This window comes from Equus asinus, chromosome 2, assembly GCF_041296235.1.
Source record: "Equus asinus isolate D_3611 breed Donkey chromosome 2, EquAss-T2T_v2, whole genome shotgun sequence".
Lineage (NCBI taxonomy): Eukaryota > Metazoa > Chordata > Mammalia > Perissodactyla > Equidae > Equus > Equus asinus.
In genome coordinates, this window is record NC_091791.1 from 140,309,071 (window position 1) to 140,381,159 (window position 72,089).

Below are 72,089 nucleotides of genomic sequence, written 5' to 3' on the forward strand. Positions count from 1 at the left end.
AGAATTTTTGATCCACTATAAATTCATTTTTCTATGTGTTGTAAGGTATGGATCCACATTCATTCTTTTGCATGTGGATCTCCAGTTGTCCCAGCACCATTTGTTGAAAAGACCCTTCTTTTCCCGTGGAATCGTCTTGGCACCCTTGTTGAAAATCATTTGACCATAAATGTGAAGGTTTATTTCTAGACTCCCAATTCTACCCCATTGTTATAAGTCTATCCTTATCCACACTGTCTAGATTACTCCAGCTTTGTACTAAGATGTAAAGTCAGGAAGTGTGAGTCCTCCAACTTTGTTCTTTTTCAAGATTGGGAGTGTTACCATCTGTATTAGTTTTCTATGGCTTCTGTAACAAATTGGCACCAATCTAGTGGCTTAAAACAACAAAATTTTATTATCTTAGAGCTCTGTAGGTGAGAACTCCCACAGGGATTCACCACAATCAAAATGTTGGCAGGGGGCCAGCCCGGTGGCACAGTGGTTAAGTGTACATGTTCTGGTTCGGCGGCCAGGGGTTCGATGGTTCAGATCCCGGGTGTGGACATGGCACCGCTTGGCAAGCCATGCTGTGGTAGGCATCCCACATATAAAATAGAGGAAGATGAGCACAGATGTTAGCTCAGGGCCAGTCTTCCCCAGCAAAAAGAGGAGGATTGGCGGCAGATGTTAGCTCAGGGCTAATCTTCCTTAAAAAAAAAAACAATGTCGGCATGGTTGTGTTCCTCCCAGGATGCTCCAGGGGAGAATCTATTTTCTTGTCTTTTCCAACTTCTAGAGGCCACCCTCATTCCTTGGCTCATGACATGCTCCTCCATCTTCAAAGCCAACAATGGCAGGCCATGTTCTCCTCACGCTGCTCTCTTGCACATCCTCTCTTCTGTAGTCATACTCCCCACAATAATGTTTTGTAGTTTTCAGTGTATAAGGCCTGCACTTCTTTTGTTAAATATATTTATAAATTTTATTCTTTTTGATACTATTGTAAATGGAATTGTTTTTGTAATTTCATTTTCAGATGGTTTATTGCTAGACCCTTCAGATGGTTTTTTTGTAGACCCTTATAAGGTTAAAGTTCCTTCCTATTATGATTTGCTGAGTGTTTTTTACCATAAAAGTGTTTCAGATCTTTGTCAGATGATTGTGTGTAGAAATAAAATTGATTTTTTGTTTTTTGATCTTATATTCTGCAAGCTTGTTGAACTCATTTATTATAGGCAATAGTATTATTTTGTGGAATCCTTAGGATTGTCTACAGACAAGATCATGAAACCTGGAAAAAGAGGAAGTTTTACTTCTTCTTTTCCAATCTGAATGTCTCTCATTTCTTTTTCTTGCCTAATTGCTTGGCTATGACCTTCAGTAACATGGTCAATAGAAGTACCTAAGGGGACATTCTTGTCTTGTTCCTGATTTCAGTCTTTCACCATTGAATATGATGTTGCTGTGCATTTTTTTTGTAGACCCTTATAAGGCTAAAGAAGTTCCTTTCTATTACTAATTTGTTGAGTGTTTTTATCATAAAAGTGTTTTGGATCTTTGGTAAATGACTTTCCTACTTCTATTAAGATGAGCATGTGATTTTTGTCCTTTATTCTATTATGGTTTATTACACTGATTGTCTTTCACACATTGAACTAATCTTACACTCCTGGAATAATCCCAGTTAGTCAACGTGTACAATTCTTTTTATATTTTGCTTGGTTCAGTTTGCTAGTATTTTGTTGAGGATTTTTGCATTTATATTCATGAGGGATTTTGGTCTGTATCTTTCTTTTTCTGTAATATCTCTGCTCGATTTTGGTATCAGGGTAACACTGGCCTGATAGAATAAATTGAGAAGTATTCTCTTTTTTATTTTTTAGAAGAGTTTGTGAAGAATTGGTGTTAATTCTTCTTTAAAAGTGAGGCAGAATTCACCAGTGAAGCCATGTAGTCCTGCATTTTTCTTTGCGGGAAGTCTTCTGATTACCAATTTAATCTCCTTACTTGTTATAGGTGTGTTTAGATTTTCCATTTCTTCTTAAGTCAGTTTCTGTAGTTTGTATCTTTCCAGGAATTTGTCTGTTTCTTCTAAGTCATCTAATTTCTTGGTATATAGTTTTCACAGTATTCCCTTATAATTGTTTGTATTTCTGTATGTTCAGTAGTTATGGTCCCTCTGTCATTCTTGATATTAGTAATTTGAATCTTTTTACTTATTTTGTGATTGATGTAGCTGAAGACGTCAATTTTGTTGATCTTTTCAAAGAACCAACTTTCCATTTTGTTTGCTTTATTGTTTTCTATTCCCTTTTTAATTAATTTTTACTCTAATCCTTATCTTTCCTTTTTCCTTATTATTTTCATTAATTTATAATAATAGTTTACGATAACCATATATAAAGTTAAACTATATATATATCTATGTATACATATATAAAATTAGTTATTATAATAATAGTTAGTTTTGATAAATACCCCCTTAATTTCAATATTATAAAAAACTCTTAGCTCCTATATAGCTTTATTCCCTCCTCTCTCCTTTGTGCTATTATTGTTGTACAAATTACATCTTTACACATTATAAGCCCATCAACAGAGGTTTGTAATTACTGCTTTATACGGTGATCTTATAAAACAGACCATGGGGAAAAAATTTACCACCAAATCACGTATATACTGCCTTCTATATTTACCTCTGTAGTTACCTTTTCCAGCCTCTTTATTTCTTCATGTGGATTTAGTTACTGTCTAATGTCCTCTTATTTCACCTTGAGAGATTTCCTTTAGTGTTTCAGTAGGGCAGATCTGCTAGTGGCAAACTCTCAGTTTTTGTTTATCTGGGAAAGTTTTAATTTCTCCTTCATTTTGAAGGATAGTTTTGCTGAATATAGAATTCTTGCTTGACAGTCTTTTCTTTTATTGCTTTGAATATGCCACCCCACTGCCTTCTGGCCTCTATGGATTCTAATGAGAAATCAGCTGTTTATATTTAAGGGGTCCTGTATAATTTATACATAGTGAACTATACAGATTTTTAAGTGCGAGGTTTGATGAGTTTTGACATACATACACATCCATGTAATCTCTAATCCAATCCAGATATACAAAACTTTTATTTCCAGAAAGTTTCCTCTAGTTCTTTTGTAATGGATACCCCCGTCCATCTCTGAAGCAACCACTGCTATGATTTCTTTTTCCTGTTCTTGAACTCTGTAAAAATGAAATCATAAATTATGTACTCTTATTTCTGATTCCTTTTACTCTGCATGTTTTTAAGATTTATCCAAGTTGTGACATGTATTAATAGTATATTATTTTTTATTGCTAAGTAATAGTTCATTGTAAGAATATACCACAAATTGTTTATCCATTTTCTTGTTGAAGGACATTTGGATTTTTTCCAGGTTAGGATTATGATGAATGAAGATGGTATGAACACCCGTGTTTAAGGATTTTTGTGGGCATATTTTTTGTTTTATTTGGGTAAATAACTGAGAGTGGAATTGCAGGATCATTGGATAATAGATGTATGTTTAACTTTATAAGAAATGGTTTTACAAAGTAGTATCATTTTACACTTCCACCAGAAATATATGAAAGTTTCAGGTGCCGTTATTTGCTGTTGTCAATCTGTTTTGGAGTTAGCCATGCTAGAGCCTGTAACATGATACATCATTGTGTCTTTAATTTGATCTTTCCTGATATGCTTATTGGCCATTCATATATATTCTTTACTGAAGTATCTATTTAAGCCCTTAACTCGTTTAAGAAATTCTTTTGTCTTTTTTATTGAGTTGAAGAAATACTTTATATACTCTGGGTACAAATCCTTTGTTAGCAATAGGTATTAATAATTTTTTTTTCCTTGTCTGTGGCTTGCCCATTCATTTTCTTAATGAAGTCTTTTAATGGGTAGGAGTTTTAAATCTTATGGAAATCCAATTGATCTATTTTTTATGGTTTTATGTTATTAAACAAGAAATCTTTGCCAACCCCAAAGTTGTAAACATATCCTTCCATATTTTTCTCTAGAAGCTTTATAGTTTTAATGCTTAAGCCTATGATCCATCTTGATTAACTTCTGCGTATTGTGTTATTATGAAGTAGAAGTCAAGGTTTCCTTTTTTTTTCAGTTGTTCAGCACCATTTGCTGAGAATTAGTTTCCTTTCTCTATAGAATTTCATGGGCTTCCTTATTGAAAACCAATTTACTGCATAAGTATGGGTAAAAGTCTGAATTCTCTGTTCTGTTTCATTAATCTATTTCTTCCTCCTTATGCTAATAGCACAATGTCCTGATTACCATGGCTTTGTAAAAAGTCTTGAAACTAGATAGTACAAGTCCTCCAACTTTTCCTCTTTTTCAAGTTTATTTTGGCTCTTCTTGCTTCGTGTGTGCATTCACATTTTAGAATCAGCTTGCCAATTTCTACAAAAATGCATGCTGAAATTTTGATTGGCATTGCATTAAATCTGTAAATCACTTTTATTTTTGATGGATATTTGGATTAATTTGGTAGCTCCATTAAGCAGCTAAGTAATTTGGTTTATTTCTTTATCGAAGCTAGACTCTCTAACTCGTGAACTAAGCATGGCCCTGTGCAGGTTCTTTGTGCCTGAGTATATAAAGAGAACTGTCAAAGCTAAGTCAGTCACATGAATTGGATTAAGTGTCAGAAAGTTTACACACTTGGGGATTTTTCCTTATTAAATTCTTTAAGTTACCAGAGCAGGATATGCAGCTGAATTTGTAAATGTGAAATAATAATAGAATTAGCTGAGACTTAAGAAGAGGAAAGTAAATTCCAGGCACGGTGTTAAATGTTTCACAGGCATTTTCTTAGTATTTTCAATAACCCATAAACAGCAAGTGCTGGTGGCATTCCCATTTTATGGATGAAGATACTGTGGTTTAGGACCACAGAGCTATTCAGCACTAGATCAGAATTCAATCTGGCTGTCTCTGGAGCCTGACATCTTGAGCATGAGTCACACAGCCTCCACCCTGTGACCTCATAGCTTCCCTTCATGGTCTTGTCCCAAAGGCCAATAGTTTAGCAACAAAACATCTATTCCCTGCCCCTGCCCCTAGGCTAAGACCAGGCCCTGATGGTCCGACCTTCTCCTCCGTCCATGGAGGTCTTTTGGCCGTCACTGTGTCATGTATTAGATTAGAATCTTATTTTCAGAATATCACCAGATGAGATCAGCCATCGGAGGGCCATCAAAGTCCCCTTTCGGTAGAGATGATTTCCTTTATGCAAAGGTTGGAAAGCATCGTGCCACTTTTTTATTAGCTTTTACTTCCAAAGGTCTGAAGTCTTGGGTAAAAAGTATAAATAAATAAATACAAGGTATCGAGAAAACACCACGGCTACCGGTGATAGCAGCTTAGGAGTTTCTAGGTTTTCACTTACCTTCATCAGCCAGAGTGTTCGCACAGGGCTGCACGATGTTAAAGATTTGGATTTCTTTTCACAGCATTCTAGCTTTTAAAGTGTAATCGTTTCGTGGAGTGTGCTTTTTTTTTGAGGAAGATTAGCCCTGAGCTAACATCTGCCACCAATCCTCCTCTTTTTGCTGAGGAAGACTGGCCCTGAGCTAACATCCGTGCCCACCTTCCTCTACTTTATATGTGGGATGCCTACCACAGCATGGCTTGCCAAGCGGTGCCATGTCCGCACCCGGGATCTGAACTGGTGAACCCCGGGCAGCCAAAGCAGAACGTGCGAACTTAACCGCTGCACCACTGGGCTGGCCCTGGAGCGTGCATTTTTTGATGTAACAATAATTACTAAAGATGTGTTCCACAATTTCAAGCAAATTTGAGACTTCCTCGCTGCTTAAACATAATTCCACTCCTGGCAGACGGTTACTTTTACTAATAGGCAAACGCATTTTCCTCTTGGTATGAAAATGAAAATATTTTGCTAAAACCTTACAGAAAACCTTGACACAAAGGTACGAAACCAAGAGAAACTAGTGCTAGAAACCCCAGTGTTCTCCTGAGCGACTAGACAGCAGAGGAAATCACCTGCTTCCACCTTCACAGGTTCCGCATCGTTATTCACCAGAGTTAAAGGACAATCTCACTGGAAATGCGAACCGTGACTGGATATTTGATACTATTAAGAAATTGTTGATAATTATTTTTCTCTGTGATGATGGTATTTTGATTTTTTAAAAGAATCTTTTAGATGTATGCATTAAATGTTCATGAATACAATGATATGATGTCTGGGATTTGCTTCAAAAATAATCTCATGGGGTAGAGAGAAGCAGAGAGGGGTATAGATGAAACAGTAGGACCACGTGTTGACAACTGTGGAAGCCGGGTGGAAAGTACACTATACTATTTTCTCCACTATTGTATATTTTAAAAATCTTCCATAATAAAAAAAATGAAGGCAATTCTATTGACTTCTGTTAACACTAAAAAATAAAACTGAATTCTTAGGTACTTGAAAGACGGTTTCTGGAAGATACCTGTAACTGAAGATTATTAAATAATGGAGAATAAGAGAAGAGCTTCTAACCAATTCTAACATCCTTACTCCATAGTTTCAAATGACAACACATTATAATGACATTGATAATAATAACAATGGCAGCTACTGCAGCAGCAACAGTTCATGTTTAGTGAATACAAACTATGAGCCTGGAACTGTTTTAAGAGCTTTACGTTGATTATTTCACTATTAAGATCCTCACTTAATAGATGAGGAAACTGAGGCTAAGTAACTTGGCCACTGTCCCAGCAAGTAAAATCCTGAGGAGCCAGGATTTGAATCCAGAGAGTCTGATTCCATAATCCATTCTTTCAGTCATTCAACAAATATTTATTGAGCAGCTACCATGTTCCAGGCCCTGGGGTAGCAGTGGTGAATAAAAGAACGAAACTTCCTGCCAGCGTAGGGCATCTATTCCAGTGGGAGGAGACAGACAAAACCCATCATGCTTAACAAATAATATGTGTATTTTAGAGACAGTAGAAGTACTTTAGAAAAAATAAAGCAAGGAAGAGGAGAGGGAATGACAAGGCTGTGAGAAAGACCTGACTAATATGGTGACATTTGAGCAGAGACTTGAAGGAGGTGGGGTGGTCAATTTCAGGCAAGAGAAGCATCATGTGCAAAGGCCCTGTGGCAGGAGATTTGCTTGGTGTGTTCAAGGATCAGGACAGAGGCCCATGTAACTGGAGCTGAGGACAGACAGGGAGAACAGTAGAGGCGTGGCTAGCGAGGTCAGAGCCTGTGATGCTTTGAAGGGCATTTGGGCTTTTAGTTTGAGTGGGATGCGGGCTACTGGGGTGGAGGCTTGAGCAGAACAGGCACCTTACCTAAGAATCACTCACGCTACTGTGTTGATAACAGGCTGCAAGAGGTTAACCGGAAAGTAGGGAGCCCAGTGAAGAGGCTCTTCCAGGACCCAGGAGAGATCCCAGTGGCTTAGACCAGGGCTGTGCGGGGGAAGAGGTCAGATCTGGACTATATTTTGAAGGTAGAGCTGACAGAATTTTAATTAATAGCTGATGCTTTTACAATTCACATTTACAGTTGCTTGAATTTGAAAATGAAGACCTTCTCTCTGTCCAATTAAACCAGGAAGGTTTTACCTGCGGGAGATCGTGAGCCTGAGGGAGCGAGTCAGCCTGGGAGGAGCCTGCGCGATGGGAAGCGTGTGAGTCTTGGCTCAGGACGCGGGTGACCAGTCTGCCCCGGTGATGACGCTGACTCCCTGCATCCCAGAAAACCCCGGAGCCCAGAGTAAACTGGGATGATTGGTCACCCTACTCAGACATGTGGTTTGTGTTACACCTCTGCCACTCTTCGCTCTGGAACTCCGTGCAAATCATTTAGGCCCCTGAGCCTCAGTTTCCCCATCTCTAAATGGGGATGATAACCTACTTGCCCGGCTGATCTGAAAGTCTTATGAGACACTGGATGTGAATGTGCTTTGTAAACGGTGAGACATTTATATGCAAATAACATACTAGGCGTCTCTGGAACTTACCGTGCCCAGGCCCAAGGACCTCCCCGCTTCCCTCTCAGGTCAGGTCAGGTCAGGAAGCCCCTCTGCCTCTAGGTGCTTGAGAAGGGAGAAGGACGACCCCCACGGCCCCAGGCCTGGCCTCTGGAGTACCCCTCACAACTTCCAGAAGCCCCCCGGCTCTCCTGTGTCTCTGTCCTTAGTCCGGGGCTCAGCCTGCCTTTGGCCTTGTTTCCTGAGACCCCACACGCGGGGAGCCGAGGGCCGCGCGGAGCAAGAGACGGCGGTGTGACTGCGCTCTGGGCCACCAGGGGGCGCCCGGGAGGAAGGGAGCGGGCGGCAGGGCCCACTCACCCCTTCGGCACCCACAGAGCCCAGGAAACTTGCGGTAGCCCGCGAAAATGTTCTAACACCGTATGAAAAAAGTAGTATAATCTAGCTAGCCACCAGTGCAGTCATAAAATATCATTTATACAAGAAATTTTCTGGGACGGAAGGGGCGCACGAAGGCAAAAGCGCTTCAAGTCCACAAAAGACATAAGGCAGCCCTGGAGGGAGATGAGTCACACCAGGCTCGGGCAGCATCTCCGTCCGCACACGGTTCCATGGCTTCTCTCAGCCAGTTCAGTTCATTTATTCATGGTCCGTTTATACGGCGGCCTCCTTTTTATTCGTCTAGAGACAGCTCCTTTTGGGTAAGAGCTACTTGGTTTCCAGCCACAAGAGAGAGGTTGGGAGGTAGTGAATCAGTCCATCGATCTACCTAGCTAGCTTATCTATCTGCCTATCTAGTATCTGTGTATGTGTGTAGCATCTGTGTATGTTTGTATCAGCTATCTACCTATTTCTTTTTAGAGAGTCAACCAGGAAGCCTGACCAGGACTACCATTGCTTCTCTCCATGCCGTGTGGTTAGTAAACGTGTTATCTTGGAGAATTTAAATTCCCACTTTAAGAATGGAGGTACAACATCGGTTTGGGGATGTTTGCTGGGTTGAGCAATTCTGTTTAACCCGTCTAGTTCATTTGTTAAGAAGTCTTGGAAAATTACCTCAGATTGAACTAACATGGCCTTTGGAAGTTTCTATACACGAAACTTTTATAAAAATGTTCATGAACAACTTGTCCCAAATCCTTTACTAATGGTCTTTTACACTATGTTCTGAGGATCCTCTCAACAGACACACACACACACACAGAAACACACACACACACATTTCTCTTCAGAGACCCCTCAGTGGCTGCTTGCGGGGGCGGGGGGGGGGGTTGTTAGATGACATCACACGCGAGATGAAACTGCCTTCCTGCCCCACCCTTCCTCTGTTTAGAGCAGCCCTGGTTTACTTGTGGGTACCACATAAGATTTTAGTTGAACAATAGCTTCTGTGGCTAAATAAAACTTGTAAACCATTCTGTATAACTGGAAGTTGTAATTCTTTTTCCACGATGATATTTTCAGGTGCTAACATAACTTTAAACAAGATGTGTGTAAGCAATTTAAAGAAAATAATTTATGTCTTCAGCATCAGATTTTTAAATGTGAAATTTTTACTCATTTATCCTGTTCAGTAGCTGAATATTTACTCTGGCTCTTGCTGCTTAGAAGAGTCCTACAACCTTTGACGTGCTCTGAGACCTCAACTGGCTGGGGAATCACAGAGAAATTCTATTTTTGGCATTAAAATAAATGCTTCTACTAAGTTTTAGGATTGACAAGGAAGAAAAGAGAGGGGGGATGTTGCAAGTCTAGCTTCTAAGGATCTATTTAACAAATAGGTGAGTTGGCTCTCTCTAACTGACTTCTTATACAGATCATTCAGCCTCACAGAACTTCCTTTGATAAGAACCAGGCACAAGCAAACCCACTGACAAACTGGGGGAGGGGAGGACTTGAGCGTGAGCACAGGGAACAAGAGGACTTTTTTTTTCCAATTTAAAAAACCTTCCTGGGGTTGATTTCCTTAAATGTACATTTCCTCTTCCTAATCCTAGTCATTAATCACCAAGTAGTGTTTAATGAGCACCTGCATGGATCATAGACTTGAACCAATGTGAAAACTCAAATTTGGGGTTGCCTCTACCTCTGATAATTATAAGCCACCCCCAGGGTCTGTTCCCAACTTGTTTGGCATCTCTGTTGTTGGCAGAACTTGAATCAGGGCACTGGATTTCAACATCTTCTCTTACTCCTCTCCTCACCTTTTCTCGATCCTAGGGTCTCTCAGCCTCTGCGTTATTGACATTTTATGCTGAATAATTCTATGTTTCCGGGGAGCTGTCTTGTGAATTGTAGGATGTTTAGCAGCATCCCAGACTTCTACCCACTAGATGCTGGTAACACTGCCCCCCCAGTTGTGACAGCCAAAAATGTCTCCAGACATTGCCAAATGTCCCCTTGCAAGGGGAGTGGGTGGAAGTGGGAAGGGAACAAATCTGCCCGCTTTTGAGAACCACTGGTCTCTAATCTGTGAGGATTCTCAAGATGAGAATCCTATCAGGAATTATCTGGCCACCGCAAGACGTGGTTCTCAAAGAAACCTTAGACCCAAGCAATTTAACCAAGTCAATGTTCTCAACCCCGGCTACACATTAGACTCACTGAGATAGCTACAAATGACCAACTGGGGGTGAGTATTTTTTAAAACCTCCCCTGGAGATCTCAGTTTGTAGACAGGATAGACAACCTCTGAACTAAGTGTTCTTAGCAGTCTTAGTATTTATACAAACTTTAAAAAAAAAAAAACCAATTTTATTGCAAATAGGAAATATCCAGGTAGTTTCAGAGCAAGAAAAAAATTGCATATGTTGGTAGATTACAGAACATAAGCCACTGGAAACATGTCATATGTGCTTTTTGCTGTTCTGTTACCATCAAAAAGCAGTTGGGAAACTGAATGCCTCTGGGAATGCTGGGCTTTGTAACAGTTTGGCTGGAGGTGCATCACTCGATGTAGAGGAATTCCTCTGGTGTTTGTAGCTCACAGAGATGCTTTTGACCAAAGTGATATCCATCAGAGAACTTCACAGGCAAGAGCTTGGCCAAGAGGAAAATCCTCAAATGGAATGTTTGGGATTGGCAGGGAAGGGAGGTCAAGGCTTGGCAAGACCAAAGGTGGGCTAGGAAGGGAGGCCTCGTGGTAATATTTTTCAGCAGATGAAAAATATGATCAAATCACTCCCTCTTTCCTTTGTTAGTGCTTCAGTAACAGCAGGAGTAACTCCAGACAGTGAAGGTCTTTCTATCTTAGGATCCAGGAGAATTAGGTTTAGAAGGTATGCATGTTCTGGCAGCTGCCAATCCCACTTCGTCTGGACAGCCAGGAAGGGCTGGCCAAGATTCTCATCAGTTATTGATCTTCTGGAAGGTGTAGGATGCATTAGACGATGTTCAACTTTCCACGTGACCTTAGGCCACTCACTTAACTTCCCTGAGATTTTGGTGTTTTTATCTGAAAAATGGGCAGCATGGTATTGACCTCACACAGTCACTATGAGGATTAAGTTAGATAATGTGTGTGAAAGTGCATTGTGGATTATAAAGCCCAACAGGTATATTATCTTTCCAGGGACTTTCTATCCTGAAGATTACACTAGTCCAGGAGCCAGTGGCTTTCAGTTTTGGCCTCTAGGAGGTGTATAGAATAATGGGTGAGTGTAGCCATTGACTTAAGTTGTGAATAGTCTGTGCTCAAGTGGGCAATTAGGAAAATACATTTGAGCTAAAAATACAGAGTGATGTATTTTTCATGATGGAGGTTATGATTACATTTTAGGTTATTATATACTAAAGACCAAGAAATTCATTGATGCCCTCTAAAGTGCAAAGAGCAAGAGATTAGTCTGATAAATGGTTTCCATTAAAAAAAATTCCATTTGGTTTCCGAAATTTATCTTGTCTCCTGGGGTTTCTGAGTGCCACAGTGTCCTCCTCCTGAGCTGCATTCTACTGCTTTTTACATCCCTAGGTCTGTAGAATATCAATATTTATGCAAATACAGAGGCACAACATAACTAGAGAGCTAACCCACTATGTCCCTAATTCGTGGATATGTAACTGAAATCACTGTTTTGTCTTTTAGTTTAGTTTTGGTTGATAGAATGTAATCTTTGTGGGTGTTGAATAAAAGGCTTTTGGTGATGTTGTTTCATACAGGTAATGCAGCTGAGACCATCCAAATAAGTCCATGGTCAAGGTTCCAAGTTATTAGTGCTCGCTTAGTAATAAGGACTCCCATCAAAGGATGAAATAAACAGGGCAGGAGAGAAGGTTGTTTCAGGGGACAGGCAGTCAGTACTATTCTGGGGGACGCTGGTAGAGAAGAGGTCAGTGTTTTCAAATCTTCACTCAGATGCTTTTCCAAATAGGTGTCCCACATGGTTAGCAGAGAAACTTGGGCAGATCCACCCCAGTCTTATGAAAACACAGACACCTGGATGCCATCTTCCTGAAGAGAACACCTGCTCAGCCAGTTGCAAACCCAGAACAGAGCACACTCCTACATTATCACATTAAGTTCATATTTCTCTGGTCTGCCCTCAGATTGTTCTGCCTCGAAGTCTGAGTCAGGGTCTGGGTGGTGGATTTCAATGACAAGAACATAGATGAGGCCCCCAATGGAGGCACCAACCAGAGGGCCCACTACAGGAATCCACCAGAAGTAATTTCCAGCCCTGCAATCAAACAAGAAATCAGTGATACACCACTTCGCCTTCCTCCTGGTATTACTGCTAGTTATTCACTATCCAGCTCGTCTTTCTCATGCTCATGGCCCCCTTTTAACTCAGCAAGAGCTAAATCTAAGGGCACTCACTGTAGCTTGGTAACCATCATCCTAGATTTTCCGGTATACTTGATTTCAGATGATCTATTCCATTGTCATATTAGTACTTGTGAGAGAATATGTCCCATTTATTTTCCTTTCGGAAAATCTAGTCTCTGAACCCAAGGTCAAAATTGAGGACATCTAGGGAAAGTTCAGGTCGAATATTCAGGAATTGCCTTTCCCTCATCCCGAAATAATGAGTCCTGGGGATTATGAATGAAAAGGAGATGTGAAGAGATTCTCAGACATCATTGGTCTATAAGGGCAATCACAAAATAAACAACCAGGAGATGTTTGTCAATGAATGAATGAATTAAAAAACTCAAAGGTGGTTATAAAATTACTTACTAAATATAATTTAATTCAGTGCTTATTTTTTGAGGTTATGGTTTAAAGTTACTTGCTGATAAGGCTTTTGTGCCATGAATCTCTCTCCCCTCCAGAAATCCTCAGTGTCAGCACGTCATATTAAAGGTATAATTCCAGGAGAAAGCAGGTGCCCTTGTGAATTGTCACCAATCTTTTTCTGGAGACAGGAAATCTATTTAAAGAACTCTAAAGAAAGGACCATGAATGCTCAGAATCAAGCAAAACTATGCAATATATTGTTTAAGGCTATGCAAATTTGAGATAAAACTTTAAAAGCAGGAGAATGATGAAAAAAAATTCGGGATATTGTGGAGGAGGCAGAGGAAGCAGGAGGAGCACAGATACGTGAGGATTTCAAAGTGTTCTAGTCGGGGGAAGGAGTCATGGCTGTTCTTCTCATCGTTACGCTTAATAACTACACATATGGTCCATGAGGGCTTTTGTTTGTATCAAATTTTGATTAGAAAGGATAATAAAGGAAATAAGCACAAAACAAGAGGCCTGTCCTAGAATTCATGAGACCTAGTTCTAATCTCGGGACTGTCTAGAAGGTCTTTGAGCAAGGGTCCCCGCTCTGAGCTTCCTTCTGCCGTCTGCACGGTGGTCCCTTCCACCTGGATCACCCAAGCACTGTCTTAAGACATCAATCTTTGACCACAAATGCAGGCCCCAGGGAAGAGCGCTGAGGTTGAGCACAGCAGCCACCAGATGTCACTCTTACTGCATGGGAGAGGGGTCGCTGCACTCTGCTGTTCTCACAGCACCCTTTCCCACACCCCCACATCCAGATGGACTTTTCCATAAGAGGCACATGGCCTTTAAAAAAGAACTAGGAGACTTCCCTTCAGCGAAATACATGAAGCAAATATAAGCCACTTTATTTGGCTCATCATTTCCTTTCTTCCATCACTGCTTTATGGCAAATCTTCCACTGTCATTTAACAGATTAGGGTCCAAGATGTCTGCCAGCACACATGTCCTCCTTTCACTGGCCAGCCTTTCCTCCTTCTGTCAGAGCTGAATGCTTTGTGCCAGAGTCATGTCATAAATGGAGGAGCTCAGGTGTGGTTCCCTGCCTGGCTCAGTCTAAGGTGTACACAGGGTCATTTGCACGCTATGATTTGGGGGCTGCCAGGAAAATGTCTGTGTTCATTGCTTAGGGTGCTGTCATCAGGGATTCATTCCTTTGGGTAAACTATTTGAAAAATTAACAACACCCCTGAGATCTTTCATCCGTTCAGTCACTAACACCTTAATGTGCATTAGTGGAGAGAACTTGCACGGGAAGCATCCTATATTTAACGGAAAAGCAAGAGTCAGCCAGGGTCTGTTGACTCTTGCCCTCCTCAGAGCCTCTGGTGCCCACTCCCCCTGTCATCCTCACTGCTTGCTGTACAGAGGCAACCAAGGATCCAAGAATAAGGCAGCCTTGATTTTAGCTGAGATCTTGGGTGTGATCCAAGCCAGCACAACTCCTGAGATCCTTACCTTGGGTAGCAAACCCTGAAAGGATGGGACACTCTAGGGACACTTATCTCTCAAAAGTTTTCTTGGGAACTTTCTGGGTGAGGATTACCAGCCAGCCTAGCTCTTATATAACTGGTTCCTGCCCCTTCTACTCTCTCCTTTTTGACCCACTTTATATAATGATGTCAGATTAGTTTTCGTAAATTGAGGATCTAAAAATGTCACATTTCTGCCCTAAATCCTTTGCTGTTCTTCATAGCCTATGGAATAGGGAGCATCAAAACCCCAAAATTTTCATTCTGGGAGTCTAGGACCTCTATGATCTAACAGTTGCCCTTTCCAAGCTTCTTCATGTACCCTTCCAGCTAGACTGAAGCACTCGCTATTTTAACAATCTGCCTTTGTTTTAACCTCTCTATCCCCTGTTTAAGGATGTCCAAATGCTATAAAATGGCCCTACTTCCACCTCCATCAATCCTAAATCTGGAGCTGCAAATCTCCTCTCAATTCCTGGAGTTAATCAGACAGATTTCTTTAATGGCACTCGACAGCTTCAACCTTGTGTAGAAACCTGTGTTAACTCCTTTGAAATAAAACTTAAATAAAACAGTGAAGGGTAGCGATTGGGTCATATCATCTTTAGCACAGGGCCTTGAAGAAGAGATCACGTAGCTGCATGGATGAATGAATGAAAGCGTGAAGGGAAAAGACTCCGATGCTAACAAGGGACGTGGAGCTCAGAGTTTGGCATTAGGTAACCCCAGAATTCTCCCACAGACATGGTCTCTTACTATATACTTAAGGAAACAAAGAGAGAATAAGCAAGAACTCTGTTTTAGAACCACCACGATAAGCTCAAAGGGAGGCCAGATCACCTTGGGGGGGGGGGGCATCTTTGTTCTAGGGGTCTGTGTAATGCTAACAGAGGTGACCTGGTGGTGGAGGCAGTGGTCTCCTAGAGTGAAGCTAAGGAAGATGGGATTAAAGGAAACTCATGGGCTAATTCTGGCCTCTGGGAATAAGGAGATCTTTTGGACATATGTTTTAGATTCTCCATTGGAAGACCACAAAGCATCCTTCTCAGTTGGGGATATTTTGTTCAATCTTTTCACATTCTAGTGGTGATCATTCTCCATGCACTCTTAAAATTTTTGGCCAAATAATTCTTTGTCGTGGGGATCTGTCCTGGGTACCTTAGGATGCTTAGCAGTATCCTAGTAACAACTTCCACCTCCACCCTTCCCAATGTGACAACCAAAGATGCCTCCAGGCAAACATCCCTAGGGGCAAAATTGCCTGTAGTTGAGAACCACTGCTCTAGGAAATTCCATGTAATGTTAGTTTCTTAAAGGTAGGGAATGTTGCTTGGTCCTCTTTGTATCCTCATCTCCTAGGATGTGTCTGGCATACAGCACTTATCCGTCCATTCTTTGATTCAGTAACTTTATTGGGACTTCCTGTACGCCAGGCCCTATTCTAGTCACTGTGGCTACAAGAGTGAAAAGCTGTGAAGGTCCCCATCCTCGTGATCCTTACAGTCTAGGGCTCTCAGTGCTATCTGTGGTGGTCATCTGAGCGGTGTCAGTTATTTTAATAGCTTGCTTTTTGTGCTGGTGAAGGCAAGGCAAACTCTCTCTTAAATAAGTCATCACGTGTGTCTGACTATATGTACAGGTCAGCGTTTAGGGACACTCAAGTCTTTTGTTCTCACAGCAGACATTAAAATTTGCTCACCTGTGTTTTTTCTACTTCTCTTTCTCCACGTTAGAAACTTGTTTCCTGATAAACCACAGTGAGTTCCTTTCCGTGGAGAGATGCGTGAGTGGATGGGACAGACTGCTGGGACGGACTGCTGGGACTTTATGAGGAGAATGTGGGGAGGAATTAATGGGAAAAGTTTGTCCTAGGAGCTTGGTACCAAGTTGGCATATTTCCTCAACACATTCTGAGGAGAAAAGCACGGGGTCTTTCCATTTCCTGTGCACAGACTCTCATTTGTATCTGTCCTGCCGGGAATTTCTTACTCATACCTCTAGACCCGACTTAGCTCTCACTTCTTCCGTGGTGCTTCTCCAGCTCCCCCAGGCAGAGCTAGCCACTCCCTTATCTGTGTTCCCTCAGCACTTTGTTTTAGAGGTTGCTAGATCACTTATTACATTGCTCAAAGCTAGTGTCTTAGCTGATTTTGAAATTTCCTTGCCTAGTACAGTGACCATAGCATAAATAGTGTTCAATGAAGATCTGTTGAATAATGAAAGAATGAATGAAGCATTGCTAGCCTGGTTGACTAGAAAAAGCCCTGTAGTTGTATCAGATGTAAATTCCAGTCCTGACTTTGTCACAAGTGAATCTGTCGACAAATTATACAACCAAAATATTCACGTAAAACCATATAACAACTGAGGAACTATTATTGTTATATAGGACAGGCCTATCTCTTTTGAGTTTATCTAGAGGCTCTCTCACTGTCTCCCTGTGTCTGTGTCTATCTTTCTTTCTCTTCGTCTTTCTCTGTCTCGCGTATACACACCCCAAATCACCAGTCGCCAGTGGAACATTTCACACTTATGACCAGAGTATGTGCTTCACCTCCACCATCCCACTTGAGCTTTCCTGGATCTCCAAGTCAAAGCACAGCTCTCCTTGATAAGATGCGCCTGAATATTTCCCTCCCCACCGTTGTTACTTACGTGAAGACCTCAAACCCCCATCCTGCCAAAGCAGTGAAAAATCTGGGACCCAGGTCTCGAGCTGGGTTCATGGCACAGCCACTGTTCAGTCCCAAAGAGCAAGATATGACAATAATCAGGAGGCCGATGACAATGGGCTCTAGGCCTCTGGGGACTCCCAAGTTTCTGGAGTCAAAAATGGCAAAGACAATCATGAGGAGGAACATGGTGGCCACTACCTGAGGAGGGAGAAAATGTGCAAGGGGGTTAGCTTGTAGTCTGCCCACTCACCCACCTCAGATTCACCCCCTCTTGTTAAAACAAACCTAGTAATAACTAACATACTCTGGGTGAAGACACTGTGCCAGGCACTCTTCTTGTCACAGCAATCCTAGACGTGGTGCTAATATCATCCTCCTTTACAGATTAGTTATCTGCCCACAGTCACACACTTAGTCAGTGGCAGACAGGTGTGGACCCAGAGGGTTCAGCTCTGGAGGCTGTTACCTTGACCACACTGTTCTGCTAAGCTAATACCCAGCTAAATAGAAGCGCACGCTGAACAAATGGACAAAGGGGCTCATTCAAAATGGCGAGAAAAACAATGTCAGATATCAATAGATAATCGGGCAAAGGAAATGAACGGAAAATTCATAAAAGAAAAATAGAATTAAGAAACAAATAAGTGGGAAAAATGGATTTGCAATGAGAAAATGCAAACAATACCAAATGTTAGGGAAATGATATCAGTTCTCTCAGGCTTTTCTAGTAGAACTAAACACATACCGCACTTTCTAAATTTCTAAAGGAAATTCAGCAGTAATTTAGCAATATGCATTTTAAAAACCCCATAAAGTTATTTGTTCACTTTGACCCAGCTGGATATTTGAGAACCATTCCATGGAAATAATCTAAAATATGGAAAAATCATAAAACAAACACATTCACTTATGAATTATTTATAGAACTGAAGATCTGGAAGCCACCTAAGTACACGTCAATAGGGAAATGGCTAAATTATGGGGTGCCTATTTTATAGGCTGTTATAGGGCCATTAAAACAATAAATATAAAAGCTATGGGGCCACATTTAAAAATACTTATGATATTAAGAAAAAATATACATGCATTATATTTTACATTCAAGAACACTTATAAAAGAAAAAGTGCAAGAGAATCTACACACAATGATAACAGGTATTCTGAAGCGGTGGGTTATAGCTGGTGTTTTCCCCACTTTCTATTTTCTAAACTTGCCAAACTATTATTTTACTTTAACAGCTAAATGATAGCTACTATTCCCTGAACACTTACTATGTACCAGGTACTTCATATGATTTTTCTCATTAGGACTTCGTAACAATTCATGAGATAAGTCCTATTATTATTGTCCGTTTACAGGTCAGGAAACCAGAGTAGAAGGAGGTTAAGAAACTTGCCCAAGGACACACAGCCTTTACGCAGAAGAATCAGAATGAGAACCAGGCAACTTTAGCATTTTATCTGCTTTCCAAAATAATAAGATGAAAAGAATTTGTATTCAAAGAGATATGTGGTCGCAAGAGCTCTGTTCTCTGAAAAGCCTTCGGTGCCCTCCCAGGCAGGGTGGAAGCTTCCTCCTCTGGGCTTCCATTGCCTTTGGACTTTCCTTCTATCACAGCTGTTATTACCCTGCAAGAGAGTGGTCTGCTTATTTGTCAGATTGAGCACCAGATGCTAAACTCCTAGGAGAAGGAACAGCATGGAGTTTACCCAGCTCAGCAGGGATCAATAAATATTTATTGATTGAAAGAATGATTGTTTATTAGTTAAATTATGGAATAAGCTTGGACCATATTTAGAGCAAAACAATTTAGTAGTCTTGAGATAAGATGGCCTAGAAATATGGCCATGGTGGCCAAGAGTGCTGTTGGGTGTCCACTGACTGATCATTGGCACTTTCTGGAACTCTCCTCAAAGCCTAATGAATACAGAGCTTGCAGGGCTTGCTAATGGTTGAGCACCAGCATCTTCTAACAATTGTTTTCTCTACTTAGCTATACATAATAACTGGCTTAAAACCACAGTCCTTAGAGAAATGGGAAGCCCACTTTGAGACAAGCACACAGTGAAGAAAACTGAGGAGATGATATGTGGATAAACATCAGGCAAGATATGTAAACCCTCAGTGAGGCTGAACCTCCACTGACCAGAAGACCGAGCAATTTCCTTGTGACCAAGACACCCGGTGAAATGTCTTGAGGATAGGAATTGGGAAAACACATAAAATTCTATGAGATTCCATTAGAAGAACAAAGTTGGGAGGAAGAGAGAAAGGGAGAAAGAGAAGGAGGAAGAAAAGGCCTGCTAATGGTAGAAAAAAGACCATTTGTTGACTGACCACTATTCGCCAGGGATTTTATTGCCATGGTGTATTACTCAGGTATTATTGATGCCATTTATCAGAAGACTAAACTGATGCTTCAGAAGGTTCTGAGTAACTTGTGCAAGGGCAAAAGCGTGGGGACGAGTCAAGGCTGGGACGAGTCTCCTAGAAGACTGCAGAATTCCAAGAGAGGCTCGCACCACTCTCCTGACCTTGGAGTGACCTTGTGTCAGAGATGTCCTGGCACCCGCTAATTCTCTGGAGGAAAGAAAGGAGGAGAGCATTGCTCCAGGACTCAGCGGAGAGGGCCTCTCTCTGGGGGAAAGCACACAGGGCTGGAGTCTTCACTCGCCCCTCACATTCTCCAAACAGCCCAAGAGTATAGGGAGGTGACTGTGGATCCAAATCACAAGGAACAAAGTCATAGTCTTTTTCTCCAAGGTTTGAGAGAGAAAGTCATTCTTTCTCCCTTAGCTCCAATGGAAAGGACCTGAATTCTCATGAGAAATCACTAAAGATCCTTTAAGAGCTCTTGGCTCCAATCCTATCTTCTTCATTATAAGATAAATTGGGTTTGAATTGAATGGAAAACAGGATCCTTGAGTAACCCTGTAATTCTTACTCATCCTGAAAGCCCATTCTGAGGCACCCGCTGGGGCCCTAATTGACTCAGCAAATACCCAGCTAATTGCTCTAGTCAATGTGTGCACTCACAGCTTAACAGGTACCACCTTCTCTGTCCTTCTAAACCTGCCTAGGAGAATAGACTCCTGGCACTTTGAAGCTAGAAAGAATCACCTGGTCGATCACTCTTTCTCTCTCTCTCTCTCTCTCTCTCAGTAGAGACTGATGCCCGCAGAGGTAAGGGACCCGTACCATCTTGCCTTCAGTGATCTCTTCCCCCTCCTCCTAGTCTTCCCTCCTCACCTCTTTTTCTGTGTTGCTGTCCAAGTTTATGAAACAACTGCCCTCCTGCCTCCTTTCTTCAGTTGGTACCAGTTTTTCCTAGTTTCCAACTGGCTAATCTAGTCTCCAAGCTGGAAAGGATCTTAAAGGTGACATATCCCTCACTGCCAGCCATCTGGTGTTAGAATCTCCTCAAGAATCTCCCCATTCCCACTTTCTACCCCTAGAGGTCACCCAGACAAGCCTCCAAACCTCTAGCAACTATTGTCTTGGGTCAATAGGGTCTATATTTAGCCCAACCCCAATTGCTAGAAAAGCCTTTCTTTTATTGAATGTAACTTTATCTCACCATAATTTCACTTGTTTATGGACTCATCCATTCACTGAATAAATATTTATTGAGTACCTATTATGTACCAGGCATTGTACTTCCACCAAGTCTCTATGGGGGGTATACACACCAAGTCTAACCTCTTTTGTGCTTGGTAGCCCTTCAAATCTCTGAAAGCTACTATCCTATCCTATCCATCCATCCCCCCACTCCCTTACACACCTTCTCTAGAGCAAACACCCCCATTCTCCTCACTGCTGTGTGACGTCATTACCTTTTTGGTTCCTCTCCTTTGGTTGCATGCTCCCTTGAAGTGTGACATTTGGAAATGAGTCTAATACTCCCAGGACAGAGTAGAGGAAGACCCTCAACTACTTCATTTGAATACTGTGCTTCTATTATTGCATCTTATGATAACATTCCTTTATCTGGCAGCTACATCTCTCTGTATCTTTTCCACTGAAACTTTTCCTATCATTCTAGCTCTGTTCCTAATCACTAATGTGACCCCTACAGTCCTCTTTCCTATCTAATTATATTCAGTTTTCATTGTTCCTTTTGTTCTTATATGATCATTTTGATCTTCAACTAGATTCTAAATTCCTGGGCAGATACCGTTTACATGGCATTTTCTTCATATTATTCACTTTATCCTTACAAGTAATCTGATAAGTGCTAACATTATCCCCAATTCGCAACTGAAAAGCCTGAAACCCGAAAATTCCAGTAATTTGCTGAAGTTACACAGGGAGCTGTGGGCAGAACTCTTATTTTAATTCATGCACTCAGACTCCAAACCTTGGATCTTCACAACTCACATTTACTTGTCCCTCAAGTTCCAGACACAGGGCTGAGCACATAGTGAGAGCTCTATGAAGATTTTTTGCCTATTTGGCTTATTGATCAAAGTGGAAAGGAAAAAGCTGAGGGCATGAAGACATAGTTTTTTCATCTGTCCGTTGAATGGAGCCGTGCAGAGTTGGCAAACTGGAAGATCTATTTAACACACATGCCCACTCTAACCTGCCCCATTGTGTACGTCCTGATCACAAGAGAAGAACTTAGAGTTGCTGGAGAAGATGTCCTTCCTTCCTCCCTTCCTCCCTCCCTCCCTTCCTCCCTTCCTCCCTTCCTTACTCCCTCCCTCCCTTCCTTCCTCCCTTCCTCCCTTCCTTCCTCCCTCCCTTCCTTTATTCCTCTACTCTAACTGAACAGCCTTCCTGGGATACAGTAAGGGAGGGAGAGTCTGTTGGGTTGCCAATGTTGATCCTGCCACAAAGTGACCAGAACAGTTGTACTACTGGCTCCACTACTGATGCTTAGATGCAGTTTGTTTAAACATCAATAAGGCAGAGATACTTCTGTCTATCTTGAGAGTCTGGATAAACCTATGTTCATGGAGAGAGATACAGAGGATCCGCGATACCCTGGGCTCAACTACCACACTTCACCATCCTTGAATCGAGACCAAGATGTCTTTTCTTGTGGCCTCCACATTTAGATAATGCACACAAAAATACAATAATAGTGAGGCAAACTCCTTTTGCCCCTGGGGTTGAAATGTCCAGTCATCCACTCTCTTCTGGATCTCAACTGATGTAAAACAAGTGTTAAAAAAGAGACAACAGGCCCCAAATGGGGTCACTTGTGCTAAGCCTGAGACTTACTACCCAACCTAACTGCAGTTTCAGCCTCTCTCAGGAATGCAATCTTAACCAGTCAGTCTGGAATTACCTGGTCAGCTCTCGTGAGGCAATCTGCCTGGTAGACCCCTATTGCCCTCAAAGGAAGGTGCCTGAAACAATTCGCTCTTTCCTAGCAATTTCCTTGTCCCACCTCCTTCAACCTATATAAACTTTCCATTTTGTACGCTCTTTGGAGCTCCTTTCTATTTGCTAGCTAGGATGCTGCCCAATTCATGAATTGTTGAATAAAGCCAATAAGACCTTTAAAATTTAGTCAATTGAATTTTTTTTTTAACATAAGTGTATGTATTGAAGAGGAAGCAGAAAACTGTCTTAGTGGTGTCAACTCCAGCAAAGGCAAAATTTGTCAAGAAAGCTTGGGTTGTGCCTTGTGATCTCTGATTTTGGAAACACAGCCTTTTCTTTCTGAGAGATCCATAATGTTCCTATGTGTTCCCCTGTTAGATTACATTTTTTCACCAAAGTTAGGTCTTTGTTGAATGTACACTTACTTGGTCTGCAAATGCATTCGCCAGAGACAAATATGGAGCTGGGTACGTTGCAAAAATGTGTGCTGTTGCATTTTCTCCCACGATGAGCAGTTTTCCACCAGCAAAGGACATGAGTCCATCTATGGAAGACAGAGCTCTGGCATGTTAGTGTGCTCTGGCAGGGGCGAGGGATGCCTGTGCCAGGTCTTGTGCTAAAGAACTACTGTCAAGCACTCAGGTTCAGTGTGGCAGATCCATATCGTTTACCTCTCTTTGCTTCATAGTATGGCAGTTTTAGGGAAGCCTAGAGAAATCCCAGGATGGAGGGTCAAGGATAGAAAGCCCTGGGCGCCCTTGATGGTTCACTCCAAACTTGAGCCAAATCCTTAGCCAGTGAGTCCTGAGAGCCAATCTTCTTCTGGGGGAATTCTTGGAATTTTCAAGATCGACTCAAAGCCTAAGTGGAGCTTGGGCTTACTCTAGGCAGAATTCATAATTCCCAGAGGGCTCTCGGTAACCCCTAACACCAGTCCAGAATTTGAGGGTGTTGTGGTACAGTGCAGGGGCCCTTGGAGCAAGGAGGACAGCAGTCCCCCCACACAACCAGTGTCAACCCCGGGTCTCTCCTGCCACAGCAACTGGCTCTCTGAGTTTCTGGTCTGGTCTTGAATTTCCCTATAGTCTTCTTAGACTCTAATTCTCAGAAAGACACTGGGAAGAGGCCTCTTTCCACAATGTATTTTTCTAAGGCCCGGCTCATAGATTCTAGTTTCTAAGGGCTTCAGTTTGAGAAGTCATAGTGTATTAAGACTTACCTTGGGTTAGACAGAAGGAAATACCTTAACAGTGGATTTCATAGAACTCCAAGACATTTTAGTTTGAAGGACCTTGGAAATCGTTTAGTTCAATTCCCTCGTTTTCCAGAGGAATCATCTAGTTCAATTCCCTCATTTTCCAGAGGAATCATCTAGTTCAATTCTCTCATTTTCCAGAGGAGGAGGACCACACAGCTACTTATTTAGTTCACACAGAACTAAAGTCTGGGTCTTCTATTGTCGAGACTGTGTTTTCCCCCGAGGACTGCTGCAGAATGGAAGCCCTGGCTGTCGGACAGAGGGGGAAGATGTTCCCCACACAGCCCTTTTCTCTGCTCTGCCTCTTCCTTCAAAGACTGTGTTCCAGATTCCTACTCTAAATACTCCCTCATCATATCCCTTGCTACCAGTTAAAGCCTCCTCTCTCAGCCAAGTCAGAGAAAGTCATGGAGAAGCCACTGGCCTACGCTTATTTTGTGTATGTTCACACTGTAGTGCTGGTTGGGCCTAAAGATAGACTTCCTTTAAGTTCTTCCCCTGTTCCCTATTTAAGCTGGGAGCATTTTCATTAAGAGGCTTCATGAATTTGCCCTAATGATAATGTTGGCCCCATTATTTAGAACCTAGAACTGTTAGAACTGCCTGTTAATTGTAAAATGCTTCCTGTTCTTGCTTTATCTCACTTTTTCCTACCAAGTAATTCTGACTGCCAAATTCTGCCCAGCTCTGCCTAACCTCTGGACTCAGGGGCCCTACTCACCATAGTAAATGCCAAAGAGGGTTGCGGCCCCCGCAAAGGCCCCCAAGAACTGGGCTCCCATGTAAAAAGGCAATTTGAACCATTTCATCCGTCCAAAAAGACACATTGCAAAAGTCACAGCCGGGTTGATGTGGCCACCTGTGAGGAAGATAAGATGATTAGGAGTGTCGGAGGGCAGGCCAGGGAGAAGTATTATGAAGAAGCCTTATCTGGAGACCTCGGCAGAACTCAGAGAACTGTAGGTGAGGAGACAGAGGCTTGGGTATGTGTGTGCCTGAGTGGGGAGGGAGGAAGGACTAATAATCTTCATGGCATCATTAGACACTGTTTAGGAAGCTTAGCCTGCTGAAAGGGGAGTCTTTACAGAAAGGAATTTGTACTCAAGTGGCTCATTTTCTATCTATCTATCAGCTATCTGTCACCTATCATCTATCATGATCATCTATCTACTGAGTTTTATCTATCTATAAAGCAACAACCCCAAAGAGATTGATGTAAACTGTTAATTTCAATATATATTTTAAAAAGTCAGTGGCCATTCCTTGGTCCATGTCCAGAGGATATAAAAACAATCTTTAAGGGGAAATGCCCCTTGGTCGGTGGGCTGTGCCTCTCACTGAGGTAAGTGGCTCCGTTTATCTGAGGTGATCACAGTGTCTGAGTAGATTCCCCACATTTCCTCTGCATAAACAATGTATGGCTCTCACATCCAGAGATACAGCAACACTTCTGTCACCCCAGCCTAATCTAGAGAAATCAGCCTCCTTGATTCCCATGTACCCACAAGATCAGTTAGAGAGTTTGCTCTGTGGTAGATCAGTAATATCCCCAGCTGGCTTTGCCAGGAACAACAACATCTATTGAACACCTGCCAGATGCTGTCATAGGGGCATTACATGCACTTGATCCTTGTAAGAACCCAGTGAGATGGGTACTGCTCCAGTTAACTGTGAGGAAACTGAGGCACAGAAGTAAAGTAACTTTCTTAAGGCCATATGGTTAATAAGTGGTAGAACTAGGATTCCAGTCCAGGTTAACCTGAACTTTGGTGCCTATGTTTTTTATGTTATACCACTTCCAGAACTTCTTCACCAAGTCTATCAAGGCTTCTTCGCCTTAGTGGGCAGGAAATAAAAAGAATTTCAAAAACTATCTTTGAGCATATGGGCTCACTTCCTATGGATGAAGGATGTTCACTTAAAGAGTACAGATGACATTTTTTGTGGAGGGGGAATTACAGTCACTGTCAATGCGACCACATTGAAATGTGGACCTTTGGGTTATGGAAATCAAAAGAAGAGTGATGATGATGATGATGATGATGATGATGATGATGATTCCTCTCCATTTGACCCTCCACAGAACCTATCAGTGAACCTGTTTTTGGAAGCTCTCCCCCTGTGAAGAAAGACATGCTTTTCTCAAATTTCCAAGCCAAAGTGGGCTTGCAGTGAGGAGGGGTTCTGGCTGCAGGCAAAACCACGAGTCTTTTCTTCATGTGCCCTTGCCACTTGGGCTAATATGAGCAAGAAAATTCCAACGTATCAAAGTATAGATGACTTCCTGAAGTCTTACAAACACTTAAACTGTTTTGTTTTACTTTTAAATCCAAGACAGCCACAATTCTGGAGACTAGCAGGAGTACAGCTTACTAGGAAAGCTGGAAACAGGGGTTAGGAGATGGGAGCACGCACGGTGGTGGAAAGTTCCTGAAGCCAGCTCTGTTCCTATTGTCCCAGAGGCTGGTTGGAGAGTAGCCGCCACCGAACCAGCCTAGAGGGACCCATTAGGAAAGGACGAGAGGACATAAGAAATCACCTCCAATCAAAGATACCACTCCTCCTATGAGTTTGCCAATCAAAGAGTTATTTCTTTAGCAAGCTCCTCTTCCAAAATAAAACTTCCCGTAGACAGCTTTATGCTTTTTAGCCCCTCATAAGCACCCTGAGGCAGGAACTCTTCTTCATCTTGCTGCAAGGCACTTCACACGTGTTCAAGATATGAATGTTGAAGAAATAAGAGGTCTGTATTCCGAGGGCTCAGACTACAAAGATCTACAGAGAAGGAAAGTTGTTTGGGGGTCAGAGAGGGTGTGTCTGGGAGGGTGCCCTGCAAAGCAGTGACGAAAACTCTCCTTGCAGAGGTGAATGGTCGCTCCAGCTTAGTGGAAGGAAAAGGCAGAGCAGTGTAGCAGAAAGAACACGAGTGCTGGAGTCAGAGTGGGGCACTCCACCCTTGCCTTGGATCAGCCAAGGTTTTTGTGAAAATCAGCTTATTTATTTACACAAAGAGCCCGGGGTTGCAGCTGGAGACCAGGAGGCCTGAGATGAAAGTCTTATGTGAGCAGGGTGAACTCCTTCAAGGTTCTATTCTAGACAAGTCCCCTCCTGCCCGCTACCCACAGACAATTCTGTGATGGAGATAAACTTGGGAATTTGCCATTAAGCAAAGCTATTTTGCTTTTCCAGTGAATTTATATTACTTATAAAACACTACATCAAAAACAACTACGGTAGTCTAGGTACGAGTAGGCACTGTAAACACTTCGTGGGGGACGCCGCATAATTGGGGCGCTGTGGGTTCTGATTGGCGGATTGGCTGGCCAGACCACTGGCGTGTTCCCAACGGAGCAGGATGCAGGAACTTCCTGGCAGTCAGGTCACGTCTTATAGATCAAAACCACAGGGCAGCTGACCTTACCAGTCTGCAACCACAAAATGGGATCCCATTTATGTTTCAGCCCAATGTACACTGGTTGTTTTTGGAATCCTCAAAGTGGGCCTCATATGTGCCCATCAACCAGTATGTTAGCTGTAGCCACCACTGAGAAAGTCACCTCCCATTCACAATCTCTCTCTCCTGTTCCTGTGGCTGCTGAAGCCAATACTGACATTGGCGTGGATGTCATCAGTGGGCCGTTGTGTTGTCTTGGCCTGTTCCCAAAGCCACCAGTCCTCAGGAAGCTGGAACAGCGCTAGGTTCCAAACAGAGCTGGCAAGACCAGTTCCCTTTCCAGCCCAATGCTGCCTTTTATCAGTCAGGCTCAGAAACAGCTCTACTTGTATTTTGGGGTCTCAGCCTCTTGTAAACAATTTCATCAGCTCCTGACTCTCACTCGGAAACAAGCTCTAGTGAAAACAGCCCCATCAGTTCTGGGCACCCCTCTGAGCACAGGGGCTTTACCCCAGTCCAGGCCAGATGGGAAGACTCCACGCCACCCCTCTAGCTACATTGGTAGGGCCAGGGACCAATTTATCTTAAGTAAATATTTGACAATGTTCAATTTAGGGCATGATGCTGGCAAAACACTCCAAAACCACATCTCCAGCTAAAAAAATAGCTGAGAATAGGCCCACATTTGTATTGCACGGTTTCTGGTAACCACACTTGTGTGAATGTAGTGGGAGCATGTAGGGGGTGGCAGAGGAGTATGGTGCGTGCTTGTTCTAATCCAGGACTGTGTTCTGTGTGTCAGGTCTGCGCTGTAATAACGCCTTGGCACAGTCGGGTGGTCCCCTGGTTATTCTTGTGCCTTAGGAAGGCAGTACTATGCTGGGATCACAGCAAAGGCTCGACAAGAGTTTGAACAGAAACACTGCTCATGCCAAACAAATCAGGGAGTACACAGGAATCTGTAACCCAGCCTGCCCCTGGATCTGTCTGACTGTGATATGGAAAAGGTGCCAGCCAGCAAATGACCGTTGCAGGTGCCCAGCCCAAGGAGGCTCCCAGGGAGTCTGAGCAATCATTCTTCAGGGCTCCAATGACAGCATTTGTCACCAGGCCAGCTAGGTTAACTGCAGGATCCTCTGGCAGGACCATTCTGCCCAAAAGTCCTGCCTGGAATACCCTTCTCATAAGAGACCTTTTGAAATATCGTGTAATAAAGGGGACATGAGCTTTGCTGTCACATAGACCTGGGTCAAATCTTTCCTCTGCCTCTTTACCAGCTGTGGGACTTCCAGCAATTTATTTAATTCCTCATAGCTCCAGTTTTCTCTGTAGAACGGAGACAATAACGCCTGCCTCCAAGCGCTGCGGGAGAGGAGAGAGGAGATGAAGTCGGTAGAGCACCAGCACAGTGTCCAGCATCACCAAGAGTCCTGCCTGAGTGTTCGGAGCACCCAGACCAGGTTGCTGAAAGATTCCGAGTGCCTTTGGGAACTGGATCATTTCCACATCAGCTTCCTCCTAAGTTCCCAGACTGCATTAAACACCATCATTTCATTTTGCTTCTCAGAACCTTGAGAGAGGCTTCTAATCAGCCTACCTCTCAGGGCAGAATTAGATCAAGACTTCCGGATCAGACCTGTGTGCCCATGAAAGCACCAGCCATTGTGCAATGACCTAGACTCTCTCTGATAGCGGTGGCTCCAGGTCCAGGGACTTGCCTCTGTTGGAGTGATCTTCACTGGGCTGTTCAGAGTATCTGGGAAACAGTTTCTAAGCATGGGGTAGAGCAAGTAAAAGATCATTTTGACTTGAAGAATATGATGCACTGGTCAGATTTAGGAATCAGTCAGTTCTGAGTTCTAACTGCCATCTCTGTCTCTTGCTAAATGTCGCCTTTGCACAAGTCACTATTTGCTGCCCATTGCAATTTATCATCTATCAAAACAGAATCAAATAGATATTCTTGCAAGATTGTTGAGATCTAAATAAATTAAGGAATGTAAAGCGTGCAGCACTGTTCTAGCACATTGGAATGAGTTAGTAGTCACTATTATTATTTCTATTACTTACCAGAGACACCTCCAGTCACATAAATGGCCATTGCAACGGCCGTTGCAAATCCAACATTGATAGTGACAATTCCTCCAAAATGTCCTCGACTGAGGATAGCTTGGGCAACAGAGCCACATCCAAGGACCTAGAATGAGAAGAAACTCAACAGGTAAGTGGCAATGGCCACTGTCAAAGATAATGGAAAGTCACAATAACAAGACATGTTTTTTAACCAAACTCATGGATTGGGCTGCCTCAAGCTTCATACAAATCAAATTATAATGATCCACCTATGTGCAGATAGCAAAATGGTGGTCCCAAGACTGCATTTGGCTTACAGATGAGTTTTGCTGGGCCTGCACAGTGTTAAAATTTTGCCTGCATTTGTAAATTGGGTAATGCCACACAATGATCCAGGTTTCTGGCTTTATTTTAAATTAACTTTTTTACTTTGAGACAGTTGTAGATTCACAAGAGGTTATAAGAAGTGACACAGAAAGATCCCATGTGCCTTTTACCCATTGGTTTCTTTAAATCAATCAGAAAATCTGGCAACCCTCAGGAAAATAACTTCCTGGAGCAAAGTAGCAGTTGGCTGCTCCCTTTGAGCAGAGTGTGTGCTCTCCCAAATGGCTCGCTTCGCTTCACTTCACTCATTTAGGTCTCCTTTCTGGGCCCTATAGGAATTTGGGGTTGAGATCCCTGCTCTAGAAGTTCCCAGTATAAGCCAGATCAGGCTCAAAAATAATCACATGTACATCCAACAAGTGGAAAGGCCATTCGTACCATGTGCAAGGCCATTAGAAAGAGTGTGTGTTGTGTAAGAAAACAAAAGAAACTGTCGGGGGATAGAGTTGGCAATGAAGCCCTCCTAATCCCCATGTTTTTTCTTTCTAATGAGACCGTAGTTTCCTAAAGAGCGGAAGCTGCCAAACTTACTGCTTCTTGCATTTCTTAGGGCACTAAGCACAATGCTGTGAGCACTCTGCACCGCTGTACAATGCAGGTGAAGTATGATAGTGAGTCGTCCGCAATCTGCAGCTGCTAGAGGATCTTTTGGAGAATAGAATCAGTGTTCAGAAAGGTTTGGAATAAATACATTATGGTCCATTCCCTCAACAGAATACTATGCAGCCATAAAATAGAATGAGGAAGATCTGTGTGTACCAAAGTAGAAAGATCCCCAAGGTATATTATTAAATTAAAAAAAAGATGCAACGCAGTGTTACAGCACACTGCCAATTGTATTAAAAACACATTATATATATTTCTTTTCATATGCATGGTCTATTACCATGAATGCACAAACGGCAGGAAGTGGGGTTGGATCTTAGAGGGGGAAACTACATGGCCAGGACAGGAGTCGGAAGAAAACTTTTCATTGTATATTCTTTTTTTTCTGTTTTTTAACCATGTGTCTTAGTCCATTTGGGCTGCTATAACAAAATACGACAGACTGGGTAGCTCATAAATAACAGAGACTTATTTCTCATGGTTCTGGAGGCTAGAAGTCCAAGATAGTGCCAGCCTGGTCAGGGGAGGGCCCTCTTCCAGGTTGCAGACTTCTCTCTGTGTTCTCATGTGGTGGAAGGGTGAGCTAGCTCTCTGGGACTTCTTTTATGGGGGCACCAATGTCATTCGTGAGGGCTCTGCTCTCATGACCTAATCACCTCCCACAGGCCCCACCTCCTAATACCATCACCCTGAGCATTAGGTTTTTAACAAGTGAATTTGGGGAGGGCACAAACATTCAGACCATGTATTTCCTAATTGTTAAAAAGTGGGTCCTATATATTCATTGAACAACCAATTAAAACCATTTAATCATGATCCATTAAAGAACATCTGGTGAAGCAGGGTTATTGGGAAAGATGGAACAGTGCAGACAAGTTTCGTAGGAAAATAACAAGACACCATGTTAATGACCATCAGCTCATGCTGTGGGTTACAGAGCTCGTGTGGTCCTGGAGGACTAAGTCCTGGACTGTAGGATCGTTACATCATTGCTCTTTATGTATCCAATTGGCCAAACTTTTTCTAAAATAGAGAGTCCAGTTTGGGTGTCATCACTAAAGAGCAACCAACTTGAGGGAGGGCTCAGCACCAAGTGATGAATATTATTGAAGGACGTACGAGGAAAGTTTTCAGAGACAAATATATCTAAGAAAAAAGAGATAAAGAACGTGAACACTTCTTTTCTGGAAGGTAATAACCAGCTACGGTGTCTCTTCCCACAAGGATGAAACTGGAAGTTTGAGGCTGTAATATGAGAGCTTGCACATAAACAGTTTCCTGGTAGTGATGAATTAATTCTAAATAGCTCTCCCGGGGGGCGCATTTGTGAGGTCTTCCAGAGAAGTATAATTTACAAACAAGGGATGTTTAATACATATAGAATGACTTTGGTTTACTCCTTCCTGAAGACAGAGAATTACCTAGATGATCTTTTAACATCCTTCCAGTCCCCAGTTCTGGGATATATTGACTTGCCTTAGTTCTAACTACTAGACAGCAGGGAGAAGTAGGCGGGCTTGACATCTCGAGGGAAGTGCTACGCATCCCGCGCACATGGCTGTCTTTGACTTTCATCACAGCCTTGCCTCCAGACTCTACATTGAATGCTAAACAAAGTTGCAGGAGGAACACATTCCCTTTTCCCTTTTCAAAATAATCCCCTGGGTTCATGGCATAGCCTACCAACTTCACCTAGACTTGACATTATTTTCTCTAGAATCCCTATCTACTATAATAACTGTCAGAATTAAAACCACATTGGTGTCTTTCTTTCTTTTTGATTTAAAGCCACTTAAATGCCCTGGGCACAACTTGCAACCTAACTAGCATTTAGGTAGCATCTTCTGTAAAGAACTAAAAAATACTACCGACAGCGGGATGACCTGATTTAGACAACTGAGGGGTTAGAAGAAATGCCTTCAGACACGGGCCAGCCCAGAGCTATGACTGCTTTTCGAATGAGCATCTTCTCTCTTTTGTGGTCTGATGTGCATGATGCACTTGTGCTAGTCCAGAGAGGGCGTGAAAACTTTAAAGGGCCTGAGTGGACCTGGGGAGGCCTCTGTCCTGTCAAATTTCACTATGATTGATACTCTCCTCTTCCACCCTAGATGCTGAAATTGCTTTTCTCGTTCTTTTCTTAGAAGCATGTACCTTCATTGCTTCTATTGCCATCTAGTGGGGCACTTAGTCACAGATGTCATTGAACTGTTTCCGTATCTATGCCTAGTTTTCCCAATTTTATAAGAAGATACTCAAGATCATGTATTAAACTTCTTTGTCTCTGTAGTAGCGTCTAGTATATTGGAGGTAATTAAATAACCACATCCCAGGTGCTGCTTCCAGGAATGACTGGTGTCTGTGTAAATGAACACTTCACTTTTCAGTCTCAGCTTGTTCATCTATTGAAGGGGAGTAAAAACACCTGTGAGGCTGTTTCATAAGACTGTTCAGAAAAGGTTCAGATAGGGTAACATTAGTGAAGGCACTATTTAAACAACAAAGGGCAATAATAAGTACAACTATTATTGCTTTTAGTATAAACTCAAAAGGGAAACTCCAATTCAGGGTGAATAAGTTAAGACAAAGGGACTCATGATCTTAACCACTAAATCAATGTCTGGCAATAAAAACGGGAGAAAACACATCTATGAGAGATTTTAGAAATAGTTGCCGTTTCATTCCTGGATCAAATGGATCACAATTTGCAGAGAGGGGGAAATGGGAAACTGAAAGACCTTCAGGTTGTTTTGTCTTTCTCCAAAAAAGAGTCATTTCATCGCTGGCGAGGTTTTAGTGCTTTTGGTGGGAAAGCAATGCTAGCAAAGAGGAGAGAGTAAACAACTGTGTTTATTATCAGGTTCCACGCATGTCAGGAGCAAGAGTAAGAATTTCGATGGAAAAGAAAGAAAGACATTTAAAAGGCTGAATTCCTACAAAAGATAGATTGGTGAGTGAGGTATCCGCAAGTCATTCCCAATCACCCAGGCCAAACATTCTGGAATCGTTTGGTATTCCTTCCCTTTCTCTCTCTTGGCCACTCATAGCCAAGCACACCCAAATCTCACTGAGCCTTCTTCTGCAGCCTCCAACCAGTATCCCCACCTCCAGTGTCTCCCCCTCTGGTGTCTCCCATGCCAGATGAAGCACGACTTATATGCTGCCCCTCTGTTGCTCAGGAAGTGCCAGCACAAACTCCTCAATGTGGTACGCGGGGTTCTCCAGTGCCTTGTCTCACGAGCTCCTGCCACTTCCTGCCTTATATTCTTCAGCATAAATCTTCTGCATCAACCAGGCTAGCATCCTAATCACTTTGAGTCCTCTGAGCTCACGACACTCATTCCCACCTCTGCACACCTACTCATGTTGTACCTTCCAGCAGAATGTCCTTTCCCTGCACCTTCCCCAACCAAACCCAATCTATTCTTAACACTGAGCTCAAATCCTACCTTTCCCGTAGGACTTTCTCTGACAACTTAAGCCCTCAGAGGCCTCTTCTGCTTCTTCTACCATGTCTTTACAATGTCATTTCATTATATTCCACCTTGCCTTGTGGCACCCTCACCAAAACTGTAATGTCCACCAGAGCAACTCATGCTTCTTTACATTCCATGCTCAAACAATATATGATGGAAGATATTAAAATATCTAAACACAAGTGGGAAAAAAACCCTGTACAAATGCCTTTTCAAGAGAAAAAGTAAATTTCGGGGTAGGATGTGAAAAGTGGCAGGTGTAATTTCTAAGAAGTATCAGTTGGGACAGCTGGGAAGTTCCCAGCTGAGCCATGACCCTTATGATAAGCTGATTACTAGACACAATAATCACAATATAAACACAATAATAAAACCTAATGTGATAAAGTGATTATCGTGAACTGAAATGCTGGGGATGGGGACAAAGAATAGCAAACCCACAGATTTTATTTCATTTGACCCTTCTCAAATCTCTTGCACATCTATTGCCTCCTTTAAAGTGCAAACCAAGCTATTCCCAGCATAGTACATGGTGTGTAACAGACACTCAATAAATATTTGTTCAGTGAGTATGTAAAAACCGAGCCCTTCCAGAAAAGCAGTAGTTAATGAAAGTTAGGACTTCCTTAGTAAAATGTTTGCAAATGCATGCAACCTGGGGTCAAGGGTCACCCGGGAACCTTGCAATTATTGCAAGGGCCCTGTAATTTTTTGGGTGCATCAAACATTGTCCAAAGAAGGAAAAAGTAATGTGTCTTGTGTCTCTCTTTTATAGCTCAGTATTTTCAGAATTAATGGACATTAAAACAACAGTTTCTATTCTAGGGAGATCTTGAAACTTTTTGAAGTTGAAAGGAGTTCCCTGGGACACTGTCATGGACTTTGGAATAAAGGCTGTATGAGATGTTTACTGCCTTCACTCTTCTGTTTCAGGTAGTGGGAATAAAGGAATACAAATACCAGCTCCCGTCTCTTTGGTGTGAGATTTGTGCCAGGTTCCATGCTAAGGGCCTTACCTGTAATACTTCATCATTATCCCATTATTAACTTATGATCACCCTGGGAGGGAAGTATTATTATCTCCGTTTTATGGATGAGGAAATGAGGCTGAGAAAGGCCAAGCAATTTGCCCAATGTAACGTAATAAAAATAAAGGAGACAGAGCCAGGATTTGACTTCAGGTCTGTCTTGTCAGAGGCCTGTGCTCTTAACCATTATACATCAGATGGGGCAAGAGGTCATCAGAAGCAACCAATGCCCCCAAGAATTCATAGAAATATTCAGGGAGCACACTAGGGTTTCACAGGGTGTGTCTGGGACAGGGGCACCAGTTTTCCTATCTGCATACTGAAAGCGAAGGGCTGTCTGGGAATGCTGAAGGACTTGGAGAGCCCAGGCAGCAGCCGGCTGTTACCAATCTACCTATAACAGGCCTCACTGAAAACCAGATACATCAGTCCGAGGAGAAAGGACTGAAGATGAAGCTCATTTGGGAGCCTCCTTGTGGGTCCTGGTCTTTGTGTCAGCACAAGTGGGCTTTCCTGGTGACAACAAATGTGGTTACTCTGGTTCATAAAAATACCCAATACTTGTGCTTTTCCACCAAAGCTTCCATGACCTGGAGAAAAATCCTTTTCAGCCCCATATCCCTTCTTTTCTCAGAGGTCAACGAGATATGTAGGTGATTAAGTACAGCTTTTTCAATTTATGCAAAACCTATTTTATTGATTTCTATGTGCCTGATTTCTAGCTCCCCTTGCATTGACAATTTCCACTAGATGACCAACTGCTCACTATGGGAAAACCAGACCTGAGGGCCCAGTTAACCCCTTTCCTCTCTTGTTCTTTCTTGCTATCTCCTTTCCTCATGGTGTCTCCCAAGCTTGTGGTCATCAGCAGAAGGCACACTCATTCCCCTAATGCTGATCAAACGTGCCTTGTACTGCGAGGGAGTGGGCTGAGATAATGGTGGGGCAGGCGTTTTCCACACTGATGAACCACACCCACGAGCCACATAGATTTTTGTGACAATGGCCAGCATTGGGGGGCTTATTAGAACTCATATCTAATCTCATCACCAAGATCCTAGAAGCCAAACAATTCTCTCACCCCTGCCTGCCTCCTTAGTGCCTTTTGTTGAATCATAGCCAAAGAAGAAACCCCAGTGGCCATTCTAAAATGCCCCAATACTTCCAGAGCAGACTGGCTAGTTTCTGTTGTTCTTTTAAAAACTTTTATAGGAAGCTAATATCCTCCTTTAATCCAGGAGTGCCAGTTTCGGGCATGTTTGCTATGTGCCACGTGGGCAGCAACAATGCGACCCAAGACTATGAGTCATGTATGACTGTTTATCTTGTACATTGCAGGTTGTCTTGGAAATAGGTAAGGAATGTATTTTAAATGAAAAACATCCTCCAGTAAACAACTTGTCATTAAATGATGCAGATGTTCATAAAACAGAAAGCAAGATTAAAAGAGTATATCTATGGCAACATTTGTGTTTTAAATAAATGGATTTGTTTTATATATATGTGTGTGAGTGTGTGTGTGTGGCTGGGTGTATCAGATATGTAGACACACAGACACACAGACATATATATATATATATGTTATAAATACTCTCATTTAGTCCTCATAATAACCTGAGGGGAAGGAAAACTCTGTTGTTTTCATCGAAAGAAACATTGGGACAAAGAAATTAAGTAACTTGCCTGAGGACAGACAGCCGGTGAAAAAGCTCTTCGTGAACCCAAAACTAGTTTGTGTCTACAGTTTGTGCTCCTTCACCCACACTCAACTGCACTGGGCCAAGTAAGCAGTTTGTTCAGATTTGTGCTTTAGAAGTCTTTCAAAAGGTCAAATTATAGGAAACTAAGATCCCCAAGTCTACAAGTACCTCTAACTGGGATTTGGCATTTGTTCAGCCATTCCTTCCTCCCTTCATTCATTCCTCCATGTATATGTACATTTGAAAGTTCTAAGCGCCTAGTGGTAGCAGGAGTGCAAAGAGTCAGACCCAGGTCCTCTGAGAGCTCATGGACAGTAGAAGAGGTAGGATGGCAGAGAACTAGTAAGAACAGCAAGAAAAGTAGAGGCGAAGTGATGAACTGTCATTTAATGTTAGAAGCTTGATATTAATGAATGGCTTAAGCATCTATGCCTAGGAAGAGGCTGCAGGGAGATATGGTTTTGTAATTCAGTCTTACTCACTAAATGATGGCTATTTGGACATTCGTCTTCCCAAATTCTTGAATCACTTGATTAATACTCAAAATTATTGCACCAGCTGACATAATACTACTAAATCTGAGATATATTAATATATGCACGTAAGTGTATGACAGTGCACTAATGCCTAATGAGGAACTCAAGATGATGTGAGATCAAGATTTCTTTTCTGATATTTCCTGAAATAAAAAAGGTTTTCATGCTATTGCCTCAACCAATGTTACCAGTTGGTAGGATGGGAAGAGAAAGGAGCTACAACCCTACATGCAGGCATTAGATTTCCAGTAGGCAGGCCTCCTGTAAACAGATGATACTGAACAGAAGGCTTAGACCCTCACAATCTCTCCATTTGCCCTTTTCTGGTGAGAAAATTTTGTCTTTGTAGAACGTGGTTAAGGACCCCTTCAGAGCAGAGTCATGGTCTGGTAGTACACCCCCGAAGACAGCCTGTGAGTGAGACTGACCCAAAGATGTTTTGTTTGACTCACACCGTGATTTTTTTTTTAACTTTAGAAAATGTTTCCAGTATTTAAAAATGGAAAAATTACACATAGAACTCTGGATTTCTGACCATTCTTGAAAAACTGGAAAATATGATGAAGTCTTAACCTATTCCTGCTCAGCCACAGTGGAGAGGGTCTAGGTGGCAGATGTCCCTAAAACAGGGCATACACTGTCCACTTCCTTCCTAACCCCACCTTGTCAACTTCACTTAGGTGTTACCTGCCCAGTCTCGATAAGCTTTGGGATTGTTCTCTCCCCTCTGAAGAGAAACCCATTTGGCTTTTGGTGCCAGTGACGTCCCGGCCCCACAGATACCATGGTGATAACATACCTGGGCTGAGATGCAGCACAGCCTCCCAGTTCCTGGAGGTGGGATCTGTGGCTACCTCCAAATGAAGGACCAGCTATGGGCAAAACTTTATCTAAGGTGGTGGAGATAGGGAGACCAAAAAACACATTCCCCATTCTTGAGAAGGGAGTCACTTTGGGGCTTGCCAGAGATTCCCCTCCTCCTGTAAACATTTTGCTTTTTGTAACTGGAGTGGAAGGAGAACAAATACCAATCTGTCAGTACAGCATTCTCTGCAAAACTTGGCCCTCCAGGCTGGGCTGTGTGTATGTTACCCTAAGTCCCACATCCTACTCCACCTGTCTACATACACCTATTTAGTTTATGTGACTATAACCATTGGAACATGTAATAGTAATAGTAACAACAACAATAACAGCTAATATTTATTGAGTGCTTTTTATGAGCTAAGTACTTTCCACACATTAGCCCATTAATCTGCACAATGACCCTACAAGTTGGGTGCTCTTACTGTCTCCATTTTACAAATAAGGAAATGAAGCTTAGAGAGGTTAAGAGGTCAAGAGAATTTCTCACATTCACATGAGTAGTAAGTGGTGGAGCCCAGGTTTGTGCATAATTTTGACCACTGGATGGGTGAACGAGCAAATGTTTCTAGCATGTCCACTGCGGGCCAGGCACTCTCACATACATTACTTCCATTATTCCTCTCAACACTTAATCTCCATTTAAAAAGCGGAAGACTGGACAACTTGAAAAAATTCATATCGCTAATTAAGTGGCAGAATCTGAATGTGGAGCCAGGTTTTGTGATTCCCAGCTCTGTGTTTCTCCTCTGACAACTGCTGCTGTCTCAGTAGGTCTACTTGTTCCCTTTACTAGGACAGAATGCATATTTATGCATGGCTTTCTGGTCAGTTAGTTTTCCAATTGAAAATAAAACTTTCTCAGTCATGACAAAAATGGTCATCAAGAACCAAGACTGAAAACTGGACGTTCTGGTTAAAAATAAAGTATTCAGTGACATGCCGCCTGAGGGACAATCAGGATGAGATCAGTCACCCCTCAAGAACCAGCTGTACTCAAAAAGAGATGATATTAGGGCAGGCTCATAAAAAGAGAGGAATCTGAGATTTGAGAACCAGGTGAATGGGCAAATGGCCAACCGAGAGAGTACCAAGACCCAACTCAGACTTCAGAAGTGAACGGTGACTTTTGTTGTTGGTTAGTGAGATACCAGTGGTGTAGCCTTCAGCATCACAAAACACGCAGCCACCACAGTATGACAACTGACAGATGGGTGGTATGGTTCCCTGGTTGGGAAAGGAACCCAGGCCATGGTGGTGAGAGCACCAAGTCTTAACCACTAGACCACTAAGGCTGGCTGTTAGAAAAGTGTTTACACTCCATTATTTTTGCTAGGCTGAAGAAGAACAATGCTCTCCTTTTCTGATCTACACCAGGCATTCAACTCCCTTAACTCATCCCAAATAATGCTAGCTTAGACAAGAACTTGATCATGATCCTAGGGCCAGAATAAGAAACGAAACATTTATTTATTAAGATGTGCATATTTATATTAATGATGAGGACTTTTAGGCTGCTTAATTTAAAATGGTTTATGATGAGGATTTTAGGCTGGTTATTTTTAAAACTGCAGATGAGAAGCAGACTCCGAGGACTGGAATTTTGCTTGCCCTTTGGAGAGACATTTGCATTTGTGAAGGAAGGGGGGATGACCTTGTAGGGACCTGAAATTGGCCACCCCAGGGTATGTCTCTTTGGCATCAGCATTGTTTGGGGCTGATTGCTTTTGATAAACTGGGACAGGGAAGGAGGCTCTGGGGAATGGAACTTGCCCTTGTTGGGACACATTTACATTTGTAAGGTAAATCTATCTGTAAAAGGTGCCTCCCTCTCTATACTAGGAAGAAGAAGAGAGATGACCTTGTCCCTAGAAACTCTTAATGGGGAAGGCAAGAACTTAAGTTGGTTGCTGTCTGGCAATCTCATGTAACTGATTTTGGGTGGTGGCTTCTGACCTTTACTTAATCCAATTTGATTCTTGTCTAAAAGTCATGGGATCACCCAACGACCAGACCCCACCTGCACTGATACCATTTTAACTTTTTTTCATGTTCTTTCCTTTGTTTTGTAAAGAAATGGCTCACATACCCATGCCTTATAAAATTAGCCCTAACCCTCAACTCAGAGCAGCAGCAGGAGCTCTGACTGCCCGTGGGTCCTGTCCCCAAGTTCCAGCTCTGCCTGCCCATGGGTCCTGTCCCCATGCCAGCGGGGGCAGCAGCAGCGGCTCTGCCTGCCCATAGGCCCTGTTCCCATGCCAGCGGCGGCAGCAGAAGCGGCGGCAGCAGAAGCTCTGACTGCCTGTGGGTCTTGTCCCCATGCTACACTATTCTCTAAATAAAAGAGCACTACTGCCAGATCTTGAGAGTCCAAGAAATCTTTCTTTTGACTCCTCGGCTCGCCGACCCCGCATCATTAAGATAACCACGGGTCTGAGTGTGCTAGGTGTGGATGAGGAGTTGCTGAGGACAGTTCTCTCTTTATTCAGAGCGGCCCAACAATGTCAAGTATACCTTGGGTCACTCTCAACCTGAAAGATCCCTGAAGATGGAGATGTTCTGGGAGCTGATTTTGTCTTAGATTCATTCCAGGGCCCGTGGTTCCCAAAGAATGTTCCATAGATCATCAGTTCCGTAAGATGCTGCTCCAAAAAAAGGGATTTGTGGTCAAGTAAGTCTGGGGACAGCTGTATATTCTAGTCTTGTCTTAGAGATTTATAGTGAACAGCAAAGGCTCTGATAATTCCTGCAGTTGAGAAAACTACTTAACTTGATTTAAACCAGTGTTTCCCAATCATATTTGGGAAGGACAACATGTTTTCTTTCACTTAATTCTTCCATTTAATTTGTATTTGCATTTCATGGAGCTAGGGTTCTTCAGAATATATTTTGAACCACTCTGTAAGACACTTGGAAGAGACAAATTCCATCAAGTGAGCTCTTTGGCAGGAGAGGGAGGTGAAGAAAATATACATGAACCTATAAATTTTTTTTAATTACAAAAAATGTACCATAAAATATAAGGAAATCATCTCTTTCCCACCCTAGATTTCATATTTTATTCTCCACAGGTAACTAATATCAATACTTTCTGGTGTATTTTGTCAAAAATATGTGGGGTGTGTATGTTTATGCAAATGGGAGCATCTTATACATACCATCTTCAGCCTGCTTTTTCAATTTAACAGCTTAGAGAGTCTTCGCATATGAGCATATAAAGATTGGCTTCACTGTCTTTAATAGCTACGTAAGAGTCCATTGCATGGATACACCCCAATCTCTTTAACCACTCACCTATTGAGAGAGGTGCAGGGTTTTCAGGAGATTTCCTCCTAAGAAAGTCTAAACTTCCAAACAGAGACTAAGTCATGTGGGCTGATTCTAGGCTGAGAGGGACTAAGCCCTGAGGTCCTTTTTGGTCTTGACTGGCTATCCCAGGCCTGTGTCTTAGCATGATTGGCCAACCTATCAAGATGGAGAAGGGGGCATGGTCCGTTTTGCTGGCATATTTCCTCTGAAAACATTTGCAATCCTACCTCAGACATGAAATAAGGTGCTCATCAGATGTGGAGAGCAGCCTTCTCTGCTGGGCTGTTTAGCATTTTGATCAGTTCTATTGGTTATCTCACTTTTATGAGGCTTCCCTTCCCCACAGTCCTTCACTTTATGCCCTATCTTCATCACAAGGCTGATGAGTAAAGAAGAGCCAACTTCTGCCCTCATTCCTGTGTTCCCCTTTCTTGTCAATTAATGAGAACATGTTGCAATGGACTTTGTCACTGAAAAAAACTAACCAAACCCACTTCTGGGAAGTAGAAAACAAAAAACTTCCCCTTTGAAAATCAATGACAATAGCGAGTTTTCTGGGTCCAAATTAAAATTCAGGGATCAAAAGCACAGTTCTCTTGAGCAGAATCCGGTTTGGCTTCAGGAATCTGCAGCCCTAGATCAGTCACTCAGAACAGACTCCCCAGGTTCTTTGGAACTCTGAAATTTCCCAGGCCAGTCTGGCCCTTCATGTTCACTGCTGCTAAGGGGAACCTGCAGGAAAGTCCTCCTTCAGCTGATACTGACTCAGGGTCTAAGGACTGGAAGAGAACCAGCCTGATTTGGAGAAAGCGTAGGATTTCCTAGTCCTTCATGGTTACACATCCCACGTGGGAGAAACGGAGCAGAGAGCTGTTCTTCTGGGAGAGCGCTCTTCAACCTGGCACCCACACTCATCAATCTAACCTCTTCAGTTTTTCACTTCACAATAACCCTTTCTGGTTGGTAATATACCTGGGCAACCTAGCAGAAGCAAATGCAAACAGGTTTTGGAAGAATAGCTCCACAGTTCAGGCCATATGGAATTCTCACACTGAACAATAAATGTTCCTGAAGAGTTTATGATACAAATTTACAAAATACTAAAGGAAATGACCCTCTGTGGATGACAATCAGTGGATAAAATAAGCAAGAAGATTAGCTCCCTCAAGACTTGAGATGACAGAATAATCGTATATATTAGACCTTAGTGGGTTAAAGAGATAAAAGAAATAAGCACATAAGAAGAGAAAAGAAAAGCAATTAAGAAAAAGAACCTAATAGAACTTCTAGAAATGAAAACATATTAATGAAACTAAAGACTTAATGAATGTGTTAAACAGAAGACTAGATACAACTAAACAGGGAATTAGTGGATTGGAAGGTAGATTTGAGACAACTACACAAAACTCGGCATGGAGAAATTAAGAGAGAAATACAAAGAGACATAATGAAATGTTGAGACATAATGAAAAAAGTGAGAAGGTCAAGCAAATACACAAATATAATAGGAGTTCTAAAAGGAGAAAATAGAGAGAGACTGGGGGAGAGGCAAGGTGATAAAGCTGAGAATTTTCCAGAATTGTTGAAAATTATGAATCTTTAAATTAAAGATAAACAATGAATCCTGAGCACTACAAATAAAATAAGTTCACCCCTAGTCACAATATAGTGAAATTTCAGGGGGGGCAAAAAAGGGCAATTCTTAACCAGAGAAATGCAGAGAACCAGAGAAACGCAGATTATGAAGGACAAAAATTAGACCAACAACAGACTTGTCAACAGCAACAATAGAGATGTTGAGGTGGCACCCACAAAATGCCAAGCAAAAACAATTATCAATCTAAAATTTATCAGCTAATTTATCATTGAACCTTGAGAGTGAAATAAAGACAGATTCGGGCAAACAGAGACTGAGGAAATTTATCCCTCACATCCTTTTTCTGAAAAATGTCCTAAAGAACGTACTACACAAAGAGTGCACCGAAAGAAAGCAGTGGGTATATGCAGTCATGAGTAGCAAACAGACTGGTAAGTAACAGTAAATTTAAATAACTCCTCAATATTAAAAACACCTATAATAATAATAAAGGTAGAATTTAACTATTACACAATAAAGACCTGTAAGATGGAGTGGCTGATCACAATTAGGATTTTAAAAAATTTTGTATTGTTCAGAAAGAAAGATGTTGATTTACTTTAAACTTTATAACTCAGGAATACATTTTTTTTAAAAGTATAAGGGTAAATACTCAAGGAATGGGAAGAGCAATAAATAAAGAAATAAAGAAAGCTGATCAATTTAATGGGAGGATATGAGAAAGGTCAAACCAGAAACTACAGAAGGGAAAACAAGGAAATTGCATTAAAAATTAAAAACAGGACATCATCCCGGGTACAATAGAGATTTTAAAAGCCATAAGCAAATACTATGAAAAGTCCTTTCAAAATTATTGCTTGCCCTGTATTAATTTGAAACTATTAACCATTTTGAAAAACTACATTTGAAAACACACATGAAGTACAGTTTCCTAGAAAAAAAAATAAATTGCCAAGATGGAACTTAGAAGAGAAAATCTAAACTAGACTTACAACTTTTAGAGAAATCTTCTCTCGCACACACCTCTCTCTCTCCACACCCTTTTCACTGCACATACTAAGTAATCTCTAAGAAACAGACAATCCTCATTTTATACAAAGTGTTCCAGAAAATATAAAAAGAAGGAAAGAACTGCAATTCATTTCACGAGGCTAACATGAATTGATAATAATACGACAAGGACAACATAATAAAAAGAAATTATAGTCCAAATTCTTATTAAAACATTGCAAACTAAATGCTGTATGATTAGGTGGGAAATTAGTCTCAGGAATGTAAGGATGATTTAAGGCCCAAAATATTTATCAGTGTAATTTTCTTCATCAATAGATAAAAGAGAAACCCATATGTTTCTCTCAATCGATGTAGAAAAGGTACTTTTTAAAAATTCAACAATAATTCCTAGTGAAAGTTTTAGTAAATGAGGAGTAGACAAAATTAGTCAAATTAAGAGTGTCTACCAAAAACCTACAGGAATTGTCACATTTAATGGTAAAACATTGGAAGCAGATTTTTTAAAGTGAGGAATAAAACAAGAATCCCCCCAATTATAGCTTCTAATGATGTTGTGCAACAGGTTTTAATCATGATAATAAGACAAGAAGAAGAAACTAAATGTTTAAGTTCTAGAAAGAAACAAAAGAAAATAAAAGCTCTCATAGTCTCAGGAAAAAAATAATCATCTGTGTCAGCACATCCAATAGAAGACTTTGCAATGAAGGAAAAGTTCTAGATCTGTGCTGCCCAGTATGGTAGCCAATAGTCATATACGGTTCTTGAGCACCTGAAATGGGACTAGGAAGACTGAGGAACTAAAGTTTTTATTTAATTTAACTTTAATTTTAATTTAAGTAGCCGTATATGGCTTGTGGCTATCAGATTTGACAGCCCTGATCTATACAAAATATCCAAGATAATCTATAAACTAACTTGAATTAATAAATGAATTACCAAGTTGCTGAATACAAGGTCAACATGCAAAAATCAATATTGTTCCTAAACCCTAGTAATAACCAATCAGAAAATATAATTTTTAAAACGTACCCTCCCCAATAGTAACAGTAACCTAAGGTACCTAGAAATACATCAAACAAAAGATACATATGACTAATACCAGGTAAATTATAAAACTTTAAAAAGAAATATAAAATCAGACCTGTAAATGAATAACTATTCACAGGTAAGATTCAGTATTTTAAAGATGTCATTTCTATCCAGAATAACATACAAACTCAATGCAATTCCAGTCAAAATCTCTACAGGGTATTTATGGAACTCAATAAACTGATCCTAAAATTCATGTGGAAGAATAAAACCCTAAAAATAGCCAAGACAATATTGAAAAAATAATAAGGAAGGAGAATGCCAGACAAAAATTATTTAGAAAGTGATTCTAACAAAAATACGTGACGTTGGTGAGGGTTTGGAAAGAGAGATCAACAGAACTGAATAAAGTCTAGATGTCAGCCATATACACATATATGAACTAGTATATGACAGAGACGTCATCGCAGTCAGTAGAGATAGGATAGACTGGTCAAAAATGGTACAGGGACAATTGGCTAGTTTTCCAGATATAGATAAAGAGACACCTACTCTATGTGGCACACCAAAATTAATTCTAATGACTTAAAGACCTAAATATGAAAAGCAAAATATTAAACTGTATAAGAAAACACAAAATATCTCTAACGTCTGGATTTTAAGTAAATACCAAAGTCCCTTAACCAATAAGAAAAAGAAAAAAAAAAACCAACAAAAAAACACAAAATGTGCAGAGGATACGAACAGACAATTTACAACAGGAAATCTAAAGTTTTGGTAAACACGAAAAGATGATCAACTGCACTAGGAATTCATTAAAACTACTAGTGAAATTCTATTTCCTATGTGTCAAATGGACAAAAATGTAAAGTTGGATAATATCAAGGGTCAGTGAGTATGTGGAAAATGGGAACTCATATGTTGCCGCTGGAAGTACAAATTTGAAACCACTGTGGAGAGTAATTCTCCAATACACATAAAGTTGAAGATGCACACGCCCTCGGGCCACCAAACCCACTTCTAAGTATATACTCAAGAGAAACTCTGGAACACGTGTGCAAGGAGACATGTACAAAGATGTTCAGTGCAGCAGTGTGGGTAATTGTGACAAATCGCAAACAACATAATGGTTCCTGTGGGGATGGACATCCAAACCCGCCATACCACACAACAATTCAAATGAATTACCTACATCTCCATGTCCCCAAATAGATAAATCCCAAAAAGTGTCTTCAGGGAAAAATCTCAAATTGTAGAAGGTATACAAGCTATGAAGCCATATATGTAAATTTTTTAAACAAACAGAACAGTGACATATATGGGCTATAGGCAGCAGTGGTAAAAGTTCAAAAGCATACGCGAGAATGATAACTTCAGCAAGGGGAAGAGACACCAGAGATTCGATTTCAATCCTGGCCCCACCAAACACTTGCCTGTGGGCAAGTTGCTTAACTGTACTAACCCTTAATTTCCTCATCTGTAAAATAAGAACAATTCCCTCATCTCATGAGATTTTCAAGGATTAATGAGAGGCTGGGTATAGGGTATTCTCAGTAAATGATACCCTCCTTCCCTGTCTTTTGTCCCCAGCACTGTGTCTGAAGGAAGAGAACTACAACTCTTTAACTTCCTGCTTCAGGCCCCTTTACCACTTGCTGAAGATACAGGACAAGAATCCGCATGGAACTCTCCCTCTTTAGCTCTTCCACACCTTCAGATTTGGAACCTTGGACTTTCTTACAGTGACCAAACACCCAAGTACAGAAGTGCAGATCCACTTGAGTGGGTGTCCTGCCGAGTACAGGACATAAAAATCATGAGTAAATAACAAGAAACAAGTGGGATTGACGGCGGACATTCTCTCTGGTGTCCTGCTGTGGTTGAAAGAGCATTTGACAGAATTCTGTGAGCATGCGGGTCTCTGTTGTCTCATCTGAGAGACATAGGGACAGGACAACAGAGACCACTTCATTCCAAAGCCAGTGCATCGGGGCCTAAGGATGGCAGATCCTTCCACGCCTCTGGCCGACAAGCCATCCATGGCCGGAATCAGCCAGGGCACTGCTCACAGCAGAGGCTTCTGGCCCATCATCCGTTGGCAAACTGACAGATCTAGTGCTCTGCGACCGTCGTCCTGAACATCCCAGACTTGGAGTAGGGCATGGCATTGCAAAGCAAGAAGCTAGAACCAAGCAGAGAAGAAACAGATAGAGGGCTGGGGACTGCTGAGCCAGAAAGCAAGAGAGAGGAGTTATGGGGTCTCTTAAGGCCCACTTCCCTGTAGGTCCTTTGCTCTGAGCCACAGGGTAGTCTTAAGGAGAATCTAGAAAATAGAACCACCAGTGGAAAAACGCATTGTAATGCACGGTCAATATGCTGTACCCCCTCACAACCCCAGTGTTACAAGAGGCTTGAATGTGTTTGTAGGGGGAAAAGAGGTCGAAAACTCTGCTAATAGATCATCTATAAAATTTCCCTGCCATCATCATGTCTGTTCTATATAATCAACTTTTGACATCTCTAATATCTAACGTGTTTTAGGCTATAAAATTAGTAAAGTTCTCTTGGGCTTTCACATAAAAGTAGTTAGTGCTCATCAAATAATGGTATATTAGGAATGACTGGAGTCAAGATATCAAGCCCAGGTCTTGCATGCATGGGCTGGGTGATCTTGGGTGAACCTGTTAATTATGTTACATCTGTTTTCTCATCTGGCGAAATGGAGTTGATCACCTCTCTCTGTCACCCTCTCTCTCTCTCCCAGAAAAGATGTAAAGACAAACAGGAATCTACATGAGGAAACACCCTATGTCTCTTGGAGGAAAATCACACTGGAACCCGAGGGTGAGTGAGGACATAGGTTGGGCAACTGAGCTCCTGATAATTCAGAGGACATGTGATTGTACCAGCCTGTGTCTCAGCTTCCCCATCAATATGAAGGGCCAACTACATCCATCCCACCCTTATTTCAGAACTGTCCTCCCAGTTCCTGGGAATTGTAAGTAATGTAGTAGACCAAAATTGTCCTGAATCATGCCCTGCAAAGCAGGCTTATTTTAAGAACTTTCCTATTTCACTCTAATTGCTGACCATGTATTCTTTTGTTTCAAAGCTCTCTAATATGGAATAGACCTACTCCAAGATCTGAGCACACTTTGTAATAATAACTTTAAAGTCCTAGGATTTCAATAGTCAGCACATCTGAGAATGGAATGGAATCCACACAGGATGGAATGATGAATGCGGTGACTCTGACAAAGGGGACAGTTTAGTCATGAAGTCATGGAGGGAGGCCAGAGCAGACAGGAAACACTGTGGGGTCTGAAGTTTCTCATGTAGCATCAGTCACACTTCCTCCCCCCCTCCTGCATGGCCCACTCTCCCATGCCCTCCATGGCCTGTGTCCCAGGCTCTACCCTTTCCATTTCCCTTCGGGGCACAGATCAAGGGTATTACGTTTTTTTTTTTTTAAAGGCTTATTTTTTTTTTTTTAAGATTTTATTTTTTTCCTTTTTCTCCCCAAAGCCCCCAGGTACATAGTTGCATATTCTTAGTTGTGGGTCCTTCTAGTTGTGGCATGTGGGACGCTGCCTCAGCGTGGTTTGATGAGCAGTGCCATGTCCGCGCCCAGGATTCGAACTGACGAAACACTGGGCCGCCTGCAGCGGAGCGCGCGAACTTAAACACTCGGCCACGGGGCCAGCCCCTCAAGGGTATTACTTTTAAAAGAAGTGCTTACATTTTTTCATTCTTAGAGATGTCAAAAGGTAGATCTCTAATGGGCAAGCTTGATAGGATGAGAAAAGAATTTAGGGTCCTCCCCATTACATAAGTAGATGCTACCCACTCATGAGTGCAGCCCCAGAAGGATGCTCTTCTACTGCAGGAGGAAATATGGCTGCTTGCTGGCCTGTTCACCTCAGCATCTTCAATAGGATGAGCTCTGTCTCAAAGAATCCTGAAATGTTTGAAGAGAGAAGAGGGTACACAGAATAGTAGGGAGTGAACATGGCTACTATGAGCACTGACTAGAGATCCCAGGAAGTTTAACCCAAAGAAGAGATTCTAATTCAACTCACGTTAACAGGTCCCATTTATGTATGTGCAGAGGTCCATGGCAGATGCTGGGGGAAGGTGTCTGCAAGATGCCCAGGAAGAGACAAAGCAGTTGTTTTCAGATACTATAAGGACTTTCAAGCAGAGGAGGAGAAGGAGCAGGTAAGGGGAAAGGGAGCTAGCATTTAATGAGCAACGTTCCCTATGTCAGGAACTTGACGTGAAGCGTGTATTTAACGTGCATTGAACTCCCCAGATGACAGGCCCCTGTGGAGGGGGCTGAGCAGTCCTCTGTTCTCTATCATCACCTTAAACCTGTCCACCCACATTGAGCAGTATTTTCTGCTTCAGAGAAAGTAAAGACATTGACTTTAGGGCACAAATAGTGGTCTGGTCTCATCAGGTGCCCGCCAGTTAAACTCACATGGCCGCAAGCAAAGGGGAGCTAATGCACGGCTCCAATCTACGGAAATGTTGAAGCAGAGGGAGTCTGATTTCCTATCTATCAAGGACATTGACCAAGGGATTCCAGCAATGGGTGGGAAGTGGAGGCTCTAGAATTAGAAAGAATCCCAGTTCTCTGCTTTCCTTGTTTTGGCTTGCTGCTTCATCGCTTTGGGCCCTCATTTCTCCAACTGTTTTTGGGTGATAATAAAGCCACCCTAATGCAGCTATACTTACGGCTTAAACAAATGGACGTAAAGAAGCTAACATATGATAGGTGCTTAATACATGCTCCCTCCCTTGGCAGCTCAGGGTTCCGAGACCTCTTCCCTGTAATAGAGAAGATGCATTGCAAACCTTCCTGACACTAGCAAAGGTGAAAAGGCCTATCTATCCCCCGTCTAAATGCCAAATTAGAGCCAGCTCTTTGTCACGTGACTTAACTATTGCTGTTTTTAGTTGTAGTTTAGGAAGTATTTTTCATGGACCTTCTTTTCCCTTAATGCTAGCAGTAAGCCTGATCAGTCATTTAAACCAGGGTGTGAATGAGTTTGACCTACTTCCCCTAAGAGCTGTTTTTGAGAGAAGGGGAAAAAAATGGCACGAGACTCCCAAGGTCTGGGGGAAAACCAACTTCAAAAATCTGAAGGACTGATGGGTCCTAATATCCTCCACTGTCTTTTTTTTTTTTTTTTTTTTTTTTTTTGAGGAAGATTAGCCCTGAGCTAACAGCCGCCACAAATCCTCTTCTTTTTGCTGAGGAAGATCAGCCCTGAGCTTACATTTGTGCCCATCTTCCTCTATTTTATATGTGGGACACCTGCCACAGCATGGCTTGATAAGCAGTGTAGGTCTGTGCCTGGGATCTGAATTGGCAAAACCCGGGCTGCTGAAGTGGAACACATGAACTCAACCACTGTGCCACAGGGCCAGCCCTTCCTCTGCTGTCTTTTATTTATTTTTTTTTTTGAGGAAGATTAGCCCTGAGCTAACTGCTGCCAATCCCCCTCTTTTTCCTCTGCTGTCTTTTTAATGCTCCCTTTCCTCATGCCTTATCAACATGCAAAGCATTTTACAGGAGAAAGCAAGGCAAAATGGACATTTTTTAATAAAGCAGAAACAATTACTTTGGATAACCTTTGAGCAAAACCATGTAGATTTATTGGCTTAAAAATGATTGTGTTTGTGCAGAAATTTCTTGTTTACACATCTCCAGAAACCTGAGCAAACTTGCAGATTATAATTACGATTACAGATTTCATCAGGGTTCACTTTAGAAAGATAAACATACAGTGTAGATAGAAATCAAACCTTCCAGGAAATGATTGGCTTTAGCCAGAAGATGAGGTCTGATTTTTCAAATTACAATATTAGGATATTACTTCTTTAGCTCCCACCTTGAATGCTAGGGGAAGACATGCTGCTAGTTGCAAGAGTAGAACAGTGAATGGCTGAAAACGACTTTCACTTACTCATCCCAGATGGGATGGGATTATGAAACAAGTTCTTGTGAAGAAATAAAGAGGGTTTTAACTTTTTCCGTTGCAAAATGGATTCACTTCCTCCTCTGTGTTTTCTGCAGAGCACTCAAAATTGTGACTGAATTTGCTTCACTTCTCTGGACCCTAAGTCAGAGGCTTCGTGGGCTGAAGTCAGTCTGTGGTGACAGCCACTCTCTTCTTTGGGACCAGATAGTCAAATAATAGAAATCCAAGGATTTGTGTGGGCGATTTTTCAGTAAGCAGTGATTGGAATCAGAAGAATCATGGGTTTTCATTTTCTTTAGAGTTCCCCCTACCTAAGTCACACCGGTGAGGACAGTCAAGGAGTGCGGGAAATTGTCCATAACATTTTGAAAACACTGGAATGAATCAGGTAAAAAGAGGCTCTCAGAGACCAGAAAAGTTATGACTCTCACTCATTTTACACTAGTTCAATTTTTCGAGTTCATATTCATTTCTCAATCTTGGCTTATCCTCCTAAATTAATATGTGTCTACCCAAAGCAAAGGATTTTCTTTTTATTGAGGTACGATTGACATTTAACATTATATTAGTTTCAGGTGTACAACCTAATGATTTGATATTTGTATATACTGTGAAATGAGCACCAAAGTAAGTCTAGTTAACATCCAAACATACATAGTTACAAAATTTTCTTTTCTTGTGATGAGAGCTTTTAAGATCTACTTTCTTAGCAACTTTTAAATATGCATTACAGGATTATTACTTGTAGTCACCATGCCGTATATTACCAAAGAACTTCTTAATGTACAAAGTTTATGGACAATTCTCTATAAGCTTAACAAAAATGAAATTATTTATACCTAGAGTAGGGAATCTTTGAGCGGTTTTTTGTTTGTTTGTTTTTTTTAAAAGCAAGCTAAAATCAGTAGTTGCTACACATGGGAACAACTGAACATTTAACTTTCTGTACACAAATAGTCTTGCTCCAACTAACAATTCAAGATCCAGAGAATGCTGGAAATGCAGCCAGATGAAAGCCTACAGCCCACGCCACTTTAGTAATCTTCCCAGTCTTTTATTTATTTTAAAATTTATTTTATTATTTTTTGAGGAAGATTAGCCCTGAGCTAACAGCTGCCGCCAATCCTCCTCTTTCTACTGAGGAAGACTGGTCCTGAGCTAACATCCATGCCCATCTTCCTCTATTTTATATGTGGGATGCCCGCCACAGCATGGCTTGATAAGCGGTGCATAGGTCCCTGTCCAGGATCCGAACCAGCGAACCCCAGGCTGCAAAGCAGAGCGCAGGAACTTAACCACTACACCACCGGGCTGGCCCCTCTGATCTTTTATTAATAGCTGCACAAATCTCTGGACAAAACCTCGAGAGGTTCTTAGAATCAATCCTGCCTTTATATATAGAAGTTTCTCGAAATTGTCTAATTAAAGATCTTTAGAAATTATCTTGAATTAAATAGGGGGAAAAATGACACAAAACCAAAGCTAGACTACCGCACAGTCCACTATTTCTACCTAGTGCAATTTCTAGCTTACTAGAAGTCAAGTGGTCCGACAACACAGTGTCTGCAAAGCAACTGTAATAATGAGCTGTTTCTTGTTATGCATATTTATTGACTTTCAATACTTATTTCAAGTGACTGAGTCACCTCGGTGTTTGTGGGAAACAAGCAGGGTATAAACCAATTAATCAATGAGGAAAATTGTAACCAATTAATCAATGAGAAAAATTTCTAACAGCTGACTCTAATCACAAAGCCCTCTCAGAGTCTGAGTAAATCTCTGAAACGAAGAAAGTACTTCACCCCCCCGCCCTTCTACCCCAACCACTCTTGTGGATAAAGACATGAGAAATGGAAGCCTAATATTGTGGCCACTAAGTAGCCAAACAGCCTGGAAGTAACTTGGTGTTTCTTGGAAGAGATGAATCTAATGATGAACTTAAAGAAAACAAACCAAAACTCCCCGCCCCCAGCTAGGTAGACAGGGAGGCATTATTGGGTCGGAACTCAGGAAATTAGGAAATACTTACAATCATTATAAACGTGCCCAAGAACTCGGAGAGTGTTTCTTTAGCTAAGCTGCTCTTCAAAACCAGTCTCCGCTTGAAGCTTTTCGCATTTTGTCCCTTCTCAGGCTGCATCTTGGGGCTTCTTCAAGGACCACTCTTTCCACCAATACCTGCTTCCTCTGGTCCCTACTTCACTCGCAAATGAAGATGGAAGTTTTGACAACTGCACAGAGGTTCCTGGAGATGTCTGGTGAGATTCTCTGTGCAGATGCAATTAGAGCCTGTGACTTAATCCTCTTCTGGTGAAATTGTCATTCCCTGTTCACTGCTGTTTATTTGAATTATCGAGTGAGAACCTGAAATCCCCAAAACGATCCTTTTTGTGCCCGGTGGATTAATCATTACCTTTATTCTCAAGGTATTTTTTTCTCTGTTGGGTTTTTTTTTCAAGAGATGAGAAAAGAAATGCTGTGCTGGTTGTGTTGCCAAACCACGGGGATGGGCACGAGTCCAGAAGAGATTTACATGTTACACAATTCAAGCTTCTGATTTTTTTTTTTCCCCTATTCGGAAGTGGGTGGTTGGGGTGTAGTTTGGAATTGTCAAACCAGGTATATATACATCGAGCGTAAACATTCTTTTCTGAAGGAGCTTTTCATGCAAATTGGAAAACATGAAGAGAAGATAGATGTGCTGTTCTGCAAGATTCATCACTCTTGTTTTCTTCCAGTATCATTTCAGTGATTTGATGACACCTTCCTGAGGGTGGTAAGAACCACTGTGTCCGTTCCTGAGATGGGGAAATTAACATACAGAGAGACCATTGCAAGTTTCACATTGGAAGTCTGTAGAACAGCGTGGGATCTCCTTCTTGTTTACTGAAGCTGGGCTTCATCTACTGAGGAAAATTTGGGATCCAAGAATCAGAAAGATGGAGAAGGCAACTTGACTTTCTTCTGAAAAAGGATTCCAGTTTGAAAGCCAAGTTACTTCTCTTCGTTTACCATAAACTATTTAGGCAAAACACACAAAAATAAACAATAGCAGCTTGACAGTTTATACTTCTTGGAGATCCTTGAGCGAGAAAGAGATCAATCTGAGTATATGCCACTCCAATTAAACAAGAAAGGAGATAAATACACCTAAACAAGGCTCCTAGTTATACCATTGGAGACGAATTAACATCCTCTCTGGCAACAAATTGTGTTCAGGACTAGCTTCTTATCACATCAAATAATCAAGCCTTGCTTTTCAAAACTGGTTTGTCTAAGAAATAGAATCCAGCAGTTGTTTTGGAATACCTCTGCAGGAAGCGGGCAATCATTTCTAGGTGAGGAGGCAGGCAGGAAGGGAGGGAGGAGAGGTCTGGAGAAAACAGCTGTTGAGAGTCCAAGGGTAGGAGGAGATATGTAATCTGTAGGTGAAACACAGACTTTGAGCCTAAAGAAGTTATAACTTGCTTGAGGACACACTGTTGCAGAGCCAGGACAAGAATGCAGCATTTTGCCTTAACTCCTGGTTAAGTTATCGTGAACACCATTGTCTTGAAAGTTACTTATGACCACATGATTCCCAAGTCCCAGTGGATGGACCAGAGAAACAGGACTTTATCGCCGTGACTACAATAAATACCACACAAGGGTGTTCTTTGGGCTCTTCATTCACTCATCTGACAAATATTTATGGCATATTCATTATGTGCCAAGCACTGCACTTAGCAAAAGCACAGGGTATTCTTGTCCTTCCCAGAGCTTAAACTCTCGTGAGGGAGATAGACACGAGTGAAATAATCATGCATACAAATACGAAATCACAACTGAGATGCATACCAAAAAGATGGGGGACATATTTCTATGAGTGAATATAACAGGGGGATTTCACTTTGTCAGAGAGATCTTCAATGGCTTCTCCAAGGAAATCATGTCTGCTCTGAGGTCAGAAGGAAGGGTAGGGTTAATTACATAAAGTGGGGAAGGAGATGCATAGACAAATGCCTTGGGGGTGGGAGTGGAAAGAGTATGGTGCTTACCCAAGAATGAAAGAAGCCCAGTGTGACTGCCTCCCAGAGAGAGTGAAGGAGCACAGTGCAAAATGATCCTGGTGCAACTGTACTGAACCTTGTAAATCATGTTTAGGGCTAAAAGCAATCATAAGTCACTGAGGTGGTTTAAGCAGGAACACGATGCCATCAGATTTGAGTTTTAAAAAGAAGAGAGCAGAGGCTGAGCTTTTGGTACTGACCATTTCATGCTCTGGTAGAGGAGGAAATCTTTGTTATTTCTTTTATTCCACCTTCAGATGACAGTCACACTTTTCACCTCCATCACCATGAACAACTTATCATCAAACATAACTCACTTACACTCCCCAGCCAGCCACCGAATATTCAAAAGCATCCAGAGAAGGTAAGCAGGGAATAATATCTCTTCTCCATCCAGGAAGAGATCTTTGCAAAGCACCTTCATGCTAATATTCCAGTTGGTAGTATAGGGTGTCTTAGTTTCTTTCATTCATTCATCCAAAAAAACCTTTCATTGAATATTTACCACATGTTAGACACAGCATTGAGCAGTGGGCCTTCAAACACGAGGAAGCCAGATCTCTAGTGTTAAGGAATTATATAGTCTAAGTGACAAAGACCTTCAAATGAATACTTCATGTAATAAAATAGAGGTATATGCAAAGTATTGAGCCAAAATTCCAGCTATGACCACATGGACATCTGAGAGGTCACTGTACATTGCCAACATGTTGACTCATCCTGCCACCAACAGTTCTAAAATTGTGCTCCCCTTGATGCAGTGCCTTGCTGAATCTCCAGAGCTAGCCTACCCAGCTCTATAGTTCCCCTTTACTGTGTCCCTCCCTGACCCTAACATTCTCTTCTTCTTTATCTGGTTTTGCCTCGAGTAACCATCTTTGCCTCCACTCATGGAATTCAGCAAGTCTGGTATTCCTAAGGGTAACCATCTCACACTGTGACCTCATTTCCCCAACCTCTTCTACTTTGGCCAACTTTATATCCACTCTAGTCAGAAGCCCCTTTGATGGCCCCTGTGGCGACTGTGTCACCATCTCCACTTTCAAAATCTTTTCCACCAAGACACATCTCCTTGACTAAAACTTCCAATTCTCTCATTTCATCCACTCTCTGACTTTCACAAATTTGCTTTGCAACCTCTTCATGAATTCCAGGTCCCCAACTCCTCCGCCTCCACCTAGTTCTTACCTCATGATTACCCAGATTAATGATGCACTTACCAGCCTCTTAGGTTCCATGGACCCGTTGACTTTCTTCTATACTCATGCTGCCAAAGCCCAACTCTGGTCCACCCAGGCATCTATTTTTCTCAAATACTCTCTTCCCAGGCCGTTGAATGATGCCTGAGAAAATCATACACGTATTGATTGATCCTATTTCAGATCATCGTGATCTAGCATCATCAGTGGCCCCATATCCTTAGTTAACCTTTTATTTCAAAAGTTCCAAGTTTCCAGAATTTAGTGCACATTAGGATCACCCACTTTCAGAGACTACGGTTTGGTAGATCTGGGGTGGAGCCTAGGAATCTCACAAGCATATCTGATAATTCAGATACCATGCCCTATTTCGTTCTGTGCGGCAGCAATAGGCCTCTTCTGCACCCCTCCAGCTCCCAGTCCCAACCCTTCTACTCAGCTCATGATCTTTTTTCCCAATCTATTGGGAAGACACATGGGTTCATAGGCTGTAATACCTTTGTGCCTCTCCTCCTCAAAAAGTTGTCCTAACTTTATCCATGTTGTTTTCCTTTCCTTTCCTTCTTCTTTCTAAAGTTAGCCCTGATGCTGGTACACTGTTCCTGTCCCTCTGGGATCTTGGCTGATTAATGTTCTCCTCACCCTCTCAATCTCTTTCCCCCATTGGCTCCTTTCCCAGGACCTAAAAACAAGCTCAGGTCTTATCCATCCTGAAAAACATTCCTTCAGAGTTCCACCTCAAATTCCATTCTCTTAGTCAGTCCGGGCCACTGTAACAAGACCTGGAGACCGGGTGGCTTAAAAAACCAGCATTTATTTCTCACAATTCTCGAGGCTGGAAGTTTGAGATTAGGGTTCCAGTGTGGTCGGGTTTGGGTTCGGGACCACTTCTTGGCTTGTAGACAGCCACGTTCTTGCTGTATCCTCACATGACTGAGAGAGAGCTCTGGTCTTTTTATCCCCTTTTAAGGGCACCCATCTCATCATGGGGACTCCACCCCTATGCCTTCATTGAAAACCAATTTCCCCCAAAGGCCCCGCCTCCAAACACCACCACATTGGGGATTAGGGCCTCAACAAATTTTGGGGGGACATAAACATCCAGTTCATAGCAACCATTTCATCTGTCTCCTCCTTCTTCTTTCTTTTTCATTTGGGGAAGAAACAACCACTTTCTCTTGAGCATAAAATCATATTAAACTGAAAAAAGTAAAAATAATTCAGAGAATATAAATTAAAACATAAAAATCTCTCATAATCTCAGCAAACAGAGATAACCACTGTTAACAGATTGGACTATATCCCTCCAGAATTTTTTCGGGAGATCTATATCTACTGTGATCTAAAAGTAGGATTGTACTATATATACTAGAATAAAGTGTTTTATCCACTTAAAATATTCTGTTCATCTTTCTATGCCAATGTATAGCTCATCTTTTTAATGACTGCGTAATACTCCACTATACAAATGTGTCATAATTTAAAGCTCCTTTTGATAGAGAGTTGGTTGTTTCCAGTTTTCCCCCATTAAATGAACATCCTTATGTATATACTTGTCTATCTCTTAGCACAACTGTCAAAGAATATGCATATATAAAGTGCTTTAAAAGTACCTATTTCTCTTCAATATTGGTAATGTAAATCCTTTCAATCTTTCCCCAATATAAAAATTCAAAAATAATATTGTTTTAGCATGCATTTCTTTGGTTAGTGGTGAGATTGACCATCTTTCACATGTTAGGTATCTATATTTATTCTTTTATAAATTTTATATTTGTGTCCTCTACCCATTTTTATCTATGGTGTTTAATTTTTTATTTATTAGTTTTTGCCACTCTTTACAATATAAGGCTATAAATTTGTTATCTGTTATATGTGACAAATCATTTTCCAGTTAGTCATTCATCTTTAACTTATAGCGTTGTTTGGCTAACATATAGAAGTTTAGAAAATGTATGTACTCAGGTCTACAAACCTTTTTCTGTATGGTTTCCAAAGTTGGTATTTATGCTAAGGAAGACCTGCTCTATCCCAAAGTTACAAAAATTTTAAACTTTGTCCTATATTTTGTTCCAGCATTTTCATGATTTTACTTAAATTTTTCTAGAATATAAGGTGTCACATAAGGTAGGACTCTAATATATTTCCCAAATATTTTGACAAGTTTCCCAACAATATTTGATTTTAAATTTCATCTTTCCTATATAAAAAATTTCTAGAAGTAAAATTATGATTTTAATTACTCTAGTCTTGCTATACTTTTTGATGTCTTTCCAGTAGAGTAGGTCCCTTATTATTATTTTCAAATATTTATTAGCTAGGTGAACTTTATGATCATTTTTTAAGTTCCATCTCCTCCCAACTATAATTAATGAAAAAGCATTAACTTTATGAATAAAGTTATAATACTGAATTTTCTTACTCAAAAATATAATTCTCATCTCACCATTTATTCGAATTATTATTTTTTATGTTCTTAAGTAAAATTACATTGTTTTCTCCTTGTGTCTTGCAAATTCTTAAGTTTATTTCTAGGCATTTGATATTTAGTTGTATTTATTTTTAAAGTTAGGATGAGACCTCCTTTTGTATTCTATCTTCTGACTGACCATTACAAACAAAATCTTATTTCTGTGTGTACATCTTGTATCTGACCATCCTAATGAACTTTCTCATAGTTTCAAGTACGTTTCCGGTTGATGTTGTAGTGAACATTGTTAGTTGCTTATGTGACTCTACTAAACTCTCTATTAGTACTAGATTTTCATTTGGATATCCACTTTCTGTGTGTGTGTGTGAGGAAGATTGGCCCTGAGCTAATGTCTGTTGCTGGTCTTCCTCTTTTTTGCTTGAGGAAAATTGTCACTGAGCTAACATCTGTGCCAATCTTCGTCTATTTTATGTGGAATGCCACCACAGCGTGGCTTAATGAGCCGTGCTAGGTCCATGCCCTGGATCCAAACCTGTGAAACCTAGGCCACTCAAGCAGAGTGCACAAACTTAACTGCTACGCCACTGGGCCAGCCCCAGGATATCCATCTTTTTTCTATTCAACTATAGGTGTTGAGTGGAAGATTGATTATAGCCCAGTTTAAGGGTAAATGCTGATTAGTCTAAGCTTATCAGAATCATTTGCTCACCCTTGAAACTGTGCTTAGTTCAGGAATAATAATGTGATTTAATTTGGGCCAATGAAATTTGAGAAGAAGCTTTCTGGGGCTTTGGAAAGGAATTCCTCAATTCTCTGAAAGTTATAAGAATCTAGTTCTCTGTCATCCGCTGGACATGAACAAAGAAGCTATAGCCCCAACTATTACAGACACCCATCCTATAATCTTGGGGCAAACTAGCCTTCTAATTAAGCTGACACAGAGACCAGTAGGACATAAAGACAGAATATACCTGAGTCCTTGATGACATCACTCAATTACTGGATCAATCAACCTGAGGCCCACTCCTTCTCTGGGTTTGCATTTATCTAAAATAAGAATGCTTCCTATTTTCAAAATCAATTTGAATGGGATTTCTGTTAATTTCAATATTAAAAAGCCTAACTTGTTTGGTTATCTTGGACTTTTGAGATAGAATATAAAATAAACTATAAATAATCATCATTTACTTTCTTCCTTTTAATACTTTCATTTATTTCTTTTTCTTGCCTTATTGTACAGGAAGAAATCATTACAAAAATACTGAATCATACTAATGAAAATAAGCCTCCTTATATTGCTCTTGAATTTAAAGACAATGCCTTTAATGGACCATTCATTAAGTTTCATGTTTCCTATTTATCATGCTAAGAGGTTTTTTTTTAATGTACTGAGATTATTTTTATTTTTATTTTTTTTAGGATTATTAGCCCTGAGCTAACATCTGTTGCCAATCTTCCTCTTTTTTTTTTTTCTCCCCAAAGCCCCAGTAGATAGTTGTATATCCTAATTCTAAGTCCTTCTAGTTCTTCTATGTGGGATGCCTGCACAGCATGGCTTGATGAGTAGTGTGTAGGTCCGTGCCCAGGATCTGAACTGGTGAACCCAGGACCACCAAAGCAGAGCACACAAACTTAACCACTATCCCACTGGGCTGGCCCCAAAATGTTTTTTTAAAAACAGGAATGGAGGTTGGATTTGATCAAATGTCTTTTGAATATTTAATGAGGATACTGCATTTCAAACAATTCTTCTGTTACTTGTTAGGTTATTAATTAATTATACTATATTTTAAAGCCAACCCAGGTGGTCTAGTTATTAAAATTTGGTACTCTCACCACCGTGGCTTGGGTTCAGTTTCCAGTCAGGGATCCACATCATCCGTCTGTAGGTTCATGCTGTGGTAGTTGCATGTTGCTGTGATGCTAAATGCTATGCCTCCAGTATTTCAAACACAAGCAGGGTCACCCATGGCGGACAGGTTTCAGTGGAGCTTCCAGACTAAGACAGACTAGGAAGAAGGAACTGGCCACCCACTTCCAAAAAAAAAGTTGCCATGAAAACCCTGTGACTAGCAGTGGAGCACTGTCTGCTAGAGCGCCAGAAGGAGAGAGGATGGTGCAGAAAGGCAGGCGGGGTTCCGCTCTGCTGTGCACAGGGCTGCTAGGAGTTGCAATCAGCCAGATGGCACTAACAACAACAACAACAGCTATATTTTAAATGTTCGGTTGTTGAACTAGCCTTGTATTCCTGAAAATATCTCTACTTGGTATGATACACATATGCATATATTGCTGATTTAATTTTCCAGTATTTAGTTTTTTATTTCTTTTTGGCTTGGATATTCACAAATAAAATTATAAACAGGTTATTTGTGCTTTATTTGTCAGACTTTGATATTAGACTAATACCATTTATGAACAAATGAACTGGAAAGATTTCCGGATTTTTCTATCCTATGGAACAGTTTAATAACCCAAGAACTGTCTGTTTCTTAAAAATTGATGGGTTCCATTTATACGTAAATATAAGCCAAGCTTCTCTTTGGGCAGTAGGTCTTTGAGAATGTTTTGATGTCTACTATACTTACTGTTGTTTATACATCTTAAGCGAATTTTGGTTGGTTATGCTTTCCTAGAAATTATTTTATCTAGAGTAGATTTTCAAAATTGTTACTACAGATGTGGCATACAATTTTAAAGCTTCTTTTTTCATTTCAAACACTATTTACTTACATTTTCCTTTCTTTTCTCCTTGGTCTCAGTTGCCAGAAGTGTATCACTTTTATTGTTATTTTTGAAAAACCACACCCTCATTTTATGTCAATTATAGGTTTGTTTTGTTTAAAATCAACTAATTTATTATTTTTCTTAATATAGTTCTTCTGATTTATTTTAATTTCTTTTATTGTTCTTATTTATTTATTTAAGTTTACTGATTAATTTATTTTTATTCTTTCTTGTAGAAATAATTAAGGTTGTGAATTTTCTTCTGAGAACTGCTTTAGTTGTTTCAATATATTTTGACACACTGTGTTTCATTGTTGTTAATTCTTAGAAAATCTGTCACTTCTGTTTGATTTCCTTTAAATCAAAAAGTTACTTGTCAGTGTAATTTTTTAACATAGCATCCAAGAAAGTTTTATTATTAATACCTAGCTTTATTGTAGAATACTCAGAGAATGTATCCTATAAGATTTCAGATTTGTGGAAGGTATGGAAAATGTCTTTGTGGTCTAATATATAATCAAGGTTTTCAGTGTTTTGCAAACTTTTGAAGGATTACATTACATTGCACAAAGTTATATATTCACATAAGCAAGATGAATGTGTATCTAAATTTGTGTTACTTTATTTATACTTAGTGTATTAGTTTTCTCTTATTGCATAACAAATTACCACAAACCTAGTATTGTAAAACAACATGAATTTATTATCTCGCAGACTGTACGGGCCACAGGCCTGGCACGGCATAGATGGTTCCTCTGCTCAGGATCTCGCAGGCTGAAAACAAGGTGTTGGCCAGCTGCATCATCATCAGGAGGTTTGACCAGAGAAAGAATCAATTCTCAGCACCTCAGGCCATTGTCGGAATTCATTTCCTTGTGGTCGAAAGAATAAGCCTTCTACTGTGTTGCCAGCTGTTACTTGGGAGCCACTCTCAGCACCTAGATATCGCCTTCAGGTCCTTGCCTTGTGACCCCCTCCACTGGCCCTCTAGACTTCCAAACTTCTTAGTTTAGGAAGGGCCCAGTCCATTTTAAGGGCTCCTCTAATTATATCAGGCCTGCTCAAAGTCAACTGATTAGGGACTTTAATTATATCTCCAAATCCCTTCAGCCATATAACATAACATGATCACAAGAGTGCTATCCCATCATATTCACAAGTCTGCCTCACACTCCAGGAGAGGGGATCATAGAGAGTGTATACACAAGAAGGTGGGAAGCTTGGAGACCATCTTAGAATCCTGCCTACCACACTTAACCTATCAAATTCTGAGAAAAGTATCTTCAAATCTTCCCCATGATAACGATTCCATGGAATTCTCCTTGTACTATTGGAAGTTTCTGCTTAATATATGTCCGTGCTATGTTGTTCATGGTGGCTTTGTACTGTGTCAACTTTCCTAGGCTGAATGCATTTGCCAGAATTCCCTTTTCTGTATGTTTCTGGTTAGGGTGAGCTGCCAGAGAGATCTTGTGTAAGATGTGAAGGACAGAATCAAAGTAGCAGCCGTTTTGTGGCTCACACGTGTCGCTGCTTGTCTGCTGGCTCACCACGTGTGAGGCAGCAGCCAGACTTGCACCTGCTCCACCTTCCCCTGGATCCTCCTTCAGCTTCTCTGACTCCTGCACGAGGTGTGTGTGTGTTTCACTCCGTGATGAAGTGTCCCAACTTCTGTAGGACATCTACAGCATCGAGGTCAGGGGCAATAAGAACGGACATAGTTTTCAGTAGGTGTCAGTCTGTCTTTATGAACTCCTGATTGTGCTGGTAGTTTCCAGTTTGTTCTTGTTCTCCCCCACCTTGCATCCATCTTCCCTTCCTGAGTGCCTGCCCTGTAGACCTCAAGCTTTGGCACGAGATTTGGAGACAACAGTCTTGGAAGAAACTGCTAAACCAGCTCCCACAATCACACAAAGTCAACTCCCTGTAACAGATCCCTTTACACACACGTACAAATATTTGTACATGTATATATACACACACACCTATATATACACGTCATATGCATAGCATACATATGCACACACACATACAAATATTTGTACATGTATATACACACACACACCTATATATACACGTCATATGCATAGCATACATATGCACACACACGTACAAATATTTGTACATGTATATATACACACACACCTGTATATACACGTCATATGCATAGCATACATATGCACACACACGTACAAATATTTGTACATGTATATATACACACACACCTGTATATACACGTCATATGCATAGCATACATATGCACACACACGTACAAATATTTGTACATGTATATACACACACACCTGTATATACACGTCATATGCATAGCATACATATGCACACACACGTACAAATATTTGTACATGTATATATACACACACACCTATATATACACGTCATATGCATAGCATACATATGCACACACACGTACAAATATTTGTACATGTATATACACACACACCTGTATATACACGTCATATGCATAGCATACATATGCACACACACGTACAAATATTTGTACATGTATATATACACACACACCTGTATATACACGTCATATGCATAGCATACATATGCACACACACGTACAAATATTTGTACATGTATATATACACACACACCTATATATACACGTCATATGCATAGCATACATATGCACACACACGTACAAATATTTGTACATGTATATATACACACACACCTATATATACACGTCATATGCATAGCATACATATGCACACACACGTACAAATATTTGTACATGTATATATACACACACACCTGTATATACACGTCATATGCATAGCATACATATGCACACACACGTACAAATATTTGTACATGTATATATACACACACACCTATATATACACGTCATATGCATAGCATACATATGCACACACACGTACAAATATTTGTACATGTATATATACACACACACCTGTATATACACGTCATATGCATAGCATACATATGCACACACACGTACAAATATTTGTACATGTATATATACACACACACCTATATATACACGTCATATGCATAGCATACATATGCACACACACGTACAAATATTTGTACATGTATATACACACACACCTATATATACACGTCATATGCATAGCATACATATGCACACACACGTACAAATATTTGTACATGTATATACACACACACCTATATATACACGTCATATGCATAGCATACATATGCACACACACGTACAAATATTTGTACATGTATATATACACACACACCTATATATACACGTCATATGCATAGCATACATATGCACACACACGTACAAATATTTGTACATGTATATATACACACACACCTGTATATACACGTCATATGCATAGCATACATATGCACACACACATACAAATATTTGTACATGTATATATACACACACACCTGTATATACACGTCATATGCATAGCATACATATGCACACACACGTACAAATATTTGTACATGTATATACACACACACCTATATATACACGTCATATGCATAGCATACATATGCACACACACGTACAAATATTTGTACATGTATATACACACACACCTATATATACACGTCATATGCATAGCATACATATGCACACACACGTACAAATATTTGTACATGTATATATACACACACACCTATATATACACGTCATATGCATAGCATACATATGCACACACACGTACAAATATTTGTACATGTATATATACACACACACCTGTATATACACGTCATATGCATAGCATACATATGCACACACACGTATGGACACGTATCACACATCTATACACACACGCACATATACATACATTTATATGATTCTGCTTCTCTGAACCCTAATAAATTGTTTTTGCATAAATTTTCCTGGTTATTACAACTTTATGTTACATATTTTATCAAAATAAATCGTTCTCTTTCAACCATTAAATGCTTTTTCGTCTCATATTACACTTTATGTGCTATTGATATTGCCACTCTCTGCTGTTATATTTGTTTGCTGTATCTTTGCCCATCCCTCAGTTTTCTATCTGTGGAATAAGAATTAGATCTATGTTATATTTTACAGTTGATCTTTTATAGTCACTTCTTTATTTTATTAGTAAAATGGTATTTTGCAAGGAGGAATGCCTTTAGCTATATTCCTGGATGTAATTGAATCTTTACAGTCTACTTAGTTTAATTAGAACTAGATGAATGAAGTCACAGTAAGTAGGTTAATCAGCACGTGGTCAGTAAATATGAACTTTTTATTGCAATTATAATTTACAGCTGTAGTATATAAATACAATGTTCAACAGCAAACATTTTAATAAATGCTTTTCCTTTAACAATTATTCACATTCTAAATGTTACAAGTCAACAATCCTTGTAACTCGAAAAGGAACCTCTAACTATTGCAGGAAAGTTTTTGTCCTTTTTAGTAAACAAAGAACGCTTATGCTCTGAGGACAAGATTTAAATTAAGAATAGACGGAATTTAAATTTTTGTAGCTGGTATGCAACTATCTGCTAGTCTTCCCTCCTATCTATATAAGCTAAGGCAGCATGCTCTAGTACTCTGCTGTTCTCAAAATTACTTAGGACAAAGTACCTGCTCTTGAAGTTTGTGGTCTCTGGTCTCAATTTTAATCAAAGCTGAATTAAACCTATTTGGAACTTGTAATAATTTATTTCTAAAAATCTTTATTGTATTTTTTGTGTGGACAGTTGAAATTGACTGATCTCCCTACCTTCAGAGTCTTCCTCTCCAGCCCAAATTTTAGACTGTTTTCAGCCATTGTCCTAAAACACAGGTTATGCCTCACTTCTCCTCTTTCAACAAACTATAGAATAAGGTAAAAACTTCTAGGCTGAGAATTCAAGGTCCGCTGTTGTCCCCAGAGGGATAGATTTCCTAAACAAGACCCAAATGCCCGCACCATAGGAGAGAATGTTGATATGTCTGACTACATTAAAATTAAAGAAAGTTTATCAAAGGATAACACAAAGGGAGTCCAAAGACATTCCGAAGAAGATATATGCATCACATATAGCAAACAAAGAGGATGTCTAGTACCTGTAAAGCAAAATCAGCAACCCAAAGAAGAACGCCAAGTGGCCAATAAACATGAAAATACGCTCTGCTTTGCTAGTAATTGACCAAATGCGAATTAAAACACCAGTGAGATAAACATTTCATACCAACCAGATTGGCAAAAGCAAAGAAATACCAGGGTCGGCAAGGATTTAGAACCACTACAACACCAAGGCATTGCTGGTAACAGTGTAAATTGGTATAACCTCTTTTGAAACCAAACCTAGTTTGGCATTATCTAATAAATTTGAAGGATGTGTGTACTTAATGACCCAGCAATTCCACACCTGGGAATACACTCTGGAAAAATTATTGCATAAGTGTGCCAGAGAAAGGCACAAAACAGGACTGTTTCTAACGGCAAAATAACTAGAAACAACCCAGATTCTAATCACTAGTGAAATGCATAAATGGACTACGTTTTTACAATGGAATACCACAAGGCAGTAGAATTTAATGAATTACAATTACACATAACAAACAACATAAGTGAATCTCAGAAACATAATTAAACAAAAAAATGTGTTGCAGAAGAATGCATAAAGAATGATTCCTTTCACGTTAAGAAAAAGACACATGCTAAATTGTTCAACGTAGTTTTAGGGACCAAGCATCCGTGGTAAACCTATGAAGAAGTGCAAAGGGATGACAGATAAAAAGCTCACGAGAGTGATTACCTCTGAGGGGGTGGGAGAAGGAAGGGATTTGAGGGGCCACATAGGGGGCAGTAAGGTTACGGACCTACTGCTCATCATAGACTGTGAGCGGGGCTCAGAGTGTTCATTGTACCATGAATTTTTATACTTTACATTTGTTTTATTAACAAAGAGAAAAAATAAAACAACATTGAAAAATAACAGAAAAAAATGAGCTCCCTGCCTCCCTCTGCTCCCTGATTGACTCTGTGCTTCCCCAAGAGAGAAATCTTTTTAAAACACAATTGAGTTACAACATTTACTTTGGTAAAACTCAGTGATTCCCCATTCTGTAAAGGATAAAGCCCAAACTCCCTACTCTGATATTCAATGTCTCCCACCAGTCTGGCTCCTCCATATCTGCCCTAATATGTGTGTCAATATCCCCCAACACCACACACTCCGTTTCATCCAGAGGGGCCCATATAGGTCCCACAGAGTGCCTCACTCATTTCTACCTACAAGTCCTTCTTGTGCTGTTGTCTTTTCACTTGGAATGCCCTTCCTCTGCTTCTCTTCCTGTTCAAGCCCTACTCATCTCTTCTTTTGTAGGCCAAGTCCACTTTCTACCTCATTTATGAACCCTTCTCTCACAATTCCATTGAACAGTGAAATCTCCCACAGTCAAATGCCTGCACCAGTCATGGTGTGAGTTACTCACTTAGCCCTTAATTATATACAGTTTCTTATCTGTTCTTGTCTGTGTGTGTGTACGTGTGTATGCCTGCAGGTGTTTTTTCTCCCCTAAATAGATGATAAACTCTTCAAAAGTAAGAACTGTGTTTTATATTTCTTGGTATGGCTTAAAGGGCTTAGCACAGTAAACGTTTGTCATACAAATAAATAAGCTTTTTCAAAATTTGTCTTTCATGGCATGGGATACTTTGAAAACACCTCAAACTAAAATCAATCTGGAAAACAGTTTCCAAAATTAATTCTAATGTTAATCTATTGGAGTGTGTCTAGCTTATAGTATATGCTGTGACATTCAAATTTCCCAGCAGCCCTCTGTCTTCAGAAATGCCCTCACTTACATGACATTCTGATATAGCCATTTTTACCCAGGCAGTGGTACAGTGCCTGGTATGTACCCAAGAAGTACGCATCCACCTGGTATGTACCCACTTTTATATGACCCAAGAAGCAGATGTTTAAATATTTAGCTTAGACAAAGCTTACCAGTAATGTGCATAACAGACCGCCCATCCTATCCTCCCCGTCTTCTGAGACTTGCCCCATCTGTGACCCCTGATTTCTCTCTGAGTATGCTATTTCATAGAATGAATACACCACACTTGGGAAAAGTGTCCTTTGGTAGACTTGCAGCTCTCTGTGAGCGTGAGGCTGAGGTCAGGGCTCAGTCCTGTAAGTGCTGCTTGGCCTGGACAGACTCCACAGCCCAGCTACGTGTATCTCCCAATCACACACAGCTGATCACATGGGCCAGGAATGATCTTGTGCAAATCCACCTCCAGAGCTGCAATAGAACTGAAATCGAGTGCCCCACAGAAAGCGTATTAGCAACAACAACTGTGTATAGGGCAGTTGGTACTATAACTGCAACTTCAGTCTATCAAGAGCCTAAACTGTTCATCAGGTTGGGGATCAGGGTGAGGAGTCACATGTCCCACAAGGACATCCATTCTTCTGGAAGTCCATGCATCCCCCCACTAGCAAGGGTGTTGGACACAATATCCTGAGAAGGGCATTGAAGACTTCCCAAACCTCTCAGCAACTGGGATAGGAGTCCACTGCTTGCTTTTCGAGCTCTATTGGTGGAGATCCCCAAGTGCCTTCTGGCTGCTGTGAACAGCGCAGTGTGCTCTCCACACAGTCCTGGGAATCTGGAAATTCCTTTCTGTTCTAGCAAGTGCTTATCACTCTTTCAGTTCGTTATAGGGTCAGCCATGTCTATAAAAGTGTTAGATCAGAAGGCTTTCTTTCCAGAAGCTACTCCACAAATTACAATTCTAACTGCTCCATTAACTACAGAGGGCACAAAAATCTGTTTTTAGAGCTCTTTTCCAGGTAGCTCTCTTCTCCTGACCTCACATTGTTGTAGCTCAATGGGGAGAGGCAGCAATGGTCACCGATCCACTTCTCAGTCAATGGCAAAGTAAGGAGATTAAGAAAAGGGTGACCTTTACCTTATCCTTAGAGAAGACGTGGTGTCATAACCTAAAGAACATCCTGGAACTCTCCACCGACTTCTAGGAGAAGTCTGCCCATGAGACACTGAGGCACACATGCAAGGTAAGTTTCCCTCATCTCCTGAATCCACCGAAGTTTTTATTATTATTACAATTTTTAAAAATTTAACTTAGTGGCTGGTGAAAACTATAATACAATGACCTCTAGAAATTTTAAAATAAAATCATATGGTTTTAAAAAGACCATTATTTAGGAACTCACTGCAGAATACGCCACTGGCAGCAAAACCTCTGTCTTTGGTAGTGAATTAAAGGTGTATTTTGAAATACCATATTTTTCAGTGAAAGTATGCTGTCAAAACATCTCTAATGTCTTCTGGTTTAATACAAAGAATTTGGAGACTATGACAGTAGCTACTCACACAGACCTTTGCAGATTAATCTCTGACTATTTAGTCAAATCCCCACATAGCCAAGGTGCTTTTAACAGTTGAATTGATAAAAGTAACCAATGAATTAATGATCACATAAGCAGTAGAGAAAAAATTTAAAGTCACCTCCATGTTGACTGAATGGTCTGAATTGAACACAGTCATGGCTAATGTGTGCTCACCGAGGGGATCTTTGACTCCATGACTCATGATCTGAGTTCATTGATCTTCTAGGTACAAAGACGAAGAACATCCGGTAAACCAAACATTTGCTCAGAGAGAATTTGTTTAAGGGAAAGTGTGTTGACTAAATGAAGCAAGGTTAATTTTGCTCTTGTTTGTTCTATGGTATCAAAGGGTTTGGCTGTTGAAATTGGGTATGAAATTGGGGACACGAAGGAAAATACTACAATCGGTTTGAAACAAAATGGCAGTCAATTACATTTATCAAATGAGTGTTTAATCTATAATTTAAAAATATCTATTATATTTAGTACATGGAGAGAGGTCAAGTGATATCTTGAAAGTGGTTTAATCCACTATCTGGAAACATACTGGGCGTACTGCCTGTGTTGTCTTTAGTATGATAGATTATTCTTATCCCCATTGATTCAGCTTGGTTCAACACACATTTTTTTAGTCTACAAGTGCTTAGCGCTGTGCTAGGTCCTGGGCACATGAAGATCGATGAAAAGCAGCCTGGGTCTTCAAATGATTTCAATCCAATTAAGAAACCACATAGATTGTTGGTAAATTTGGTAAATGTATGAGTGATTGAACTGAGTAAACTCTTAGTACATGGAATTCCTGGAACTTCTTGCTCCTAAAAAGATGTTAGAGACAGGCTGACTAACTCTCTCACGAAAGGAGATTGTCCTTTGAATGGAATCAGTTGAGACCCAGGATGTTGTCTTCAGCCTCACAGGTGTAAAACTTAATTTATTGTGTCACCCAAATGTAACTAAGCCCTGGAGGACAGACTGAGTTACCAAGTTCACTAGATATGCTGACTAATAAATGAGAGGCCTGTTTATTAATTTACAAAGTGAAAAACAACCATGTTTGTTTTTGCTCTTGGCTGATCAACACACACCTCTTCAGTAGTAAAGTCTTCATAGAAGCCAAATGACCGATGCAAGCTTGGAAAACGTAGATTACAGCAGAGGAGTCTGGCTGCCTTGACAAGTGCTCCTTTCCCTACAGCTGGCTCCCTTCAAGAAAGGATTTGCTTCCCATTCCACACTCAGGGATTCTCTCTTCAGGCTCCAGATCCTCCTGAATCTGATGACTGCATCTTATTGGCTCCCTTTCATACTCCCTTTTCCTCAATCTGGTTTTCACCTTTCAATCCATCTGCTTTGGTATTGATGTTTCCTCAGATGGCCCCCGGTTCTCAACCTGACTTTCACCCCTGGCTTCTGTCCTCCAGATAACTCTTGGCACTGATCCTGCTCATTCCCACATCTAGCCCAGCAACCAGAACCTTTTCTCCAACCAATAGTCTAGCACTCCCTTCCCCATCACCTTGTCTTGGAGGGGATTCAGAAAGCAACCGGATTGCTCTACCTATTTCTACTGTGGAAATCTATCATGGAAGGAACAGTGCATTGTGTCCATTGGTCATGACTCCATCAGCAGTTCTGGAGACCATGCCTTCTTTTGAGAAAGCATAGAATATGGATTAAATTCGTAGGCCCCAGAGTTGGAGACCTTGGGTTTCTGTTTCCCCACTACCACTTAATAGTTGTGAAACCTTGGGCAAGTTATTAACTGCTTTGCACCTCAATTTCCTCATTTGCAGAAAGGGGACTATAATAGTTCATACCTCAGAGAATTGCCCTGAGGAGTGAATGAATTATTTCATATAACACAATCCATACAGCCCATAGTAAGCATGCAATACTTGTTACAGTCTTTGTTTATACTTTTTCTAGATTCCAAGCATCCCATTTCCTTTATGACAGCACAATGACCTCAGATGTTTCACAATACAATTGAGTGGGTTACAGTTTCAGAGTAACGCCCTCTTGATTTGATGCAGGACTAGATTAGATTAGATTGCACATTCATATTTGCATACTAGCTCTGGGGCACACAGCTTAGCAGCTGCCTATCTACAGTGATGACAGCCTCCACTGACCGAGCACTTTTTGTGTGTCAGGCACCACGTGAATTGCTTTATGACTATTAGCACAGTTGACATTGGCAACATCCTTATAAAGGAAGATGTTGTTTTTGCAGTTCTAAAGATGAAGAACCTGGGCTTCTTGGCATTAGGACGTTTGCTTGTGATGGGCAGCAACGGGAGGAGCCCTGATTTGAACTGAGGTCTTCCTAGTTCTGAAACCCTTGCTTTTCTCCCTCGTAAAATTGAGAGTGACCCTTT

The 72,089-nt window shown here is 41.0% G+C and overlaps 1 protein-coding gene across 2 annotated transcripts; it reads right to left on the reverse strand.

The window, feature by feature from the left end:
* Positions 1-10,685: 10,685 nt before the first annotated feature.
* On the reverse strand, positions 10,686-53,431 carry AQP9 (aquaporin 9). 2 transcript variants are annotated; one of them, XM_014839444.3, is made up of 6 exons: positions 52,962-53,431; positions 29,397-29,523; positions 24,654-24,791; positions 23,100-23,218; positions 17,323-17,540; positions 10,686-12,644 (listed from the first exon to the last, which is right to left on the reverse strand). In XM_014839444.3, exons 1-6 carry the CDS (start codon positions 53,070-53,072, stop codon positions 12,470-12,472), a joined length of 888 nt encoding a protein of 295 aa, XP_014694930.1. In that variant the 5' UTR covers positions 53,073-53,431; the 3' UTR covers positions 10,686-12,469. The 2 variants fall into 2 exon arrangements, with proteins under 2 accessions (XP_014694930.1, XP_044620746.1); XM_044764811.2 differs by lacking the exon at positions 17,323-17,540 and having other exon boundaries at positions 10,704-12,644; positions 52,962-53,375.
* Between the last annotated feature and the right edge of the window lie 18,658 nt (positions 53,432-72,089).

Coding starts and splice junctions, on each gene's coding strand:
- AQP9 (XM_014839444.3), bottom strand. CDS start 53,072: ATGCAGCCTGAGAAGGGACAAAATGCGAAAAGCTTCAAGCGGAGACTG. Junction 29,524..52,961: donor TGGGCACGTTTATAATGATT/GTAAGTATTTCC, acceptor TTCTCATTCTAG/GTCCTTGGATGTGGCTCTGT. Junction 17,541..23,099: donor CGAATGCATTTGCAGACCAA/GTAAGTGTACAT, acceptor CTCCCTCCTCAG/GTAGTGGCCACCATGTTCCT.